Source organism: Scyliorhinus canicula, chromosome 15, assembly GCF_902713615.1.
Source record: "Scyliorhinus canicula chromosome 15, sScyCan1.1, whole genome shotgun sequence".
NCBI classification, from domain to species: domain Eukaryota; kingdom Metazoa; phylum Chordata; class Chondrichthyes; order Carcharhiniformes; family Scyliorhinidae; genus Scyliorhinus; species Scyliorhinus canicula.
In genome coordinates, this window is record NC_052160.1 from 105,427,094 (window position 1) to 105,499,182 (window position 72,089).

The 72,089-nt window shown below is 44.6% G+C and overlaps 1 protein-coding gene across 1 annotated transcript; it reads left to right on the top strand.

Moving 5' to 3' along the window:
* The first annotated feature begins 9,333 nt into the window (after positions 1–9,333).
* Positions 9,334–55,514, top strand: LOC119978256 (cysteine and glycine-rich protein 1-like). The gene is made up of 6 exons (XM_038819736.1): positions 9,334–9,475; positions 27,122–27,234; positions 41,948–42,116; positions 46,094–46,223; positions 47,244–47,337; positions 53,015–55,514. The coding sequence occupies exons 2-6, from the start codon at positions 27,123–27,125 to the stop codon at positions 53,089–53,091; spliced, it is 582 nt and encodes a 193-aa protein (XP_038675664.1). The 5' UTR covers positions 9,334–9,475; position 27,122; the 3' UTR covers positions 53,092–55,514.
* Positions 55,515–72,089: the final 16,575 nt, after the last annotated feature.

Consider the following 72,089-nt stretch of genomic DNA (forward strand, 5'->3'; position numbering starts at 1 on the left):
CATACAAGCAACCCTTTCAGTCAAGTGGCATCATAGATGAAAAGTTATAAAAATTATCGTCTCTCTTTCTCTTTTAGCTGATGTGGAGAATTTCCAACGTTTCCTGTTGGTTTTATTATTTTGACAGTTCTGATAAAAGGTTAAAGAAAAACTAATCAAGAAGTTATATAGGTCTAGACTTTGTTGCCAACATATCGGCGAGTTTATTTGCAGTTACTGTTAATGTATAAATCATTCAGCAACTAATGTTGAGGAAGAGATCACCTATGAATTGTTAAACCCCACAAGCTGCTGGACGATTTGTGGAATGCCGCAGTTAACCTTTCAAAAACATCTGCAGCCTCCCATGAGTTTCATTAAATTACTGCATTTGTGCATTAGAGATGATGTCTGCCACTGAATTTTAGGGTTGCCATCACAAGATACAGATGAATAAAGAAAACTATTTGGTTGATTTTTATTCAAAAGTTCTTACAGTCCTCCCATTACGATGTCTAATTATTTCTTAAATGATGTGAGTCTTTTCACCTCATTACTGCATCTGGAAGTTGGCTCCAAGGGCAGGATTTTCTTCTTTGAGTCATGCACATTTGCACAGAATTTCTATCTTCCAGAGTCAGGTGGGTTATAATCGGGGCACAACCTACCCATGCAGGCCTGAGGTGGGTTGATGCCAAGACCGGCAAGTTAGAAGGCCTGACTCCATTCACTGGAACATTAGCCCAGTTTTCCACATGGTTGTGAGGACCCCCAGCCCTCAGTCTACCCACCCCATTTCCCTGCCATGCATCCTCCATATTTTCATCCATCCTCCATGTGACTCATGCTTCCTCGACACCCACTCACCAAGTATCAACTATGTTTGGACTCATAAGCTATATTACAACACAGAGACGTCTTTGAAATGCCCATGTAATAATTTTAAATCATCAACCATTCAAACTCCAGTTGAAAACAAAAATACCCTTCTTGGAAGCTGTCAATCAACCACATCGCCATTGAAAATCCCCTTGAACAATACTCCACTCTGTGTTCTCATTAATCTGTCATAATAAACAGTCATTCAAACCCCTCTTATAAACATTCATCATGTGATCTCTTTATAAAACTGTCAATCATATAAATAACACAATCTCCTCCATAGCTGTGTCAACAAGCCCTGTTGAGCTAAATCCGTTACTGAGGTTTGGGTCTTAACCATGCATTCATAATGTTATTACATTGCATGACAGAATAATCAATCCCCATGGAGTGCAATATATTGGAGTCTTTGGAGTTGCCTGACTAGATGCCAGCCATCTGTTCTTTGTGTTTGAAAGGTTCAATGGAGCTTCAAGAAAAAGTCTGTTCACTTACTTTCAAAGTCTGAAAAGATCTCTGTATTTTAAATCATTGTAAAACTTAAACCAGAGTTTCCGGATTACTCATTCAAATCAGATTCCCAATACTGTTGACTTCACATGAGGACTTTATCCATTAGATGATAGGCTTGAATACAAGTGAACACTTACACAGTGCTGGTCAATTTAATAGTTACCTAGCTTTTTAGATCTGAGCCCATGATCAATTATTGCATTAAAACAATCTTAACTTATCATACACCATTACAGTATGACATTTAAAGTTGGAAAGTTTAAAATTACCTATCAAATGTTTCCTGACTCCACGTTAGGCTTTCCCCAAGGTTCAGGAATTGACATAACTGACATGGTTCTGACAACCTTCATATGCCTGAACCAAAATATAAATCTCAGGGAAGCTTGGATTTGAGCGTGGGGTCATGACACATCACCGTTCCTACTTTGGGGAAAATGGCATCCTTTGGAAATTGACAAGTAAGTTTAAAATTGTGTCTCCTCTGACCACCTCCACCAATTTGACACCTCTTTATAAATTTGTGAACTGCATTTTTCTTAGTGTACCATCACATACACACTTTGTTTCCCTTTGGAAAATAGCGGGGAAGTGGTGGAAGGGTTCCTGAGACAATGAATAACACGTTGAACTGTGTCATGAAACGCTGCTTCCTTGGCCAACTAGTCCGGGCATTGGCCTTTAACCCGGAATTTGAGGTAGGGACACTACCACTGAGCCACAAGACCTCAACAAACTTGATGAAGTTGTATTGACAACCTGAATCCATATCATTGATATAAATTGGAAAAGATTGGGATCCAGCCCTCAAACATACATTGTTTGACCCCCACCTCAGCACAACATGTTTCTTCCAACCAATAATCATTGTTTGCTCTTCTGTTACATTTCACAACTTTTATCCTGCACTCTCACAGCTTTCAATAAACTAGCAGCCATTTGTGTTGAAGAACACATTATCAAGGAGTTTGCCAAGACCTACTTGTTATCACCATTTTTAGGATAAATTATTCTCTTTCAGAATTACTTTTATGCTTTCTCCAGCAATGCATTAAACCTGCCTACCTGTAGCAATGGAGCTGAAATAATACTGGTAGCTGGAATCAAAGACAACAGTGTTCCTCTAAAATATGTTAGCATCATAAACTGTGATGGTAGCACTACAAAACAGTTATACTGATGTCAAAAAATTACCTACAGTTAAATGGCATTCAGCTGTAGAAAGTGTTAAATTGGCAATCTGATGTACAACAACAGTCACCAGAGAAATCAATGGCAAACATGAATAGAAAAATGAGTGTTGAATGCTTAGCAGAAAGGAGGGGGAGAAATACTTTGAGAATTGTGAAATAAATCAAAAATTACATGCGTATGCCATTGAAGAGTGAAACTGTGAAGGAGCTTGCAATATATTCTCATTGACAATATAAACCTGCCTTTATCATTTGTTTGAGCGAAACATAAAGGTCAAGTCTACCAACTTATCACATTGATGGAAGACTCATGGGCCAAAGTATGTAGTGTTGACCTTTTTAAAATGAACTTGTTAAATTTCACATTCAAAATAAGATAAGCAACCCATAGATTGAAATTAATTGACTTTAATCTGTGAAAGTGAAGTAATTTGCATTATCCACTACCAATGAAAGCTTTTGTTTTTCATATTTCAAATTTGTCTCATGACATTCTGGAACTTTGATATATTAAAATATTGGACTGAGTTCTCCTGTCGCCCAGCCACATGTTTCTCGGCAGCGCTCCATTCACAGGCGGCCGGACTCACTACTTCTGCTGCTTGTCAATTGGATTTTCCCATTGAAGCCAGCCCACGTCGCCATGAAAACCGGGAGAGGGGATGTGCTGCTGGTGGGAACAGTGAATCGCAATGCCCAGAGGATTCCAGCCATTGTTTTGAGAACAAGCACATTGTTGGCGATCCTGATGGATGAACATTTAAATGGAATTCCTCTGTTATTTTAATGGAAAGTTTTACTTCAAATGGTTTCATGTTCTGGCGAAAAACAAGGGTAAATTATTCACGAAGATCAGAGCATATTTCCACACTCTGCTTTTTGTCTTACATTTTTTCCAAGGAAGGGTAAATTACATATGTTTGCATCACGTAGGTATGGGATATTGAGGTCACATGGACAAAGGTACTGTCTATTACACATTTTTATTTTCCAATCACATGTACAAGTTGTTGCACCTGGATTATTAATTATTTTCATATGGCTAGTGGCTAATATATTGGACAACATTGCATGAACATTTTTGGTTACTAAACGTAATGGAATTGACAAAATTAGGAAATACTGTAACTCTGGCACAGTGGTTAGCACTGCTGCCTCACAGCACTAAGGACCCAGGTTCTATTCCAACCTTGGGTGACTGTGTGGAGTTTGCACATTCTCCTCATGTCTGCATGGGTTTCCACCAAGTGCTCCGGTTTCCTCCCACAGTCCAAAAATGTGCAGGTTAGGTGGATTATCCATGCTAAATTGCCCCTCAGTAGTCAACGTTTGGGTTAGGTTATGGGGATGGGACCAGGCGTGGGCCGAGGTGGGGTGTTCTTTCAGAGGGTCAGTGTAGACTTGATGGGCCAAATGTCCACCTCCTGCACTGTTGAGATTCAATGATATTAAAGCTACATCCAGATATTAAAACTTTTGATTTGATAAGTACCAGTGGTCTTATAATATAAACATCAGCAACTTGTATTTAGTAGCACCTTCAATGTAGAAATATGCCAACAAACACTTCACAGAGACATAGGATGGAAACTTACCAGAATTTGGAAAAGTGTCAGGCTCAGACAGAAACCTGGCATGTAACTCTTCAGTTGAACAGACCAGTTTTCTCTCCAAATTGTGAGCATCTTTGCCATAACAAAGTGAGTGGGCCTGGTTTACACCACCATTCTGGAGGGGCAGGGACTCATAAAGCCAGGAACTGGTTCCAAACAGATTGGGGTGCTATCTTTATAGAGCTCTTCAACCCGTGCTGCAGTCTAATGGCACCTAGCCCACATCACGGAGGTTTTGAGTGCTCCCACACCTCCTGACATTCAACGGCGGCAAAACAGCCCCCCCCCACATTCATCAGTGACATCACCCATCCACCCCACTTTGTGTCTGCTCTCCCCCACACTCACCATAAGACCATAAGACATATGAGCAGAATTAGGTCACTCGATCCATCAGGTCTGCTCCGCCATTCAATCATGGCTGACATTTTTCTCATCCCCATTCTCCTGCCTTCTTCCCATAACCCCTGATCCCCTTATTAATCAAGAATCTATCTATCTCTGTCATAAAAACACTCAGTGATTCGGTCTCTGCAGCCTTCTGCAGCAAAGAGGTCCACAGATTCAGCCACCCTCTGGTGAAGAAATTCCTCCTCATCTCTGTTAAAGGATCATCCCTTTAGTCTGAGATTATGCCCTCTGGTTCTAGTTTTTCCTACTAGTGGAGACATCCTCTCTATATCCACTGTATCCAGGCCTCGCAGTATCCTATAAGTTTCAATAAGGTCCCCCCTCATCTTTCTAAACTCTAACGAGTACAGACCCAAAGTCCTCAACTGTTCCTCATACACAAGCTCTTCATACCAGGGATCATTCTTGTGAACCTCCTCTGGATCCTTTCCAAGGCCAGCACATCCTTCCTTAGAAGGTCTGACCAGAGCCTTTTGCAGACTCGGAAGTACATCCCTGCTTTTGTATTCTAGCCCTCTCGACATTGCATTTGCCTTCCTAACTGCAGACAGAACCTGCACGCTATACACAGATCCCCCCTCCCCCATGGGCTCCCACTATGGTCCACCCTTGGCACTGGCCTGGCACAGGTTGGCATTAAAAAGTTTGCACCACCATGCCAACCTGTGTTGGGGCATTACCAACCGGTGCCAGCTAGGGGCAATCCCAGGCATGGCCCTCTTCCCCACCCCCTGGGGGCGATACTTACCTATGTGACCCCGAAGGGATCTCCTCGACTGTTTCATACCTGACCCAACCTCGCCAATGTGCATAAATATTTAGTGAGGGGGGAATCATTTGGTGGTGGAGTTGGGGGGCGGAGAGGTGGTGGGTGGGGGCTAGGTACACGGAAATCTATTGAAATTTATTAAAATTAGGTTCATACACTGATGGTGAATCTCATGACGTCACCGTCAAGGGGCGGGAATATTCGGGAAACATGGGGCTGGATTCTCCGATCGCCAAAATCACATTTGGCAATCGGCCGGAGAATCCCCACTTACGCCGGAATCAGGGAAGCGCCGTTTTTGCGATGCTCTGCCCCTCAAAAACGGCGACTCGAGGAATATGCCGCACGCCGTATGGACTGCCTCAGGATGTCACCTGAGCCCCTCTGCCGTTGCTGCACCCCCGATAGGCCGAGTCCCTGGTGGCGTAGCTCGCGAGTGCTCACGCAGTTTGGGGACATTACGTAGTGGCTGCGGACTGAGTCCATGCACCGCCACAGTCCTGGGGAAGCCATTCTGCTGACAGGGGGGGCTTTGGCGGGGGCTGGGGGGGGGGGGGGTGGTCCAGGGGTGACGAGGCTTGTTATAGGGGGTCAGTTTTCGGCAGGCTGGGTCCGCGCATGGCTGGCGCCATGTTGCATGGCACGGCCGCCGCAGGCCATCGCCCTGCGCATGTGCAGCCATGGACCTGGCCATTCTGCGGCCGAATCCGCAGGTAAAGCCAGGGGCTTTATGCTGCGCGGCTGCTAGCCCCCCACCGCATGGAGGGACAGTGTAGGAATGGCGCCGACTTTCTGGTTGTAGGACCAGACGGATCCTGCGGACATAGCTGCAGACCACTCCCACCTGGCTTTTTCACTCTTCTAACTTCTTCCATCGGGCAGTAGATACAAAAGTCTAAAATTCAAAAACAGCTTCTCTCCCGCTGTTATCAGACTACAAAACCATCCTCTTATGGTCTGATCTGATCACTTCACACATCTTCTCTACTGAGTAGTACTACGGTCCTGTATGCTTCACCCGATGCCTGTGTCTATGTATTTTCTTTTAATGTACGGAATGATCTATCTGAACTGTACACAGAACAATACTTTTCACTGTACCTCAGTACATATGACAAAAAAACAAATCCAATCATAACATGGGTAGATAAGGTGTCAAGTGTCGGTACGGAGTTCTCCTTGGAGTGTGGGCAGACACACAGAATATAAGAATTGCTCAGAGTATTCAATAAACTGTTATTGTTCAAAATCCTTGGTTGCCGATCATTGAACCATATGAGCATTAGACGCAGGAGCAGAAGTTGGCCATTCGGCCCATCAAGGCTGCTCCGCCATTCGATGAGATCCTGACTGATTTAATGTGATAATCCTCAGGTCCACTTTCCCACCTTATCCCCATAGCCCTTTATTCTCTGACTGATTAAAAATCTGCCTTTCTCAGCCTTGAACATCCTTAATGGCCCAGCCTCCACAGCTCTCTGTGGTGTAGAATTCCACAGATTCACTGCCTTCGAAGAGAAGAAATTTCTCCTCATCCCTGTCTTATAAGGGTGAACCCTTACTTTGAGATTATGCCCTCTGGTCCTAGACTTTCCTACAGGAGGAAACAATGGCCAAAATTCTCCGATTCAATTTTCCCGCCAGCAGTGTACCTCTGCCAACGGGTTTCATGGCAGCAAGAGAAATGGGAAATTCCACTGGCGAGGAGTGAGAAGATAGAATCCCACCACCACCGAAGGCAGCAGGGTGGGGAAACAATGCCGCTGGTGGACTGGAGAATCACATCCAACCTCTCAGCACCTACCCTGACATCTACCCTGCACTTCTACATGGGTAGCTGGTCAGAAGTGGAATGGAATAGTCCAATTTGATAGTTCCATAATGATAAGGGTTTAGCAGCAGATAGGAAGGAGGAAAGTAATGTCATGCAATGGAGGAAGGTTTTTCACGTCGTTGAGAAGCTCAGTTCAGAATCAAACAGGACACCAAGGTTTCAAATAGTCTGGCTCTTTCACAAAGAGTGAATGAAAACAATCAGTAACATGGGTACTGAGTTTTTGGCAATGACAAAATACACAGTTTAGTTCTTCCAAATGGTGGAAATTGAAGCTCATCCATGACTGGGTGTCAGCGAAGGAGTCTGCAGTAAAAAGGTCATCAAGGAAGTTGGAGAAGTAAAGTTGGGTGCCATTGACACACATGCCCATGGGTAATGTCAGCTGCCCACAAAATGCAGGTGAAAAAATCCTCATTCAAAGGAATTGGAGGAATGGATTCAGATTTGGAAAGTAACAATGGGCGTGATTCTCCGCACCCGGGAAAAATCGTGAGGCTGGCATCAAAAACGGGCGGGTTTGACGCCAGCCTCCGCCCCCCGACCGGGAACCGATTCTGGTCCCCGGTCGGGGCTAGCATCCCGCGGCCATGAACTCCGGCATCGCGGGCTTAACGAATTTCGTTAAGCCCGCTAGCCATAGTTTGCGATGGCTGATGTGTCACATGACATCAGCCGTGCATGCGCGAATTGGACGACTCCAACCCGCGTGTGCGCGGATGACGTCATCACGCATTTGCATGAAACCCGCGCATGCGCGGGCCGGTATGCCCGTCAGCCGCCCCACGAATGGATACAGCGGGGCGGCGGAAGGATAAAGAGTGCGCGGAGTAAGTACCCGCTGCCTGCGATCGGTGCCCACCAATCGCGGGCCCATGGCACCCTTGGCACGGCCGTGGTACTGCCGTGCCAATCGGTGCCATGGTTCCCCAGATCGGGACTTTACGGCCGTTTTTACGAACGGTCAGACCAGGTGTGTTTGACGTTCATAAAAACGGTCGTAAAGGCCTTGGAATTCGGCCCATCGGCCAGCTGAGAATCGCTGCTCGCCGTAAAAAAACGGCGGGCAGCGATTCGTGTCGGGAGGCGGGCGTGGGGGGGGGGGGAGAATAGCGGGAGGGCGTCAGACCAGCGTGGCCATAAAAATTTACGACGCCCGCTATTCTCCGCACCGTCGTGAGTGCGGAGAATTGCACCCAATGTGTTCAATGATTTGGACATGAATGTTGGACAATGCATGTGATGGATATCGATTTTTTTTCATGTGATGGGACGGTGGGGAGAGTTTTGAAAGGGAGGGGGCAGGGCAGTACATGAGGAGAGGAAGCATCATAACTCATTGGGGGGGGGGGGGTAAAAGAAGATTTGAATGACGGAAGTTTATTCGGCAAAAAAGGTGAACGGTGCAGGAATTGGGTCTCTTGGGTGAGATGAGCTTACAGAATATTAGAATAAAGAACCTAGATAGAGATATGGGGTCAGGACGAGACCAAGAGGGTGAAAGCGAACTTGATGGCAGAAGTAGCTATTATGTGACACAGTCTTGGTGAGACAGAAGTCCATGCATCTCCTACATTAGTTTTTTTTGGAAGTGAGAGTGAAGAGACAGGGGGAGAAGGGATAAAGAGAAAGGACGGTGAATTCCGCGCAGGGGAAGCGAGAATGAAATCACCCAGTATGGGGAATTGCTGAGAGCAGTTGGGGGCGAAGGAGGAACAGTGGGTATGGCTGGTGGTGGTGGGGAGTGGGCGGCATGGGGGCTCCTTCAGGGTTTTCTGTAACAACGCGGAAGGGCTGGAACAGGGGTGGGGTACACAGAAGGAGGAGAGAGTGCCGGAGAGCGGCATAAAATCCCCTCGGTCGGGGGGGAAGCTTGATGTGAGACAACCGATGAGCAGATTATACAAAAAGAAAAAATACTTTGTGTGGTCAAAGTGTCTTATCCCCTTTGATCGTGAGAACCTGATCATGAAGCAAAGTTGGAGGGGAGGAGGCTCGGCAAGTGTTTTTTTGTCGAGGCTCCACTTTTTTTTAAACACGAAAGTTACCACGTCTAAAATGAACGATCTCGTAAGCGTTCAAATGAAAGCTTTAAAAGCCGAGAAAGGAAAGTTTTGGCATCAAAGCTTGAGACAGTGATAACGTCATCTTTCGTGCGGAGTGCAAAGGGACGAGGCGTTGTCTTTGGCCACGGTTCCGCCTTAAATTGAGCGCCGAGGGCACCGCGGCATTCCTGACAGAGCGAGGGGTGATCCGGGGCGCTGCAGTCAAGCACCAGCAGGTAACTTCCAAAGGCGCGCCGCGAGTGCTTCAGCAGCAGAGGTAGTGGCGCGGCTCAGCCCCCCTGAGCAGGCGGCAGGTGCCTGGGGGGCAGAGTTTCTGTCTGCAAGCCACAGGCAAAAGTTTTGAGATGACAGTTTAAAGTGTTTTCCCCCCTCTCTCTCCCTCCCTGGCCGTTTTGGTGACTGGTTGTGCTTTGAGTTGCGCACCCAGGCACTGGGCTGCTGCGTGAGGGAGTTGTCAAGTTTTGTAGTCCGCGTTTCCATATAAGGCAAAAGTCCAGAAACGGAGGTCGAGGCAGGGGAGGGGGACAGAACACACTTACTGACAGGAACGTTAACAGGAAACTTCATACAACGGCACGCTGTGCATCGGCCGCCCCAAGCCATGTGAGGTGTTAGCGAAGGAAGTGTTAAAGTCGCGCGAGCGTAACTTTTGCTCCGGGGGTGGGAGGGTTTGCAGGGTATTACTTGGTGTGACGAGAGAAAAACAAGATAAACGGAATCTCTTTTTGGCACTACCTTAATTTTTCATCAGCCCCCCTCCCTCCCAACCTTACAGGATTTAAACGCACCTCTGCTCAAAGCCCTTCTCTTATCGAACTTTCTAAAACGATAAGGGCTTTTAGTGCGTTCAGACTCATCTTTTTCAATTGAAAGAATATAAAGGGCGTCTCAAAGTAGAGGAGATCGGGAAGAGGGAGGTGACTGGGACAGAGAGATCGTATGGGATAAGGTTAGTTCGGAATATAAACGGAGGGAGGGGGAGGAATGTGCAAAAAATGTTAAAGGATTGTCACAGAAAAGATGAGGCTAATGATGTGGAGACAGGGCACGAGGTGCTAAATGAATACTTCCCACCTGTCCTTGTAGGGAAGAGATGCTTCCAGTGTCACAGTGAAAAATAATGGAATTGCTAATTTGGATTAGGGTAAAGAGGGACGTACTTCAGGAGCTGATGTCACTCAAAAGTTCAAGCCTTACCCAGCCCAGGTGGAATGCATCCCAAGTTGCTGAAGGAAGTAAGGGTGGAGACTTTGGCCACAATCTTTCAATCCTCCTTGGCAGCATTCTGTATCCTGTGAACTGGAGTATTATCCAGAACTAAATTCAGTTGGAAGTACAAGGGTGAACCAGTGACTTCCCACTGAATTTGTTAAAGGAAAATTGTGTCAGTGAAATAATGGAGAGGGTAGATGAAGGTAGGGTAATGGTGTCTATGTAGACTTTCAGGAGTTATTTCATGAAATGCCACGTTAGCAAATTTGGAAGCAATTAATGCGGCAGTGTGGAAATGGAGTTGGCAAAGAGACTGGAAGCAGAGTCATGGCAAACGGTTGTTTAAATTTAGAGGGAAATATGCAGCAGTGTCCCATTGAGGGTATTTTTAAATCAATGCACTTTTTTGTTATCTATTAATGGCCAGGACTTGAGTTTCAATGTTTGTAAATGAGACAAAGCCTGAAAACACAATAAACCGTGAGGAGGACAGTAGCAGATTTCATGCTGGCGTAGACAGATTGGTGAAGGGGATAGCAATGTGGCTGAGGAAGGGACAGAGGCACCTGGGGGTTCACATACATAAATCTTTTGACAGTGACAGAACAAGTGAGAATGTTGTTAGAAGGTATATGGGATCACTGGCTTTATAATTAGAAGCATTGTATACATTTTGGTGAACATTTTATAAATGACTGATTAGATCATAGCAAGAGCATTGTGTCCAATTCTGGGAAGTATGCTTTATAAAGCATGTCAGGACCTTGGAATGGGTGCAGTAGGGATTTACCAGACAAGCATGATCTCACTATGTGATGACACTAGTGGAGCTTAAGATTGTTTTTCCTTGGAAGTGGCGTTTTACTGGGGGTGTTTTGATAAACATAGAAAATAGGAGTAGAAGTAAGCCATTCGGCCCTTCAAGCTTCCTCCACCATTCATTATAATCGTGACTGATCATCCAACTTAGTAACCTGTTCCCACTTTCCCACTATATGCTTTGATCCCGTTAGCCCAAGATCTATGTCTAACTCCTACTTAAAAACATATGGGGCGCAATCGAATGGTCTCGTCACACGCAACTCGGTGACGCAACAAGGCCGTTAAATCATGTGAGATGTGCAATGCCTCACAAGCCCTAACAAAATGTTGTGAGAGGTTGTGACCTGGATCTAGCCCTCGCTGAACCAAAAGCGGACCAGGCATAGCGGCACATGCGTGCGTCTCCTAGATCATCTGAGGCACCTGGGTGGTCAGGCTCTAGGCAGGGTAGTACCCTGGCACTCCTGCTGGCACCTGAACATCTTAGCACTGCCACCCTTGAACCTTGGAATTGCCACCTGGGCATCCTGGCAATGCCAGGTTTGTAAGGGCACCACCAAAGTGCCAGGCTGGCAGTGCCAAGGTGTCCAGGTGGCAGATTTCCAGTGCCAGAGACCAGGCCTCACGGTGTCTTTCCCTTAAGAGGTGAGATGAGGAGGGGCTCTAAGACCCTCTAAGTTGGGGCGGGGGGGGGGGGGGGGGAACGGAGGCCGCGGTGGGGTGTCCAGTGGGAGGGTGTGGCCTTGACGAGGTGTTCCTTGCTCACGCCATATAAAGCAATGTTCTGCTTGATAACGGGGTCATTCTCGGTGCTGCAATATGTGCCCAAAATAGGACTACGTTTTCTGCACGTTAAATCACTCCCACAATGTTTTGGCCTCAGCTGCTTTCTGTGGTAGAGAATTCCACAGGCTCACCACTCTCGGGGTGAAGGAATTTCTCCTCATCTCAGTCCTAAATGGTTCATTTCATATTATTAGACAGTGAGAAATTGATCTGGACTCCCCCACCTTCCAGAACATCCTTCCTCCACCTACCCTGTCTAGTCCTGTTAGAACTTTATTGGGTTCCCTCCCCTCATTCTTCTAAACTCACACAAATGCAATCCTAATCGACTCAATTTCTCCTCATACATCAGTCCCGCCATCTGAGGAATCAGTCTGGTAAACCTTCGCTGCACTCCCTCCACAGCAAGAACATCCTTCCTCAGATAAGGAGACCAAAATTGCACATAATATTCCAGGCATGGTCTGATCAAGGCCCTGTATAATGCAACAAGAAAATCCTGCTCCTGTACTCAAATCCTCTCACCATGAAGGCCAGCATACCAGTTGCCTTCTTCATTGCCTGCTGCACCTGCATACTTGCTTTCAGTGACTGGTGGACAAGGGCACCCAGGTCTCGGTGCACATTCTGCTCCCTCAATCTGTAGCCATTTGGATAATAATCTGCTTGCCTGTTTTGCTACCTCACATTTATCCACACTATATTGCATCTGTCATGCATTTACTCACTCATTCAACTTGCCCAAATGACACTGAAGCATCTCTGCATCCTCCTCCCTGCTCACCCTCCCACCCAACCTTGTGTCATCTGCAAATGAGGAGATATTACATTTAGCTTCCTCATCAAAATCATGAATATGCATTGTGAATAGTGGGGGTCCTAGCACTGATCACTGTGGTACCCTACTAATCACTGCCTGCCACTTGGAAAAAGACCAGCTTGTTCCTACTCTTTGTTTCCTGACTGCCAACCATTTTTCTATCCATCTCAAACACTGCCACCAATCCCATGTGCTTTAATTTTACATGCTAATCTCTTACGTGGGACCTTGTTGAAAGCCTTCAAAAAGTCCAAATAAGCCATGTGGCTCCCTCTTATCAACTCTGCTGGTTACATTCTTCAAGGATTGCCATATATTTGTCAAGCATATTTTCCTTCTGTAAATCGATGCTGCCTCCGTCCGATCCTGTCACTGTTTTCCAAGTGCTCTGCTATTAAATCTTTTATCGTTGACCCTAGCTTCTCCCCACTGGTGAGGTACTGTTGACTGGGCTAGAAGGAATGCCCTCACCTAGTGTTAACTGTTTCAACATAGAATCAGCATCCTTACCATCTCTAAGGGAGGTGCAGCCCATTCCATTTTAAAAGGAGCCTAAAAAGTGTTCAGAGTGCTCACCTGTTTCAGGCAACAGCCTCCTTTGATTTAAATATGGAAAATAAGGGGCGGGATTCTCCCCTAAACGGCGGGGCAGGGGGGTCCTGGCGGGATGGAGTGGCGTGAATCACTCTGGCATCTGGCCGCCCCAAAGGTGCGGAAGTCTCCGCACCTTTAGGGGCCAAGCCCTAACCTTGAGGGGCTAGGCCCACGCTGGAGTGATTGGCACACCGCCGGCCGGCGGGAACGGCCTTTGGCGCCACGCCAGCCGGGGCCAAAGGGACTTCGCCGTCCGGCGGATGTCCACGCATGCGCCGGAGCGTCAGCGACTGCTGACATCAACCCCGCGCATGCGCAGGGGAGGGGGTCACTTCCGCGTCCGCCATCGTGAAGACTGTGGTGAACGCGGAACAAAAAGAGTGCCCCCATGGTACAGGCCTGCCCGCCGATCGGTGGGCCCTGATTGCAGGCCAGGCCAACGTGGGGGCACCCCCCGGGGCCAGATCGCCTCGCGCCCCCCCCCCCCCCCCCCCCGGACCCCGGGGCCCGCCCGCGCTGCCTGGTCCCGCCGGTAAGGTAGATGGTTTGATTCACGCTGGCGGGATCGGCATGACAGCTGCAGGACTTCGGCCCATTGCGGGCCGGAAAATCAGCGGGAGCCCGCCGACAGGTGAGGCTGGGTCGGAGAATCGCCGGGGGCCGGCGTGAATCCCGCCCCCGCCGTCTCCCGAAGTCTCCGGCACCAGAGATTCGGTGGGGGCGGGATTCACGGCGGCCCCCGGCGATTCTCCGACCCGGCAGGGGGGTCGGAGAATCCCGCCCAAGGCCTTATGTCATAAATTGAACTTCATTTACCTTTTAAGGTAAGAACTGTGCACTGTACATTCCGATCAGTTCTATGGGCAATAGAAAAAATATGCCTTTTAAAGGCAAGTTTTAAATTATTTTTGCTGCTGCTACTTGGGGTGGGAGTGAAGATTGTGGGCTACAAAAATGATCTGTGCAATGCCACCCCAAGAATTATCATTCTTTGATCACTTCCTCCCAAATTGTTTTACTATCTGTGGCTCAAGCCTGACTTCCAATATTCAAACTGTACTGTCAAGTCGCCTTTTTGATGTCTGCCACTCGTCCGGTGAATGGGTGACCAACCCAGCGCAATTTTGTCAGTTTCGGCACCTCACTGGTTGATGGGCCCATTGATTTTAGATGGATTAAAATCTACCCCACAATTCCCCATTTGTGAAAATGCCTTCCCAATGTAGCTTTAAACTCCTGGTCAGTCAGTTTTGCTTCAAATGTGAGCCACGGGATTATTTCTCATCTACCTCTGCAATCTCCACCAGCTCTATGTACAGTGCTCGCAATCAGTCCTTCTGACTATCGTTTATTTTGTGTCCGTCTGTTACAATGTTGGCTTGGAACAGTAACCATACTAAAGATAATCCCATATTTTTATATTTCTGATGCCAATTCACCTGTTGTCTATTCTCTGATTTTATTTTTGTCGTAGTTATGAGCAAGGGATATCCCCTGCCCTACCTTCCACTTCCCCAATGTCTATGGAGTTCAAGATCTCTGCTAGATTTGATAAGAAAAGGGGACAACTGTGTTCATAAAGGGAGAAAGGAAATTATGTGCCATGTTCTGATGGATTGATTGTATTTGCATCTTATTTTAGTCATTGGACTCACAGCAATAATCTTGAGCGTCTGGAAATGGGTTATTTTCCTGCCTTTGGTATAAAATATGAGGGAAGAAACAGTGGGACATTCAGCTCCACCCGACTATTACAATGAATAGGGACAACATTTTGGGTTGCTAAGCACAGAAGTGGGAAGTCCCACTCATCATGGTTAGAAAGTGAGGGCAGCACCGTGGCACAGTGGTTAGCACGGTTGCCTCACAGCGCCGAGGTCCCAATTTCAATCCCGGCCCTGGGTCACTGTCCATGTGCAGTTTGCACACTCTCCCTGTGTTTGCGTGGTTTCACCCCCACAACCCAAAGATGTGCAAATAGGTGGATTGGCCACGCTATATTGCCCTTTAATTGGAAAAAATGAATTGTGTACTCTAAATTTATTTTAAAAAAGAAAGTGACCCAGACAGCAAATGGAAGTATGTTCTGTTACTTCCAATATTGGTTTCACTGTGTGTTCTGTTGGCTAAGTCAGTTACAACAATCCTACATCAGGAATGTTCCACATCCGAAGTTTCAGGAGGATGTTTATAACAGAATGCCTACAATGGTTTAATTTTATGTTGACCTTTTTAAAGGGGCATTGCCCTGCCCCTTTTTATTTTTGGTGCCGAGGAATGTGCAGAGAATGAATTGATGATTTATGTGTGTGTTTATTTTCTGTTTATTTTTGATAGAGATCTTTTGTGTTACTAATACTTCAGAATTGACAGTGTCTCCTTGGACTTGTGCACAAAGACAATTGGAATATTGTTGTGTCCGACATAGTATAAAGTTCTGTTGTGACCACATTTGCAATCCTTTAGGTTTGGTCATTTGGACTTTGGAGACATTTGAAAAAGAAAATATGCTGCCAGTTTCAGATAATTACATAAATCTCCTCTTGGGGGTAGAAAGAAAAGCTCCTATAGGCCTTGTAAATGTGTTGAGTGCACATTTTGAGAGGTTTTTTTTATGGAATGAAGTTACAGAACTTTCAAATAGCAAGCTCTAAGTCAAATATCATGCAGACTAAATTAAGATAGATGAGTTAATTTCAAGTGAAATATGTATGGTGAGGTGATCAGTATGGGTCTGATACTTGGAAGGTGGGATAACTGATGAGCAGGCCATATATATTGACTAACTCCTCTTTGCTTTACACCTTTTTTTTATATTGCTGGTGATGTAGTTGCAACATAGGGCCTGAATGGCCAATTTTTCAGGCTGACCTGTCTGATTTTTCGTAAGTACATTGACCAGGGCTGCAAGAAGTGTTTTTTTAATTGTTTTGTAACTAAATATATCCTCCTTGTAGGAATATCGACAATGTGCTGGATAAGGTAGTTGTTATTTTTTCTCCACCCATGCACCTTCCTTACTGAAGGCATTAATATATGTTGAGGTTGTTCATCCTCTGACAACTCATGCAACTAGCCATTGTTAACCATTGTCATCAGAGTTTGGAGATATTATTAGCTGTCCTGTCCTTAACTTGCATCCATTGATGTTGGGGTCATTGGCCAGTGATCAGGACTGGGAACTTGGTCATCATTTTCTTTCTTTCCTGCCTCCATCTAATTCCCTAAATCCAGGGAATGTCCTGCTTTGTCCTGCTACAACAGAGTTAACGTTATCAGTCTGGATAACTCTTTGTCCGAGCTGTTCTGATGAAGATTCGTGCAGATTTGAATCGTTAACTCTGTTCTCTCTCCCCAGATGCTGTCAGACCTGCTGAGATTTTTCAGCTTTTCTGCTTTTGTGTCAGATTCCAGTATCTGCAGTCATTTGCTTTTAGCTAAATGATTATTTTGGGTTAGAATCTTAATTGTGGTATGGATTATGACCGGTAGCTTTCATCATTATGTGATTTAACATGGTCATACTTCTTTCTGGTCCCAGCCATCCTTTAAGAGCCTTTTCAGATAGAATAAAGTAATTTTGGCTGGTGAATTTCCCCCATTGTTGAAATTCTGCGAGCAGCTCAGCTGTCCAATTTCTTAACCAAGGATTGATGTCGAGAAGATGCAATGGGGGAGGGGGATAAGGGGGCTATAAGGCACTGGGAAGGACTAGCGAGAAGATACCACCGTGTGGACTTGTCATGCTGCAAACCTGTATAAGTGCAACAGAGCAGTTAAGTATTCCAGTGGTACATTTAAATCGCATCTCTGGCATTTTTTGAAAATTGGTCACTCAGCAGGGTTACTGACACTGTCCTAATTGTACAAGTCAATTATTGAAAGAGTACTGTCATCTTGAAATTAGGTTTTGTTTTGAATAGAGAGGAAGAATTTCTTTTTTACAAATCACATGTTCAAATTAAGGCCGCCTTCTACGTTTTCTTTAAGATCATGCCTCTTATACTAAAGAACATTCCAACTCATGTTATCACCGCACTCTAAGTGGATTGAGAGTAGGTGGGGCTGTTGATAAATTCCACAGTCTCTAGTGTTGAGTGGTAACCTTCACGTCGTTCTAATTATCTTGCCTGACTGACTCTGCATTGTGGTTAACTCACAGCTAAATTGTAGAAAATTGTCAGTTAACTATGCTCGCAATTATGTAGATTAAGGGGAAAATGCTGCCCTCTTGGACTAGCAGCTTGCTGCCACCATTTGATTGGAGCCTGCCACAGAAATCTCTGGGTATTTTGCTGAGGATGAGGAATGTACAAAGTACTTTAAATGCCAGCAAATGAAGCTGCTTGTTTTGAGTGGACAGGTTTTTTTTTTTCCCTCTGACTTGGCATAAATTCAAACAGTTGCGTTGCTTTATTATTTTAAATTGACTGAACATTAGGACAAACTTGATATTTTATTGGCATGATTTTAAAAGCTAATTTCTAGGGTGTTTTATTGCGGGTGTACTTGCACTGACTAGTTTTACAATGATACCATTTTACACATGGCAGACACTTATTGCCTGCCTGTCGACTCTCCAAGGGAAACTGAGTCCTGTTGCCACCACGTTGGTGAAACTTTTGGGTAAAGATTAACTAACCTATTGATTCTTCACTCGATGTTAAAATTCAAAGGTATGTACCCTGTTAATCTAAAATGTAAAGGTGACCCCCGTATTTGCCTGAAGATTTCAGATTTTGGGCTGCATTTTATATGCCACAGCCAAGCATGTTTTCAGCGGGGGGTGGGGAGGGGGGGCACATAGAATTTGGTGGTTGGCCACCTTCCTGCCCACCTGTGAACTCACCCCTCAAAAACAAGTGTGGGCATCAAAATCCTGTTTGCCATATTTAAATAAAAAATTGAGGCTCAATGTGCCTGTTAACAGAAGAAAACATTGGTGTGGGCAGTCCGTCAGGACTGGACAGCCCAATTTTTATAAACTTTCAAAGGGTGGGTAGGAAGAGAAGGGTTCTATCTGCCCTTTGCGGATCGGATGGCAGTCACTCCTAAACTAGAAACCACAATCCTCATCCCCTACCCCCACCCCTTGCTACCCACCTGCTGCATTAATCTCGCCACCTGCCCTCCCTAACCTCCCCAGCGCTCCCTGCCCAAGACCCCAGACGTGCCTGTCTCCGGGATCCATGGGCCCTCTTCTTCCTGGTTGCAGAGCTTAGTAATGTACACTTGGCGCTGCCAGTACTAATTGGCTGGTAGCTCCCAAGTATAGGACTTCTTTCCCCAGTGAGGGGTGGAAGTCCCTCACTGGCTCTATTCAGACCATCTGCAGTGCGTAGTTGCTGCTGGTCGTCGGGCTTTTGCAGCATGGGTCGGCTCCAGGCCGACTTTGCTTTGGAGCCATCCCCCACCCTGTCTTTGGTTTCTGGTGAAAGAGTCCAGCTGGAATTGCAGTTTGGATTCAGTGCCTTGAGTTACGGCAGTGTTTTAGCTTGGACACCCAGTCCAGATTTATGACCATTGACACATACTAAAAACATGGATGTGGAGGCACTTCAGGCAAGAGCAAATGGAATTCCATCATACAAGAGGTTGCTGGTATTTGTGTACATGAAGGGTTGCTGACATCCACAGAACTGTAAGAAAACCACCGAGGAGGCAGCAGGCTAGAAAATGTGCCGTACATTTTCGAGGTGTCAATAGATCCCTGGATGCGTTTTTAAAATTAAATTTTTACTCTTATAAGGTAGAATTGCATTATTTGTACTAGAGCCAGAGGCATGTGAGACTCTCCCCGCCACCCCCTCCCGCCACCCCCTCCCCCCCACACTTAAAATTTTTCATTATTATATAACGGTTTCAGTTTTGCAGTTATGCAACATGTTGTAGCTCAAATGTACATTCAGCAATTGGGTCAAAATGTGCCAGTAAGGGGTAAAGAAGTATAAGGAATAGCTGCAGAGATTATATCCCAAAATCAGCAGGCACAGCTTTTTTAAACACTTGACAGTTGCAGTTAATGAAATGTAAATGCGCGTTTCAAATCCATTTTCTTTAATAAAAATTGTACCAACTGTGAGATATTTTAGGATAGAGAACCTTGACTTTTAAAAAATTTATTCTACAGTAAATTCTTTTCACCCAGACTAACGGTTAGTTAATCTCTTTTTCTGCAATCTTGTTTAGCTACAGATTGTTTTGTATTAAAAATGTTAAATTCCAAAAACCCAATTGAAATGTTGGAACTAAATTGTGGTAGATCCCAAAGTTGCTGTGCGGAACTTTCCATCTGTGGTTTTTCGCCACGGCAGAGGCAGCCTGCCATTGTCCAGTGGCGGGAACCTCTGGATCTGCCACTGTCAGCGGGGGTTTCCCATTGTTCGCAACTTCCGCCACTGGGAATCCACAGCAGGGGGTTGGAGGCCATAGCTAGGAGTCCAGTAAGTGGATGCAAGTCCATTTATCCCATCTAGTTTATTCTCCACAGATCGCCGAGAATCTTTGTCATGGACTCCATGGGCGGGATTCTCCGCAGCCCCGCGCCAAAATCATGTTTTGCGTGGGGGCGGAGAATTGATGTTCACGTGGGAATCGTGCCCGGCACCGCTCCCGCGATAGAATTGTTTACGCATGGATTACGTGACGCGGCTGGGGAGCCATTAACAGAGCCCCCCCCCCTTGATTCTCTGAGCAAAACTGACCGAGTTCCTGACGGCAGAGTTCAAATTTCGTCTGGCCAGTCGGAAATCTCGGGGGGCGGCTGCGGACTCAGTCTGCAGCGGCCCTGGTAGGGGGCGGGTGGATTAAGTACCAGGGGAAGCCTTATGGGCGGCCAGGGCGGCGATCCGACGTGTTATATGTAGCGGCGCGGGACCGATCGTTGGGATCTTCTTTCCTCGTCCAGGTCAGCCGGCTGAGTCCACCATCGCATTCGGCATGGCTGCTTGAGGCCACTGACGTGCGCATGCGTGGACTTGGAACCGGAAGCGCGGGGGCCCTGCCAGCCCCCTGCAGGAAGGTGAATAGTTGCTAATATTTTTAAGGAATCTCCAGAGTAAAACTCCAGCGTTTCTACATAGCCCCCATTTTTGGAAAATCCAGCCCCATATCTGCAAAGTAAACCCAGCGAAACTATTCAATACACTGTACCGTATTCCTGTGGGTAGGTGCATGATCTGATGTACTTCTACCCAACAAAGTCTGATTACTATATTCACTGAAACAAGGTTTTAAAAAAGAGATATATAAGGTCATGGCAACAGAGTTACTTGACTAAAGAAAACCTATTTTTGTTATTTTTAATAAATATCTTTTTGAGAATGGTTGGCCGGAATTCCCCGGGTTGTTGGGATTCACTTTTCCCACCGGCAGCACACTCCAGCAATGGGTTTCCCAGCAACGTAGGGTGGCATCAATGGGAAATGCCATTGACAAACGGCGGGAGTAGAGAATCCTGCCGCTAGTGAGCGGTGCACCACCGAGAGATAAACGTTTGGGAGATTGGAGAATCCATCATCTTTGTCCATTTGAATGTTGATCTGATCTATTTGACTCTGATTTATTCAGTTGACCTAATGGCCTCTGCCTAATTTTAAGCATTTTGCTGCTGATAGAGGAACTGTATTAATACAACGGCTGTAATTCATTGCATGAAATTTTCATCATTTGAGGTGCATTTTTATTGAGAACTCAACATATTTTCACTTTCTGCTGCATACAAGGATTGTTACAGCAATCTCTGTAGAGACTGACAAATTTTAAAAGACGATTCAATCTGTCAACTATTAACTGAAAGAATAACGCGGCAGGATTTCACATTTTAAAACTTTTATTGTAACAAATGACGAAAATTACTAATGACGAAACACTGTCTTTTATAGGAAACTTATACTTTAAAATACAGAGAGTGATAATTCCCTTTTGCACTCAATGGAATTACAGTTCTTATTGCAAATGGTACACATTTGCTCCCAGCTTCTAACGGGTTATCATATTTCCACTCTGCCTCATAGTAACTTTGAATGACCTGCTCTAGGTGCTTGATAAGTTTTTGGAGAGTTGCTTAAATCCACTACAATCAGCAAAGCCTATTCTAGTGATGCTTCTTCTCTCTTGCTATGCCAGAACAAATCTTCTAGAATCCTTATATGACTGCAGGATGCATTCCTTCAATTAGGAAACAAATACCTCTCATCTGCTGTCGTAGCCCACAATGTCAACCAGGCTTTTCTCTCTGCCAGCCCACAGAACCCCTGTTGTTTGCCTGTAACATTCATTGATTAGTAGGGAAGCCTGCAACCTGATCTCAAAAATGGCTTCCTCTGCTATTTTTCCTCATGACAATATGAAAAAAGTGTTAACCTTATATCCAGTTAGAAATTCTAATTATCTGTCTTTATTTATTCCGAACTTCCTTTCATCCAGATGTAAATGAGCGTTTGTCGAAAGTTTGTCGAGCCCGTTATCAGTTTGGAGGTTAAATCACGAGTGATGCGAGTAATCTTACAATGAGATGCATTGAAAGAGATTGACAACGACAAAAGATGAGCCACCACCAATGTAAATGAGGATACAAACTGAGGAGGGTGTAATCCTGGCCCACTTTTAAAAATAAATCCAGAAGTAAATGATCGGTTTACAGCACACTGTTTAAAACTCTATCTGTACCACCTTTATCCAACTTTAGGAGAATCAAGATGGAAATCTCTGGTCCTACCGGCTGTAGGACCAGATATTCCCACCCAAAGTCAATGGACATTTGGCTGGTCCATCAAAGTTTCATCACACCCACGACGATTCCTGCCACGGGTGCGACTGGCAAACCCCAGCCTCAAAGACAACTCACTGTAGTCTCCAATACCGTTGCCATTGTCTCCAAACATAAATACCTCACACCTTCCTCTCAGTAAAACAATTTAAACTTTCCTTTGATCTCTAACATTCAAACCACCCAGACGTACTGTCAGTCAGACAACTGACTGCAGAACAAATCACATGACCCACTTCATTAATGCTAAATTTAAAGTTACAGAAAGATAATAATCTATTCGAACTCAATTATGATAAGATACTTGTACATAAAAATATATGCATGAATAACTGTAATGTTCAAGTTAAATTACTCGTCAAAGTGATTCCGACCAAATTACAGTGGTTGATAGTTGTCCATGGTCTAGGGTATCGACTTTGCTCCCTGAACATAACCTGGTAAGTTAATGTTCTTTGTCAGAGTTCCAGCAATTGGCCAAAAACGTAGGGATTTGTTTTTTTAAAAAAATATTTTTATTCTCCTCTTTTTTCACATTTTCTCCCTAATTTACACCCACCAACAACAAACAATAATCAGCAACAAATATGTCAAACCCCATAACAATAACAACGATCCCATCCTCCCACCAACCCCCAAACATCAGCCCGCATGTTTACATAAACAAATGACAAAAAGGAATCCGGGATTACCCCTAGTCATCCTTAATATACACAGCCCCCTTCCACCCCCCCCACCCCCAACTAATGTTCGATGTTATCCAGTTCTAGAAAGTGCATAATAAATAGTGCCCATGACTTGTAGAACCCCTCCGAGCTTCCCCTCAGTTCGAACTTAATCTTCTCAGGGGTCAAGTATTCCAACAGGTCCCCCCGCCACGCCAGGGCACTGGATGGAGAGGCTGCTCTCCATCCCAGCAGGATCCGCCTTCGGGCGATCAACGAGGCCAACCCTGGCTGGGCCCCCGAATATGGCCTCCCGGGGACCCAGGTCCAGTTTCACACGCACCACCTTGGACATTACCCTAAAATCGTCCTTCCAGGACTAGCTTTGGACAGGACCAAAACATATGAACGTGATTAGCACCCCCCCCCCCCACCCCGCCCCGCAACGTTCACACACATCTTCTACTCCTTCAAAAAATCGGCTCATCCTCACCCTCGTGAGGTGCACTCTATATACCACCTTCAGCTGTATCAGCCCCAATCTCACACATGAGGTGGAGGCATTCACTCTCCGGAGCACCTCACACCAGAACCCCTCCTCTATAACCTCTCCCACCTCTTCCTCCCTCTTTGCTTTGATCCCTTCCAGTGGTGCCTTATCCTCTTCCAAAATAGCTCCGTACACCGCTGACACTACCCCCTTCTCCAGCCCCCTTGTCGTCAGCACCTCCTCCAGCAATGTGGAAGCCCGTTCCTCCTGGAAGCTCAGTATCTCCTTCCTGGCAAAATCCCGAACTTGCATAGATCTAAACACTTCTCCCTGCTCCAGCCCATACTTCGCTTCCAGCTCCCTCAATCCTGCAAACTGACTCCGAAGAAACAAATCTTTTTAGCGTCTTAATCCCCTTCTCTTCCCATTTCCGAAAACTTCCATCCCACCTCCCTGGCTGACCAAAAACATAGGGATGATAGGTGTTCCAAGCCACTGCATAACATCAAAGCTGCGATTTTAATCTAACTTGCTTGACGGGAACGAGATGTGTTCAGGTCACAGCCCTCTTCTTGCACTCAAACTGAATTTACCCTTTACTGAAGTCAATGATGCAAAATCAGGCAGCGTCCAAGACAAATATCTGATCAAATCTGCCCCATTTATGTTAAAGCTGCAGCAAAATTAGAAGCTTTTTCTTTACAACATGAAATTTGATCTCTCTTGCATTCCTTCACGCCATCTGTTTTAATTGACAATAGGCTCCAATTTTCACGACTTTGGAACCTGATTCTGAAAATGCTGAATAACATGGTAGTTGTTTGTGTGTCCCGTGGTTTTTTTGTCTAATTGGAAAATTAGTTTCAATTGAAAATGGTGTATCCATTTTTTGTTCTGCTTGTCCATCCCTATTCAACAGAAGGTGAACCAGAATGTTCTTGAGGCAAAACCATCAGCGCACATTCTCATTTTAAGGTTTCAAGGATTGAAACTGTAATTAGGTAATTTGTGTTTTCAGCATTTTCAGAGAGCCATAAATTGCACTGACTGTCTCGCCTTCGAAAATTGCATCAAAGGCATGTGAATCACATACTGTTCATGAAGTTGACTTCTCTTTTACGACTTGGATCAAAGTATTTGTAGAAATAGCATAAAAATGCTTGCCTGAAGCAAGTTCTGTTTAAACTTGATTTCAAGACAGGCATTGCATGTCGATGACTCATTGTTTAATCTGTTTTATAGAATCTTTCAACATTTATGAAGTGGAATAGATAATTTTTCCAAGGCCCCTGCCCCGCCCCCCAACGCATTTGCACATCACAAACTTGCAGTTACCCAGAGTTGCGGGGTCTATTGTCTGCAAAGGCAACTGGTTCATTTTAATATGGTTTTATTCTCCTTTATGTAATTTAAAATTAAAACTAAATATGATAGCAGTGCTATTTTGCAAAGTTAAAGCCACTATTGCCCGTTACTAACAGCTTGACTCCATCCCCTACTGAGATGTAAGAACGCTATTTGATAAATGTGCAATTTTAATTCTAATAAAATGAAACTTCACTTAAACTGGTCCCAGAACTCACGTTCTCTGTTGGTGAGACTATTTCATTAATTTCTAAAGTGGTTTTTCATTTTAAACTTCAAATCTCCCATCTACACTGATTCCATTGTGCATATCCTGGGAAATGCTGAAAGTTCTTTCATACCCTGAACATCTATGAGCTTGGATAATCTGTCAGAATTTGTAGGCAAATTTAATGTATCTGCCATTATTAATATGTACATAATCCAGCAACTTGTGATGAGGAAGAGGTGGCCCGTGAATTGCAAATTGCCATAAAATTGCCTTTAATCTTTGCATTTCAAGAAATCGTTGTCTCTGCACATTAATTACCAATTAAACCTGCTCCAGAAACTTAGGACTGCTACATAACAGCATAAGAAACCCTTATAATGATGAGTTTTAATTTATGAGATTCTCCAGTGCAGCTCAAACTCTCCAGCCCAGAAAGAGAACACTTACGAATTCTCATTCCTGCAGATAGTAAATTGCGCATAGATTATTTTTAATATATTTTTTCTTCATACTTTCCTTTCTGTTTCTTTTACTCTCTCATAATCAATCTTTCAGTGTGTGACTTGATATTAATTCATACAATTTCCTTCTAAGTCCTTACCTTTATTTATTTTCTCTATCCTTAAATTTAATTGGTTAATGAGATATGCTGTTGGCCCCTTTATTCACTAAGGTCCTAGATATCCGTTTCTCTTACTGGGTCATGATGAGTTTGGGCTTCCAGAAATTTGCAGCAGAAATTGGTCGAGCCGGAAGTTGAAGGGGGAAAGCCTAACAAGTGGGACATGCAACAAGACTTTCTCTATTGATGATTTTGATGTTTGAACTGACCAAAACGTATCCAGCTTCTCCGATACAAAGTTAGGTAGTAAAGCAGTGATGAGGCGGGTCCATAGGGGGTTGCAGAGGGATATGGGCAGGTTGAGTGGATGGACAATGTCTTGCCAGCTGGGATACAACAATTGACAACTTGTGAAGTTCTGTACTTTGTTTAGAAAAAAGATTGACTTCTTCGAATGTTGAGATATTGAAAAGCTTTTACATTCAGAGAGACCGAGAAAGCCTTCTGTAGGAAAGACCAGAGGTTTATGCGTAGGTATATCAAGCACTTTGGAAGAAAAATGGTATGTCTGCTTTTGTTACAAAGTTGTTGGGGTAAAAGATTAAAATGAAGTCTTAATGTGAATATGCAGGGCATTGTTAAAGCCACACCTGGACCACACTGAGTACTGTGTGCAGGTTTGGTCTCATTACCTAAGGATATACTTGACACTAGAAGGAGCACAATAATGGTTCACTGCACTGATTCCTGTGCTATAAGGTGTTTGCACTTTGAGGAGGGATTGAGTGGGTTAATCCCATAATCCTTGGAGTTTATAAGAATGTGAGGTGATCTAATGGAAGCACATAAAACTTTTAAGACGATTGACAGAATAGATGCTGGGAATATGTTTCCCACAGAACTCTTCAGAATAAGGGGTTGGCCATTTAGAATTTATAAGAGAAGAAATTTCTTCCCTCAAATCTTTGGAATTTTCTACCTCAAAAGTTGTGAATACTCGGTTATTGGTGTATTCAAGATAGAAAAAATTAAGGGGTGTGGAGATGTGAGTGAAGGAAGAAGATTTTTCTGGTTGGCAGAGCGGGTTTGAAAGACCAACTGGCCTAACCCAACGCCTATTTCTTATGTAATTTTACACTCCCATCAAATTTTGCGCTGATCTGCCGACCAGCTGTTGCGATTGTGAAGAGGTATTGTATCCAAATCTGATGCCATTCAGACCCAAGGCCAACATATTTAGACTTTGCAATAAGAATTCTTCTCCGCCTCAAGTATTGTAGTTAGTTGCACTATGCAGTTGGCTGAGATCAGCTAACTATATGACAATCAGTTTGTTTTTTTTAACGACTTTTCTGACCTGTACAATGCTGTATACATTACGCGGTACATTTTACTCACTTGAATTATTGAGGAGGCAATAAATTAATCTTTTATTTTCTTGAAAAAATAATAGTTCAATAGTTGATCTTTTTCTTTTAACTGCAGCTTATTGAGCTTCAAACATTGCACATAAAAAAATGACAATATTAAGATATTCAGGAAGAGACTGTGTTCTTTTTTGTAGAATGCCAAACTTTGGTGGTGGAAATAAATGTGGCGTCTGCCAGAAGACTGTGTACTTTGCTGAGGAGGTGCAGTGTGATGGGAAATACTTTCACAAGTCCTGTTTCCGGTGCAGTGAGTATTTTATGGAATATGAACTATTTATTCTATCTTGAGACCCAGTTTTTAAATAGTAGGTTCTTGCAAGGCTGACTATTTCAGAAGGAGTTCCATTCTTTTTTTGGTCTAACATTAAGGTCTTGAAGAACAATAATTATGACCACAAATATTTACCCTTTACTTTCTTCTATTGAAGTCCAAACAGTGAATTTACATTGAAAATCCTGTTTCCATAGAATTCCTAGGGATGGGCCATTCGGCTCATTGAGTCTGCACCGACGCTCTGCAGGAGCTCCCTACCTAGGCCTACTCCCCTTTCACCCTAACCTGCACATCTTTATTCTATAATATTTCATTATTTGCAGCATATTTTTAACTATTCCAGTATTTTTCCACAGCAAACTTCAATAGCCAAATCTTGCTCGCATTATAGAGTAGTTCGCATTATCACTGATATATTTCGCTGAAGAATTTTGCAATCATATTGTGGATTGATGCTACGCTTGGCCACCAGGAGCAGTTCTGGCATTCTTTGATTGTTCTCTTTTCTCTTTCTTACTCTCCCTCTCACACATATTCCCCTACCCGCCCTACCTGTTGTTGATGACCAGCTAGTACCTTTTAAAATAAGCAGGCCAAGAGGAATGGGAGTGATCCCCATTCTAGAGCCTCAAAAATACATCCTTGACCCTACTGGGATGCAGGGATAGCTTGTACCACAGTCAAATGTACAGAAAACACTAAAATAGATGGGAAAGCAAGTTGCAATGAGGAAATAAGAAATGGATATGGATAGGTTAGGTGAGTGGGTCACAATTTGGCAGACAGAATTTAATATAGATATATGAATCCTTGAATTTACAGTGCAGAGGAGGTAATTCGGCCCATCGAGTCTGCACCGGCTCTTGGAAAGAGCACCCACTTAAGCCCACACCTCCACGCCATCCCAGTAACCCCACATAACCTAAGGGCAATTTAGTATGCACAGTCCTCCTGACCTGCACATCTTTGGACTGTGGGAGGAAACTGGAGCACCTGGAGGAAACCCACGGAGACACTGGGAGAACGTGCAGACTCTGCACAGACAGTGACCCAAGCCGGGAATCGAACCTGGGACTGGAGCACTGTGCTACCGTGCAGCCCAGTGTAAGGTTATCTATTTTGGTCAGAGAAATTTAAAAAACAACTTATTATCCAAATGGTGAGAAACTTCAAAATGCTTTCGTGCAGCAGGTAATAAGGAAGGCTAATGGAATTTTGGCATTTATTGTTAATGGGATAGAGTCTTCTTTTTCTTCTTCTTGGGCAATCACAAGGATGATTTGCTTCTACTCCGGGGAGGTGGGTTCTGCAGTGGCTAAATAGTACCTCCTGGATCCGCAGATTCTGCCACATGTTTGGCAGGTTGTGCTTGATGAGGTGGGTGGGTGGGATGCTCTGGTTTCTATGCTCTTCTTCTGCTGTTTCCGCTTAGTCTCCGCGTGCTCCGCCCTATGTCACTCAAGGTGATAGGCGCCTTCGCGGATGCTTTTTCTTCAGTTTGTGTGTTCTAAGACAAGCGATTCAAACATGTTGATGGGGATGGTGCATTTATTTAGGCAGGCTTTCAGAGTATCCGCTGCCCTCCTAATGATTGTTTGCCATTGCGGAGCTCGGAGCAGGGCACTTGTTTTGGGAACCTCATGTCGCAAAGCCTATCCTGTCAGTGGATTTGCAGGATTCTGCGGAGACAACGTTGGTGATATCTCTCCAAGGATTTGAGGTGTTTGCTGCATATTGTCCATGTTGCTGATGCATACAGGTGGGCGGGGACCACGGCTTTTCTGTAGACCATGAGCTTGGTGCTGGATTTGAGGTCTTGGTTTTCAAATACATTGGGCGAGATTCTCCGCAAATGCGGAGAATCGTAAAGGCTGCCGTGGGACAGGCCGTGACCCACGGCAGCCTTCACGGCCACTTCCGGGGCCGATTCTCCCCCCCGGGCGGGGCTAGGAGCGCAGCCCCGTGCGTCACGGCGGCACGGCCTTGACAACGGTCGTCAAGGCCGCACGTCAAGCATCACGCCGGCTGACGCGGCCGATGACGTCAGCCGCGCATGCGCTGGTTGGACAACACCAACCCGCGCATGCACAGTTGCCGTCTTTTCCCTCAGCCGCCCCGCAAGACGTGGCGGCTTGATCTTGCGGGGTGGCGGAGGGAAAACAGTCCGTCCATTACGGATGCACGGCCCGCGATCGGTGCCCACCGATCAAGGGCCTATGCCCCCCTTGGCACGGCCGTGGTACTGCCGTGCCAATCGGGCCCCCAGATACCCCAAACGGGTATCCGGCACACGTTTCACTACGGCAGCGAGCAGGTGTGTTTGCTGCCGTGTTGAAACGGGCGTGAAGGCCCGGGGGCTCGGCCCATCGGCCTCGGAGAATCGCTGCTCGCCGTAAAAAACGGCGAGCAGCGATTCGTGGCATGCGTGGTGGTGGGGTGGTGGGGGGGGGGGGGGGGAGGAGAATAGCGGGAGGGCGTGAAAAATGTCGGGAGGCCCTCCCGCTATTCTCCCACCCGGCGTGGGGGGCGAAGAATCGCGCCCTCTGTTCTTCAGGCACCCGAAGATTGCACTGGCACATGAGATCGCTGTTGGATTTCGATCCAAATTATCCAAGGGCTCGCCGTGGGTCTTGATGGTGGGGGCGGAGGGATCCAGCACCGGGGGGGAGGGGGGGTGGCTTACGGTCAGCCGGGACAGCAATCAGACCAGTCGGATGGATCGGGGCACGGCCGATCGGATGGGCCTTGTTTCGTGGTCTTAGTCCGCGGTCCGAGTCTGCTTGGCGCGGCCGCTGGAGGCCACCTCCGTCCGCATGCGTGGACTCGGAACCGGAAGTGCGGGAGCCGTATCTGCAGCCAAAGCTGCATGAATTACTCCGGGTCCCTGCCAACCCCTTCAAGGTAAGTGAATAGCTCTTTATTTTTTGCAGGAAATTGGGGAGTGAAACACTAGCATTTTTACACTGGCGTGGGGCCATAGCCCCATTTTTGGAGAATCCAGCCCACTGTCTTTTTAAGTTCAAACTTTCGTATTGGTACTTCTTCCTTCGAATCTTGAGATGGTTTTCTCTGTCAAAATTGTCTACTTTCTCTGCAGACTCAGCATTATTTCAGGTTCACAGCAAAAATGTGCCAGGCATTCACTGTTTTCAGAACAACAGAGCAGGTTTTTCACTTCCAAGGTCTAAACACTTCTGTGAAATTCTCCCAGAAAGCCTCACGCAGGAGCCAGTCATTGGCCATTGTCAGGCAGAACACTGTCCATGGCCAATCCACTGGTTGTCAGTTATCCAATCGAACCAAGTGCTTCCAAAGCTGGTTGCGAAGTTCCAGTCAGTGCCAGGGAGTCTGGTTTCTCCTCTCCAAAATACAGAATGTGGGAATACAGTGACATGGCAAGCAGGCTGTTTCAACTTTGAATTTTCTGCTTAAAGGAACATTCTGATTATGGTCCTCATAAATGGGAATAAAGGAAATAACCAGGAATGACTCTTAAAATTGATGGTAACAAAGGAAACACCTGATGTTGTTGATCTATGGGCAATGCCAATATTATTAAAGCCAGTGGCATCTTTTGGCTTGTTGAACACAAAACCCACTATCAATTCCTTCCATCTTTCTTGATCATCTACTTCCCTCCCTCCCACATAATAATAATCTTTATTAGTGTCACAAGTGGCTGACATTAACACTGCAATGAAGTTACTTTGAAAAGTCCCAATGTGCCACACTCCGGCGCCTGTTCGGGTACACTAAGGGAGAATTCAGAATGTCCAATTCACCTAACAAGCACGTCGTTCAGGACGAGTGGGAGGAAACTGGACACGGGGATAATGTGCAGACTCCGCACAGACAGTGACTCAAGCTGGGAATTGAACCTGGGACCCTAGTGCTGTGAAGCAACAGTGCTAACCACTGTGCTACAGTGTCACCCCCCACCCAACTCATAATTGACAGTGCTCTGTTTGCTTAATAGGAATTGTGTAAGCTGAAATGTTGCTGACCAAACATTTCTGGTTACTGATGTTATGAAGCACTGGTGTTTACGTTACAGCGCAGCACCTAAATGGCTGAATAGTAAGTGTTCATTTCCTGTGCTGAGTGCTTGGAAAGATCTGGTTCTCAGTATTCCTAATCTATGAGCTACAAAATAAAAAGCCCCGATGAACAACTTTCATCCTCTTAGCAGTTGGAGAGTTGTCGAGCTCTGTTCACTTGTGGTTTGATGCCACAGATTCTCAAACGCTCCTTTATTGCCTCCAAATGTCAGGAATCTCTTGGCTAATGTCTGTTCCTGGAATATTAGATTATTGCCAAGATTTAATTAGTCACATTTCAAAATCAAACTGGAAATGTTCACCATATTGCCTTTATCTAGACAAAGGATAGAAACTTGAATTTTCTTGGTTTGAATACACTCTGGTAAGCGACGGCATTTCTTGTGACAGCTCTTGGCTGATGCTGTAGCTCACATCAGCTAAGTAGCCTGCATAGGAGAAGATTAGAGGAAGGAGAAACAATGAACAGGAGATCTGAGGAAGTTAATTTATAAACAGCTTCAAAAGAAATTGGAGGGCAAGAGCAATAAAGGAAATTCCCAAGTGTATCTAACTGCCTGCTGGTGCACAACGTAAAAGGTCCACATCGAGATACAGATATGAAATGCTCATTTGAGACTAATGACTTACAACTTAACCTTTTAAAGACCAGCCATTAATATTAAACTTAATCAAAATTTTAAATGCTTGTATTTTTTTTAACTTCTGCATAGTCTCAGTTTTGTAAACTAACTGAAGTTTTATTGTATTTTGTGCATTATCCCATGTATTTGAAAAGCACATTAGCCCAGTGGTTAGCACTGTTGCTTCAGAGCACCAGGGACCTTGGTTCGATTCCCGGCTTGGGTCACTGTCTGTGCGGAGTTTACATGTTCTCCGCATGTATGTGTTTCCTCCCACAAGTCCCGAAAGACGTGCTTGTTAGGTGAATTGGACATTCTGAATTCTCCCGCAGTGTATCGAACAGGCGCTGGAGTATGGCGACTTGGGAATTTTCACAGTAACTCAATTGCAGTGCTTTTATCATAGAATTTACAGTGCAGAAGGCGGCCATTCGGCCCATCGCGTCTGCACCGGCTCTTGGAAAGAGCATCCTACCCAAGGTCAACACCTCCACCATATCCCCATAACCCAGTAACCCCACCCAACACTAAGGGCAATTTTGGACACTGAGGGCAATTTAGCATGGCCAATCCTACACATCTTTGGACTGTGGGAGGAAACCGGAGCACCCGGAGGAAACCCACACACACTCGGGGAGGATGTGCAGACTCCGCACAGACAGTGACCCAAGATGGAATCGAACTGGGACCCTGGAGCTGTGAAGCATTTGTGCTATCCACAATGCTACCGTGCTGCCCTCTACATTGATGACTATTTTGGTGCCACGTCATGCTCTCGCCCGGACCTGGAAAAATTTATCAACTTCGCTTCCAGTTTCCACCCCTCCATCACTTTCACCTGGACAATCTCAGACACTTTCCTTCCTTTCCTTGATCTTTCTGTCTCCATTTCCGGCAATAGACTATCCACTACAAGCCCACTGACTCCCACAGCTATCTGGATGACAGCTCTTCACACCCTACACCCTGTAAGGACTCCATCCCTTTCTCTCAACTCCTTCGCCTCTGTCGCACCACTTTCCAAAATGGTGCTTCAAAAATGTGTTCCTTCTTCCTCGACCATGATTTCCCACCTACAGTTGTGGACAGGGCCCCCCACGCGCCACTACCCTCACCCCCTCCACTCCCTCCCAGAACAAGGATAGAGTCCCCCTCGTTCTCACATTTCATCCCACCATCCTCCGTACGCAAAGCATAATCCTCCGCCATTTTCGCCAACTCCAGCGTGATGCCACCACCAAACACATCTTCCCTTCACTCCCTCTGTCAGCATTCCGCAGAGACCGTCCCCTCCATGACAATCTAGTCCACTCCTCCACCATGCCCAGCACCTCTCCCATCACACCTTCCCATGCAATCGCAGAAGGTTTAACTCCTGCCCCTTTACCTCTTCCATGCTTAACATTCCAGGCCCAAAACACTCATTCCAGGTTAAGCAGCGTTTCACTTGCACCTCTTTCAATCTGGTCTATTGCATTCGCTGCTCCCAATGTGGTCACGTCTAAATCGGAGAGGCCAAACGCAGACTGGGTGAATCGCTTTGTTGAGCATCTTCGGTCTGTGCGCATTCAGGATCCTGACCTTCCTGTTGCTTGCCAAAAGACCCTGCTCCCATGCCCACATGTCTGTTCTTGGCCTGTTGCAATGTTCCAGTGAAGCGCGACGCAAACTGGAGGAACAACATCTCATCTTCCGGTTAGGCACGCTATAGCCTTCTGGCCTGAACATCGACTTCAACAACTTCAGATGATCAGCCCCACCTCGACCCATTTGTTTTCATTTCATTTTAACCATTTCTTTCTTTCCTGCACCTTTCTCCTGTTAATAGAAGTTTACTTGTGACACTAATAAAGATTATTATTATGGTGCTGGTGTTATTTCAAATATATAAATTGGCATTTCTTGAATTTTTTGTTTGTGACTTGGCACAGCATATACTTTAGTTTCTAGAATTTATCTGCAATATTTAAATGTGAAGGATATTTTGGGACATTTTTTAACCAAGAGAGTATTGCACAGCATGCCGTTTTCCAATGTGACATATTAAACCCAGATCCTAACGGTCTTGGTTGGGCATTAATAGAACATAGAACAGTACAGCACAGAACAGGCCCTTCGGCCCTCGATGTTATGCCGAGCCATGATCACCCTACTCAAACCCACGTATCCACCCTATACCCGTAACCCAACAACCCCCTCCCCCCTCCCCCCCCTTAACCTTACCTTTTTAGGACACTACGGGCAATTTAGCATGGCCAATCCACCTAACCCGCACATCTTTGGACTGTGGGAGGAAACCGGAGCACCCGGAGGAAACCCACGCACACACGGGGAGGACGTGCAGACTCCGCACAGACAGTGACCCAGCCGGGAATCGAACCTGGGACCCTGGAGCTGTGAAGCATTTATGCTAACCACCATGCTACCGTGTTGCCCTAATAGACCTCATGGCACCATTTATAGGAGGAAATTCCGCAGTGGCCTTGCCCATAGTTATCCTTCAGTCAATATGGCTAGAGCAGCGATCCCAGCAGGACATGTGACCAGTATAAACTCTGTTCCATGAGGAATCAACCATTTCCTAGCCCTCAGATGGCACCGTATCACCAGAAGCTCTTTGCTTCCATTCCTAACAACAGATCTTCACAGCCGCTGAGGAAAATTGAAACTAGTGCAACTTCCTGTCTTCATTCCTAGGCTACATCGAGGGAATTCCCATCCTTGTTCGCAGTGGCTAACAGAGAGCCACATGTGAATGTGGTGACCAACTGGCAGGTTGTGGAATGGCTTCCAAATCACAACATCACGAGGGGAAGCTGTTTAAAGTTGCACGTGAGCTGCAAGTTGCTTTACCATGTGTTTCCCAGTGAAAATTGCCAATGCCATTCCAAGATAGCGGAAACCCTGGAAACACCAAGGGAATTCTGGCATTCTTTGTGATGTTCTAGTAATATAACTGAAATCTGTATTTTAGCAGTCACTCTGGGAGGGATTCTCTGGTCTTGCCTGTGGCGAGACCCCATTGCAAGCGGAAATGGAAAATTTGGCCCTCCAGCCAAAGCACCATTCACTTTCAGCGGCAAATGAGGATGGAAAATTTCAACCCCTCTCGACATTTAATGATTTTCATGGCCTTCCCAGTCCATGATTTTCCCCAAACCAAATGCATAATGATGCATTATTCTACCTATGTTTGCCACATATTCCCCAATCCCCTAACTTGGGTAAATTTGAACTGCAGAGTAGGATTTTAACGATGGCGAGTGCCGATTGCTCTCAATTCTGAGAGCCAGTGCCTAATGAACAACCTAATGTGTACTCTCGAACTCCCACTACCCATTTAACGCTCACTTGAGCTGGGATTGGGCAGGGCTTCTGTCCACCCTTGGAAGGAAGTTCCGCCCATGAGAGCTTTTGGCCAATCAGATTGGCCATCAGCTCTCCCATCAGACCAGAGTAGGTACTGCAGTACTTTGTCTGAAACCAAGTCCTGAGACTATTCAAAAAGTGGGTCGTGGGGCAGGAGAGTAGGAGACTCCCTTGGATGACCAGGAGAGTTTTGGGGGAGTGGGCAGGCCAGTGGGGTCTGGGAAAGAGTGGGGGAGGCAGGTGGTGCACCAAATATGAGGGGGCCTTCTCACAACTGATGATAGCACAGTGGTTTGCACTGTTGCTTCACAGCCCCAGTGTCTCAGGTTCGATTCCGGCTTGGGTCACTGTCTGTGTGGAGTCTGCATGTTCTCCCTGTGTCTGTGTGGGTTTCCTCCGGGTGCTCCGGTTTCCTCCCACAAGTCCTGAAAGACGTGCTGTTAGGTAATTTGGACATTCTGAATTCTCCCTTTGTGTACCCGAAGAGCCGCCGGAGTGTGGTAACTAGGGGCTTTTCACAGTAACTTTATTGCAATGTTAATGTAAGCCTACTTGAGACAATAAAGATTATTATTCTAATCTTTCTTTCATCAGTGATGGATTCTTTTAATAACCACATTTAATGGAGTTTGCACATTTTCCCCATATCTGCCCAGAGCCCAACCAACCACTAACTTGATAATTTTCCTCAATTGTACATTTGAGCTCCCACAAAATTTAAAACCTCTGAGGTTGTAATGAGGTTCAATTAATATTTGCAATTTTTGTTCCTCGAATATTTTACATCACTTTAAACTCAGACCTTTTAATGTCATGCTTGTCATTTTAATTAGCATGACATTAGTTTTGAGAGCAGCAAACCTATACAGTTGAATCAGTTTAACAAGCCCCTTTTCAACATATTTATTGAATTAAAATAGCGACAGTTGCCAGCTGTTGCAGATTGGTTCATGTGCCAAGTATGGTTAACTTTATTGCACCAAAGTACTCCATTTTTATCTGACTGTAATGGTATGTATTGTTGGAACATAAAGACTTGGGCAACTTTTCAGTGGTAAACGCTGCGAGTGTGGATTGGTGTAATGGAGATTCCTGTCCATAAACCAGTTCTCATCCAGCAGAACATTTATCTGCACTTGGTTAACACACACCTATCCAGCCCGTTATCTGTGTTGCGGTTTTGCAGAATGGAATGTGCCATAGGTGAAGTATGACACCCAGTCACTGTTGGACCCCAAATGAAAACCATGCCCTGAGTTTGTAAAGTCAAATGTTATAGAAACTAACCTAATGTGGAGACAAGAGCGTGACATTTTCTACTGTCTGCAGCACACTTGCTTTCCTGGATATCCAGCTGTTGGGAAATATTCCAACTGGTGTTTTCAGTTTTAAAACCTTTTATGTAGGATTTCCCAATTTAATGTGGAATATTAACCATAATTGGTTTTTTAAAAAAGTCTGTTGGACTGCCATGTATGGGTTGAAAGTTAAGCCAAGATACTGGAGTGTTTTAACAAGCAAAGACTGCCTGTGTTGAATCTAGATGTTTTACACACGCAGCTTATTTAAAAGGATGGGATTTGGAAGGCATGCTAGCTAAATTAATCTAGCCGCAAATTATAGTTCACCATATGCTTGAGAAATATTTCCCTCATTTTAAAATGTTAGGAGGATCATGGTATTTGAGAGTGATCACAGCCAAATTTAATTTTGCATGAAGGATCAGAAAAACATTCCAGCTGATGCTGTCAGCTCACTCCTTTATTATCAAGATTGAAGCTATTCCTGTTGAACCCTTTCTGGGGAAAATGAAAACTAATTGAAAGGAACTTCAGAAATCTGGAATTTTGTTTCAATATTTAGCGTTTGTGGCACGACTTTGGCATTTGAGGAATGCATGATGAAAATGGGACCAGACTCCCTGCATGTGTGTGTGAAGCTGAGTTTTAGGTAGAAAATAAAAAAACTTGTTTAAAAGTACAGAACTCCAAATGTGAAAATCTATAGAGAATTCTCACATAAATCTGCTAATGAGCTATAAAGCTTATCTTGCTTACTATTTGCTCTAAATATATATTAGATGTATCGTAGCACAGTGGTGTCTAATCTTTGAAAGCACAAGATCACTTTTAGAATCTAAATACAGCAAAAGATGTACTCTTAAAAATTTGACTTTACCAACACCCCAAAAAATGTATGATATGCATAACACTCCCCTATTCTTAGAGTGACGACCTGTACTTACACACTACCTGTGATTGCTGTGAAGTCTGGGTCGTAGTTTGAGACGGCCAGTCTCATATAATCCATCAGATGGGCATCTGTGAAATGAGTACGATATTTGGACTCGATGATTTTCATCTGGGAAAAAGCCATCTCACGGAGATCTGTGGAACCAAAGTAGGCCTTCACCTTTAGTACGCAGGATGTCTATAAGTCCCCCAAAATCTTTGTCCCTTGACCTAGCTTTCGGCTCTCTGCCATTTTGCTCAGTGATGATTTCCATGTCAAGTCCACTGGTTTGTTCAAAAACCTGCTGAAATTTTGCTGTTTGTTCTCCAATGCAACTTGAAAAGGATTTGAGATAAACTTAGTGATTTGTTCCATCTTGTCTAACTCTTGAAATCGTCTGTTGAATTCCTTTTCAAATTTGTTCACTGGTAGTCACCGAATTAGTTTGGTCGAAACCCTTTCTATTTGACCTGTTATTGGATTTTCTCCAGATTTGGGCAATGCTCAGTAATATTGTTCTTTAACTGAGAGGATCACAGGCCCAGTTTTAACTTGAACACAATCACTGTACTGATCATGTGTCCGTCCCTCCCCTGAAATTCGCGATTCAGCTCATTCATTTTGACACTTATGTCCGTAAGAAATACAAAGTTTCTTACATATTATCTGACAGCTCCCTATACACCAGGGGCGCGATTCTCTGACCCCCATGCCGGGTGGGAGAATCGCGGGAGTGCCGGGCGATTCACGCCACGCCGCCCTGGCACCCGCACGCGATTCTCCCACCCCCCCCCCCCAAAAACGGAGTGTCGTGTTTAGAATCGCCGCTCCGGTCGAGCGGCGATTCTCTGGCCCGGATGGGCCGAGCGGCCTGCCTAATACGACTGGTTCACGTCAGCGCCAATCACACCTGGTCACTGCCGGCGTGAACAGCGTGCAACCGCTGCGTGTGGGGCCTGTGGGGGGCGGAGGGAGGATCGAGCACCAGGGGGTGCCCACCGATCATCGGGCCGGCGTCTCTGAAAGACGCACTCTTTTCCCTCCGCTGCCCGCAAGATCAATCTTCCATGTCTTGCGGGGCAGTGGAGGCGAGGCCAGCAATCACGCATGCGCGGGTTGGCGCCGGCAAACCTGCGCATACGTGGGTGACATCATTTAGGCGCCACCGGCCGCGTCATTCAGGCGGCGCCGCTTTGACGTGGGCGTCAAGGCCCGGCGCACGAGATTGACGTGCCCCCGCTCCTAGCCCCCTGGGGGTGGGAGAATAGGGGGCGAGGAGCGACCTCTGATGCCGAAGTGAAACACTTCGGTTTTCACTCCGGCGGCGGCACTTTGTCTCCCTTTGGGAGAATCGCGCCTCAGATTTCTTGTGTTACGAAATCCTGGGCTACTGCACAGTCAATTCCAGCCCCACACGCCCCAGAGTCACAAGTGATTTCACCAATAATTCGAATAAGAATACCCAAAAGTTTTGGCCGTTGGCTGCCCAATAATTACAGTCAGCAGATTTGTAAATTTAAACACAATTACTGTTTATTTATAACTGGAACAAATATGAAATATACAGCAACCATACCTGCTTAATGTCAAACTAATACCTGACTCCCCTCTTAACTGCCCTCTATCCACACACACACACACACACAAGACAGACAAACACAGAGGGATGGAAAGGGGTAAAAATAATACAATTTAAGGTCAAAAGACAAGCACACTGGTTTCAGTTAATAGGTTCTTCAGCACACCTTCTTCATAGTATGAGCACAGTTTAAATTCTCTGGTCCACAGCTTGTAATGATCTTTCTTTGCAGCCCAGCAGTATATCTTACTCATTGCTTTTCTAGGAGAGGCCTTTGGCTTCACATCAGCCTGATCTTAGAGAGAGTTATCATATTCTGGATTCTACTTGCACAGCCACGTCTGCAGATGTGGTTCACATTGTGGCCTTTTGGTGAGACTTAACTGGATATTCCTGGAGTGAGTTGGTTAGAGTCCTCCATCCAGCCTGCAGAACCGAAAGTGAAATGGAAGCATAAGTCTTGTGACACTGATAAAGCAGAGCAGTGAGATCAGGTCCAATCACCACCTGTTACCGGTCAGAGCACCCAACCTTTTTGCTAATTCATTGGCCATGAGCCAAATCAATCAAATCGAGTTCTCACTGATATTCCCTGCTGCTGCAATCCTCTGTTTGAATTCAAAGGCACAGTCCAGTTACAAACTGCTTTCCGTTAAAGTCAGAGGTCCATTAATTGTCCATGGATCAAAAATGTAACAGCAAAAATCAAAGAAAGGGGAAATATGGAAATAAACAGGAACAAACAGGGAGGACCTTACACATACTTGATTTAGTAAAGTCGACAATTTCAGGGAATAGACCTAAAAGATCTCTGGAGGAATTTTCCTCGACTTGACCACTTTACATCTACATGAAGGATTAGTTCACCATAGATGGCATCAATCTAATTGAATAACGACTTGAGCAAGCGGTGCTGCCGAGCTCTTGCATGAATCAAGTTGACAATCTTGTAAACAACTGTCATTACATGAGAAAAGTCAATATAATCTTGATTGCTCATCTTTTTGGTGGATAACACATTGGTATTGACAAAGGAGGGAAATTCAGGATCATTTTTGCAATATGCATTGAAGACTTCATTGACACCCAGCATTGCCGATGCATCATCGGTTGTGATTGAAACCAATTTCTTGATTGGAATGGTTTTCTCTGTCACACTTCTTGAATTCATTGTAGACATCCTCGCCTCTTGTCGTTTCTTAGAGGGGCAAAAAGAAAGTCCTCCTTTGTTGTTAAGTCTTTGAATGTTGTTGTTCACATGGCATGGCTTTCTCAATCATGTCTACTGATTCATGCAAATTAAATGAGAAACATTCACAGCCTGATAAATCTTGGTGTATTTGCTGAGACGTCTTTCGACCACAATTCCACCCTTTTGGTTACTGTTAAAGCGCCAAGCGGCATGCTTTTGTTGGCTGTCGTAATTTCATCTTTGTTTTTCAAGTCTTTGAATCAAGTGCCAGCAGTCATTATCATAGCACCTTTGATAACTTTGCCATTGGAGGGGCGGCATGGTGGCGCAGTAGTTAGCACTGCTGCCTTCCGGCACGATGACCTGGGTTCAGTCCTGGCTCCGTGTCACTGTCTGTGTGGAGTTTGCACATTCTCTCTGTGTCTGCGTGAGTCTCACCCCCCACGGCCCAAAGATGTGCAAGGTAGGTGGATTGGCGACGCTAAATTACCCCTTAATTGGAATGTTTTTGAAACTTTGCCATCAGTGAATGGTTTCTTATGTTTCGCCAGCAGATGACAAATGCAAAAAAAGCCTCTTTGTTAGCCTTGCCTTTAGCTATAGGTTTTGAAAAGAGGGACTGCTGAGCTTTCAAAATTCCCTTTAGCTCCCAACTTTCTACGTCTGAATTGCACTGTTTGAAAGGATATGTTCTTTAAATTTTGCATGCATAGTCTTGTGATGCCATTCCAAATTACCTTGTTTACTCAAGCTACACTCGGTTCACAATTTTGCCTTTGACATTCAAAATAGAAATTTGTTTCCACATTCCTGGTGGAAAAGGTAAGTTTTTGCCATTTTAAAGGTCCCTGGCTCCACGTTCATCAATTTAGCTTCAACCAGCTTATTCCAAGCTTTGGTGCCTGTGAGAATCTCGTTGCCCGAGTCCCGGAGATTTGTCTGTGTGGAGTCTTCATGTTCTCCCTGTGCCTGCGTGGGTTTCCTTTCGGCGCTCCGGTTTCCTCCCACAAGTCCCAAAAGACGTCTGTTTCAGGTGAATTGGACATTCTGAATTCTCCCTCCGTTTACCAAACAGGCGCCGGAGTGTGGAGATTAGAGGATTTTCACAGTAACTTCATTGCAGTGTAATGTAAGCCTACTTGAGATGTTAATAAAGGTTATTACTTTGGTGTTGTTCAGCAGGTAATGAGCTAATTCACTTGTCATTATGAGAAATCCCGAGACTTGTGCAATTTGGCATGGTCCAGCAGGCAATTAGCTGATTCAATCATGATTATGAGAATCCAGAGTCTTATAATATGATGTCCTGATATTTATTTTTCTGAGCCTCAAAATCTAAGACAATAGGAATGTGCCGTGTGTGTGCAATTAAAAAGTGAAATGAGTGAAGTACTTTTTTCAAGGTAGGGAATGGTTGTCACTTCATTGATACAATAAAATGGTAAATTATTCAATCGGGAGCCTCTGCCATTTAGAAATGTGTGGCGGCATACCAGATCTTGCTGCTATGTGCACAAACCTGTTTTTGGATATCAGTGGTTAGGTATTTCACCTTGCTCGCTTCTATGCTACATTCTATTCACCAGGTGCTGAAAGACTCCCATCTATTAACAATCCTCTGGTTTGTTTTCAGTGGGCTGTAAGAAGAACCTTGACAGCACCACATTAGCTGTGCATGGAGACGAAATATATTGCAAAGCATGCTATGGAAGGAAGTATGGACCCAAAGGATATGGTTATGGCCAAGGTGCAGGTACTCTGAACATGGATACTGGAGCAAATCAGGGAATAAAACCTGTGCAGTAAGTGAAGTTCAATCTGCTGCCTTTATTGCAATGTTACAGTGAGATGAGCAAGATGCAGTCAAGCCTAGGCATGAACTTCACCATAGTTTTTGTCAAATGATCCCTTTTTCTCCTGCTAATTTTTTTTTAACACATATGGTTATTATTGCTTTATAGGAAGTATTACCTTTTTATCCATTTCTGTTTGTGCTATCTCTCAGCAGTCTCACCTGTTCCCAATTTCCACTTACGGTAAATGAGCTTTCAGGCTGATAATTTACATAATTAACTGCTGAGGTGATTATGATCTGAGTCTTCTAGTAACTTAATCAGTTGCGCATTATCATAGGTCTCAACTGGTCTTTCTGCTCTTTTTCAATTTAACTTGTTCTCTGTCATGTCACAACAGATCAAACCTCCAACAAAGCTGTCTAGATTACTGACCGTTTTATTTAACCTTGCCTAGATGATGCTTTAAACAATAACATTTTAATTTTATATGAAAATATCATGACAAGTTTAAAATTAAATAACTTTTTTCTCAATTCTGGGTTGCAAAAGATGGGCGCGCCATTCCCAAAAGGGAACAAAGTTACCTGGTGAGCATGTTTAGCCATGTATTTCCCGGCACTCACACTACCGAAACACGCATGGCTATTCAACGCTACCCACTTTGAATAAGGGGCCTAAATGGGGAATGTGTGGCTGAAGCTGCTCATAGCCCCATTTTTTATAACAGGGTGCTCCATTCGCCAGAACTCACCATTGTAGCGAGAGATCTCAGAGGCCCACAGAAAAAATCCCCTACCTCCCCCAACCCAAACGCAACATGGGAGAGTCCCCACACCACCCACGCTGGGCAACCCTGCCCCAATCACATGCACACAAAGAATGCTAGCTTGGTACCTGGGCAGTGACAACCTGGCAGTACCCCTGTCCAGTGGCAGTGCCACCTCAAAACCTTGGCAGTGTCAGGCTGGTACCCAGCCTTTGCATCTCAAAATTTGAATGTAGGATTGTACAAATAGGATTTGGATTTACATTCTGAGCAGCCTTGTGCCTGAGGGGAACAACTATGCTGGTGTTCCATTTGGAGACCAAGCTGAAAATGACATCTGACAGGACCCAACACCCCTGCACACACTAACTTCTAACTGTGAGTTGCCCATTTCTCAAGTGATAAATGAATGATTTGCAAATGAATGTTTTCCCTTGTTGGGGAATGAGTCCCCAACCATAGCTGGGATATTGGGCGTTTTATTACAGAATACCTACAGTGCAGAAGGAAGCCATTCAGCCCATCGAGTCTGCATCGAGCCCTGAAACAGCATTCCACCCAAGCCCACTACCCCGCCCTATCCCAATAACTCCTTAACCTAAACCCTGTACATTAAGTGGCAAATTAGCATTGTCATTTCACCTAACCTGCACATCATTGGACTGTGGGAGGAAACTCACGAGGACCTGGGGAGAATGTGCAAACTCCACTCTAGACAGTCACCCAGGGCCCGAATTTAACTTTGATCCCTCGCACTATGAGGCAGCAGTGCTAACCACTGTGCTGCTTGAAACCTACATCCCAAAAATGGACGGCTACCCCACAAGAGCCCACTGGAAAACAATAAAAATTGAAGTGACATTGATGTTAGTCTTTGAGTTACCCGCTTGCCTAAACCTGTTTCCATTTATCAGCACTGAAATATTTCCCAGTTATTGGCTATGACAATCACCTTGAGTGACATCATTTATGGAGAAATGGTGCATGAAATGTTCACAAACAGTACAAGACTTGCAGAGATTTTTTTAATGTGGCCACAATTGTCCTCAAGACTAAATGGGATTTAGGATTTAAACCAGAATTTTAAAATGAAGAACAATCTGGGGCAGCACAACTTAACCAAGTCCGTATTGTTTACATTTTGTTTAATATTTAATTTATGTTCTTAGTTGAGTAAGATACTACCATAGATTTACATGAGTTCATGAAAAGCTTGCCATGCTGTGAGTATATTACAGGACCATCATGCATGTGATTGTTTTGCTTATATAAAGCAGAATCATCTTGAAATGAAAAATTAAATGAAAATCGCTTATTGTCACAAGGCGGCTTCAAATGAAGTTGTAATGAACTCCAATTGGCTTTATTGGTTGGCCAATTGGAGTATGAGCTCCCTCAATGATAGCTCATTGAGGGGGCCCATATAATCACCTGTGTAGGCTTTGTGAGCAGTCTTAAGTTGACTGGACTGCTAGCAGCACTGTTTGTAGCTGCTCCTGTAATATCGTTATTGTAAATAAATATTGGTGTGGTGACGGAACTCCTGCCTCCCGTGGATTACTACAGAAGTTACTGTGAAAAGCCCCTAGTCACTACATTCCGGCGCCTGTTTGGGGAGGCTGGTACAGGAATTGAACTGTGCTGCTGGCCTGCCTTGGTCTGCTTTAAAAGCTAGCTCTTTAGCCCAGTGCTAAACCAGCCCCAACTAATCTTCTGTTTGGTTGAGTCACTTTAAAAAAGAAAGAAGTCCTTTTTATTGGAGTCGTCAACAAAACAAGAAAAGGATAGCCCCAGGTAATAATGTACACCAGGTACAGCGCACAACAATAGCCAATGCAAGAATGGGAACAAATAAGATCTGATGAATCAGGGACAAAATCTCCAAGATATTCCCTTTGTAAGACCCATCTACACCAGGATATAGGCAACAGCACAGGCCTACATCGTATCGATAGCTACAAGACAAAATGACAGAAAGAAGAAAACAATATCCTGAGGATCTCGGAGCTGAAGAGGAAATTGACTCTCACTCACAGCTCAAATTACAGTCTTCTCCAGTCCCGGGCCACAAGAGTTAGACGTGATCTAACTGCAGGATGACAAGGGGAGGATCAGGCATCACCAAGCCTCAAGTCTCAACCCAGGGTTACCCATTGGAAAAAAAAGGATACACCCTTCTGGGAAGTAGTAGGATGCTGATCACTGATCCCGGAGCAAAACCTGTCCTAACTTGGCACCATTGCCAAATAGAAAGTCAGGAGAACGAAGCCACAAAGATTACCATCACACTTAGCAACCAAGAACAGGAGAAATGACTGAACTGTCCCTCATGGGGAGCTACACAAGCCCCAGTCCTCAACAGGATAACACACTGTCTGCTTGGGCCCAGAAAGGGAAAGCTCCAAACAATATTAAGTCACTACCTCACACCCAGGGGAGGGGTGACCTTCCTCAAACATAGTGAGGACAGAACTAATCCTACCAACTCCACCCCTCTTCCCGCTCCAGCTCTGCTCAGCCTCCCGCCAAGCATACATTAGGATAAAGAGACTGAGTACAAATCCCAAACTCAACATTCAGCATTATATGATGTAAAGCTATCAAATCAGGATAACTAACTGTGCAGGACATCACACCCAAATAATTCACTTCCCTGCATGCAAATATATTGACAACATCAACAGACAATACAATTCTCAGGAGCAAAGTCTAGGATAACAACTGAGACCATCATCAGGATAAAGACTTCTCAACTATCACACAAAGAAAGTAGAATCAAGGATAAAGCAGGATCAAAAATGATGAGCAATCTTCAGGATCTTTCATGAATACCAACGATCAAAGCATGAAACCTCATTACCTCTAACATGCTGTCCCACTCAAAGATGGGTGGCCAATAATCCAGGCTCCGGAGGGGGGGGTGACCCAATGGTCTCAGCCATCCTTACCCCTTTCAACCGACATCAGGAATAGGACCAGGTGTCATGAGGCCAATCCCAGCCCCGGCCATGAAGACAGGATTAAATGTAAACCAAGAAAATACATTTTTAAAATGTGCACACATATTTAAAAAAATAGATTCAAAGATGAGCTTAGCCGGAGGTTGCGGAAATGGGAAAGTAGGATGAAGTTTTCTATGTCTCCATTTGTGATTCATGATGGTTAATTGGATGATTTTATAGCTTCCTATTTTCAGCGTAGAAATTTGCATTTACAGGGCTTCACCTCATTGCCCCACGACCAATGTCAATGAATCCAAGTTTGCTCAGAGGTTTGGCAGTTCGGAAAAGTGCCCCAGATGTGGACAGTCAGTTTATGCTGCTGAGAAAATTATTGGAGCTGGCAAGGTAATAGGATTCTCTAAAATAATAGAAATTGGTATGCACTCTTTTCTGTCCAGGCTTTTTGTTTGCACAGTTATGCTATTTGAGGATAGAAGATAAAAATATTATTTAAAAAGTCATACATTCCTTTTGTTGAAATGATTCAAATTATCCCACAATTCAAGTTTAAACAAAGTGACACAGGAAGTTGCATTTTGCACAAATTTAATTTGAATTCATAATTTGAAATAAATAACTTCAGATTGAGATTGAAAGGTGATTTTTCTCTGCAGAAACCAGAATGATGAAACCCTGTTGTCTTCTATTGTGCTTTTTCTCCACATGGCCCAAACGTTTTCTTTCCATCAGCCATATAATGGATAGAGTTTAAAGGAAGGCAAGCGATCAACGCCCTGCCAACTCTCGAATTTCCACTGACATTTATCTGCCAGGCGCAACACTGCAGTGACTGGAAGTGGTATTGAATGTCTACCTGAGACTAAGCCCCAGGAACGTTGCAAAGATGTGCCCTAGAGTCCCGGGTTGGGAGGGTAGGGGTTGCCCTGGAAGATTGGTAGGGGGATCCTGGAGCTCCAATGCATTGTGGGGGCAGGAGGTTGGGGGAGATGGGTGGGTCTAAGTCCAGAGCTCCAATGCCTTTTGGGGGGAGGTGCCAACTCTGAGGGGGCTTTGAAATGAGCCTACAAATTGAGGCTGGGCAAGATGTCCACTTAAGGACCTTAATAGGTGAAACCCTGCCTGCCCAAATGTGAAATTGCATCTGGGTTTGGGCGCACAGCTTTCCTGGAAGAATCCCATCCATTCAATTTCATGACCAGCCACCTGCTCCACTGCCTTGCCTCGGAACCTGCCCATTATACTTTTATGCCATGGATAGCACTTCAGTGGTGGCAATTAAATTTGGTTCATGGCAGTAATCATTGTGAATGGGATGAAAACTTTGGTGGACTTGCAGCTTGGAAAACTCTGGCAAAAGTTTTTATCGTCCTGATTGATTAATTGCTCTGTGTTTGCCTCTGTTAGGCCTGGCACAAGCTGTGCTTCCGCTGTGCTAAATGTGGTAAAGGCCTGGAGTCCACAACATTGGCTGACAAGGATGGCGAGATCTATTGCAAAGGTTTGATTCTGTTTTTGATTGTTAGCTGCAACTCCAAAATTCCAGTCTTTGGAAAAATCTGAAACAAGTAAAATAATTCAGGTTCCTAACATTATCAGTCCATTGCCAGGATTTGTTTTTTGAGAACAAAGAACTGTAAGATATAATTCTCACAATTTGAGTTTGCAACACTTTCAGCTGCTAAATAGCTGTGCGAGCTGCAGAAATATAGCTCAACAATGTTCTAACATAAGAACATAAGAACTAGGAGCAGGAGTAGGCCATCTGGCTCCTCGAGCCTGCTCCGCCATTCAATTAGATCATGGCTGATCTTTTGTGGACTCAGCTCCACTTTCCGGCCCGAACACCATAACCCTTAATCCCTTTATTCTTCAAAAAACTATCTATATTTACCTTAAAAACATGTAATGAAGGAGCCTCAACTGCTTCACTGGGCAAGGAATTCCATAGATTCACAACCCTTTGGGTGAAGAAGTTCCTCCTAAACTCAGTCCTAAATCTACTTCCCCTTATTTTGAAGCTATGCCCCCTAGTTCTGCTGTCACCCGCCAGTGGAAACAACCTGCCCGCATCTATCCTATCTATTCCCTTCATAATTTTAAATGTTTCTATAACATCCCCCGCTCCTCCTTCTAAATTCCAACGAGTACAGTCCCAGTCCACTCAACCTCATCTCATAATCCAACCCCTTCAGCTCTGGGATTAACCTAGTGAATCTCCTCTGCACACCCTCCAGCGCCAGTACGTCCTTTCTCAAGTAAGGAGACCAAAACTGAACACAATACTCCAGGTGTGGCCGCACTAACACCTTATACAATTGGAACATAACCTCCCTAGTCTTAAACTTCATCCCTCTAGCAATGAAGGACAAAATTCCATTTGCCTTCTTAATCACCTGTTGCACTTGTAAACCAACCTTCTGTGACTCATGCACTAGCACACCCAAGTCTCTCTGAACAGCGGCATGCTTTAATATTTTATCGTTTAAATAATAATCCCGTTTGCTGTTATTCCTACCAAAATGGATAACCTCACATTTGTCAACATTGTATTCCATCTGCCAGACCCGAGCCCATTCACTTAACCTATCCAAATCCCTCTGCAGACTTCCAGTATCCTCTGCACTTTTCGCTTTACCACTCATCTTAGTGTCATCTGCAAACTTGGACACATTGCCCTTGGTCCCCAACTCCAAATCATCAATGTAAATTGTGAACAATTGTGGGCCCAACACGGATCCCTGAGGGACACCACTAGCTACTGATTGCCAACCAGAGAAACACCCATTTATCCCAACTTTGCTTTCTATTAATTAACCAATCCTCTATCCATGCTACTACTTTACCCTTAATGCCATACATCTTTATCTTATGCAGCAACCTTTTGTGTGGCACCTTGTCAAAGGCTTTCTGGAAATCCAGATATACCACATCCATCGGCTCCCCGTTATCTACTGCACTGGTAATGTGCTCAAAAAATTCCACTAAATTAGTTAGGCATGACCTGCCTTTTACGAACCCATGCTGCGTCTGCCCAATGGGACAATTTCTATCCAGATACCTCGCAATTTCTTCCTTGATGATAGATTCCAGCATCTTCCCTATTACCGAAGTTAAACTCACTGGCCTATAATTTCCTGCTTTCTGCCTACCTCCTTTTTTAAACAGTGGCGTCACGTTTGCTAATTTCCAATCCACCGGGACCACCCCAGAGTCTAGTGAATTTCGGTAAATTATCACTAGTGCATCTGCAATTTCCCTTGCCATCTCTTTTAGCACTCTGGGATGCATTCCATCAGGGCCAGGAGACTTGTCTACCTTTAGCCCCATTAGCTTGCCCATCACGCCCTCCTTAGTGATAACAATCCTCTCAAGGTCCTCACCTGTCATAGCCTCATTTTTATCAGTCGCTGGCATGTTATTTGTGTCTTCCACTGTGAAGACCGACCCAAAAAACCTGTTCAGTTCCTCAGCCATTTCCTCATTTCCCATTATTAAAACTCCCTTCTCATCCTCTAAAGGACCAATATTTACCTTAGCCACTCTTTTTTGTCTATTTGTAAAAACTTTTACTGTCTGTTTTTATATTCTGAGCAAGTTTACTCTCATACTCTATCTTACTCTTCTTTATAGCTTTTTTAGTAGCTTTCTGTTGCCCCCTAAAGATTTCCCAGTCCTCTAATCTCCCAGCAATCTTTGCCACTTTATATGCTTTTTCCTTCAATTTGATACTCTCCCTTATTTCCTTAGATATCCACGGTCGATTTTCCCTCTTTCTTCCGTCCTTCCTTTTTGTTGGTATAAACCTTTGCTGAGCACTGTGAAAAATCGCTTGGAAGGTTCTCCACTGTTCCTCAACTGTTCCACCATAAAGTCTTAGCTCCCAGTCTACCTTAGCTAGTTCTTCTCTCATCCCCTTGTAATCTCCTTTGTTTAAACACAAAACACTAGTATTTGATTTTACTTTCTCACCCTCCATCTGTATTTTAAATTCCACCATATTGTGATCGCTCCTTCCGAGAGGATCCCTAACTATGAGATCATGAATCAATCCTGTCTCATTATACAGGACAAGATCTAGGACCGCTTGTTCCCTCGTAGGTTCCATTACATACTGTTCTAGGAAACTATCGCGGATACATTCTATAAACTCCTCCTCACGGTTGCCTTGACCGACCTGGTTAAACCAATCGACATGTAGATTAAAATCCCCCATGATAACTGCTGTACCATTTCTACATGCATCAGTTATCTCTTTGTTTATTGCCTGCCCCACCATCTCGTTACTATTTGGTGGCCGATAGACTACTCCTATCAGTGACTTTTTCGCCTTACTATTCCTGATTTCCACCCAAATGGATTCAACCTTATCCCCCATAGCACCGATGTCATCCCTTACTATTGCCCGGATGTCATCCTTAAATAACAGAGCAACACCACCTCCCTTACCATCCACTCTGTCCTTCCGAATAGTTTGATACCCTCGGATATTTAACTCCCAGTCGTGACCATCCTTTAACCATGTTTCAGTAATGGCTACTAAATCATAGTCATTTACGATGATTTGTGCCACCAACTCATTTACTTTATTTCGAATACTACAAGCATTCAGGTAAAGTACACTTATGTTGGTTTTTTTTTTTTGGTTTTTTTTTGTTCCTCCCCATCCAACGTTCCTCCCCACCCAATTTTCACATCTTTCCCCTGTTAATGAGCAGCAACAACTTCAAAAGGGAGTTGGTGGTCTTTCCCTGTTCAGACGGAGACAAAGATATTTTGAAATAAGGTTCCCACTTAGTACCCGAGTACTGTATCTCCTACGGTGGCAGGACCCTTTTTTAATATACAATCCACAATCTCCGGACATTCTGAATAGTTCTCGCAAAGTGTAAATTTTCAGCCATGTTGGTTTTTCAGCAAATATAATGACCTGAAGAAATAATGGGCCTCAAGTGCCCAGCATCAGTTTTCGGGGGTACCCAAAAGATGCACTAGGAAATCCCGCTCAGAAATTCCCAAGTAAACCTTTACATTGTTCTGTGAACCATTCATAAAAGCGATTTAAAGCATTGATTTTGGATGGTTCTACCAGGTTTACTCAAATTTACACAGTAAAAGTTAGAAGAATTAAAATCTCTTCTATCCATAGAATCCCTACAGTGAAGAAAGAGACCGTTCAGCCCATAGAGTCTGTGCTGACCCCTGAAAGAGCACCCTACCTAGGCCCACTACCCTGCCCTATCCTATGACCCCAATTATAGCATGGCCAATCCACCTAACCTGCACATATGTGGACTCTGGGAGGAAACCAGAGCACCTGGAGGAAACCCAGGTAAACATGGGCTGGAAAGTGCAACTTCCCCACAGTCACCCAAGGCTGGAATCGAACCCGGTCCCTGGCTCTGTGAGGCAGCAGCCCTAACCACTGTGCCACTATGCCTTCTGCATAACTATTTGAAAGACCCTGACCGATCCGTGCACAGGCCTCTTCCCCCTGCACCACCCCCCCAACCCCACCCAACAAAGCGGAGCGCCAACTAACTTCCCCGACCTGACCAGATGGACTCCTCACCTGACCTGACCTGCGACACCAACACCCCACCTCCAATCCTTCCCATACCCCAAATTCTATCCACTGACCTTAGGCACCTTCCTTCTTCCTAGACTGTCATTTTCACTTAGACCTTTCAACCTACCTGCTTTATGGCAGCTAGTGCAGCAAGAAAGGGGGCGGGGATTTCAGTACCCAGCCTGTGAGAATACTGTCCTGCCTAGATCTCGGGAAATGGTTATGGAGGGGCAATCCGACGCTGATTGCCACTCCAAGCATGTTGAGGTCTTAGGTATTGCATGATTGAAACTTGGTCATTTACGTTTCTAAATGTGTCCTCTCATCTAAGTTGAACAGTTTTTATGTGTATGTAATATATAGGCACACTGTTAATTTGGATGAACAGAGATGTTACTCTGAGCTAATATACAGTATGGGAAATTTGTCCCATTATATTATCCTAATGTTGGAATCTTTTAACAGAATACCTCTCAAGGTTTGAGAATGTATACCTTTCTGCACACTTGTCAAGTCAAGTATCTGAAATAGTAATAATCTACATCTCTTGGTATTTTGCGTTAGTCTAAATTTCCTTTTTATCCATCCTCCAAATTCAATGAGCATTACTTAAAGTTCCCCAATAATGAATGATCTTCTGTACCTCATCTCGTGGTTATTCCTCAATGATCTTCTGTACCTCATCTAGTGGTTATCCAGTGAGGTTGGACAATAATCAGGCTGTCACAAGGGCTTGGCTTTTTCATAGAATTTACAGTGCAGAAGGAGGCCATTCGGCCCATCAAGTCTGCCCGGCTCTTGGAAAGAGCACCCTACCCAAGGTTAGCACCTCCACCCTATCCCCATAACCCAGTAACCCCACCCAACACTAAAGGCAATTTTGGACACTAAGGGCAATTTATCATGGCCAATCCACCTAACCTGCACATCTTTGGACTGTGGGAGGAAACCGGAGCTCCCGGAGGAAACCCACGCACACACGGGGAGGATGTGCAGACTCCGCACAGACAGTGACCCAAGCCGGAATCGAACCTGGGACCCTGGAGCTGTGAAGCAATTGCGCTATCCACAATGCTACCGTGCTGTGGGACACAGCTAAATTAATTACAGCCTCCTGAGCCCATTTATACAATTTGCTTCAATGGTCCTACTATTCCACATGTCCAGTACCCTTTAGGTAAAGATATTCCACTTAACTTGCCTCTTGTGCCTGACATAACTTTTTAAAAATAAATTTAGAGGGCCCGACTCTTTTCTTTTTCCAATGAAGGAGCAATTTATCACGGCCAATCCACCTACCCTGCAGATCTTTGGATTGTGGGGGTGAGACCCCGCAGATACGGCGAGAATGTACAAACTCCACATGGACAGTGACCCGTGCCCGGGATCTAACCTGGGTCCTCGGCGGTGTGAGACAGCAGTGCTGACCACTGCACCACCATGACGCCCAGTGCCTAACATAACTTCAGCTTTTGGAATTAATCACTTGGGTTAAATAGTGGCGTGGATGTTGTTTTCATACAGTCATACATCTTTTAAATGAGTATTAAATAATTACAAAGTCTATTTTTATCAGTATGCCTAATTCAAATTTTCTATTCTTCCATAGCTTGTTATAGCAAAAACTTTGGACCTAAAGGATTTGGCTTTGGTCAAGGAGCTGGTGCACTCGCTAACACCCAGTGAAGCATAGCGAAAGACTGAAACTGAAGCAAGCTACACTCCAGTGTAGATCTTAGCTACAATGTATTTTCAGTGTTCCATTATTAATAGTAGTTCAGGTCACAACACTATATGCGTGTTATAAGCTGCAAATGTTTTCTAAAAATTCTGTATTGCTTTGCACAAGTTACTTCATATACTATCTTTAATGGCACAGTGGTTATCCAGATCCAGTAAAACTAGTGTTTTAAGGTTAATATGACAAAATGGAAATGAATATGGTGCCAGAATTTAATTTTAGTGCATTGAATTCATTGGTGATGATTGGCTACATGGTCATTTGGATTTGCAAGGTAGATCATGACGGTTATAATTCTTGCCCCTCCATACTTAGGTTTTGTTCTGCACTATTCTACCAAATGGAATGGGGGTGGAGTTTTCCTGGGCAAGAGGAAGACAGTTTTTAAGCGCATGGGAAGTTAAACTTAAATTGGTGTTGGGACCCAATCCAGGTTTCTGTTAGGTATAATGAGGAGCAACCCTTTGGATTTTTTGGCTGAGTTATTAACTTAACTAAAGAAACAAAATCTATTTAACCATCACTTCTGGATTTCTCGGCCAGAAGACCTGTTTCCCAATTTGTCAGCAATTCGCTGCTGATATTGGCATCCTCTTGTCCTCTCGTAACCTGGTCACCTTGTCCCCCTGGTCACCCTCAAGTGAGCAGTGAGAAGAGTATTTTCACTGAAATTGACAAGCTGGAAAGGCTTTGAGCAGTTACCCCGAGCATTCTCAGAGAATGCAACTACTGCTTGACAGGTGATTGACAGCTTGTCGGAAAGCATTTTACCTATCCTGCACCTTCAGCTACACTTCTCTGCTGCCAGCCTTTGCCACTGTATAAGAACAACTTATAGAGATGCACCTTGAACCTCTGAGGGGCAAGACAAAATGCAATACTGCCTTCTTAGCCAAATACCCCTCCACGTGGCAGAGGGTAAAGCTACTGAGATCCAGCTGGAGGGAGGGGAAACCCCCAACTGGAGGCCTGCAGGCAGATGATTTATTCTGCGTCTTCCATGAGTGCTTCCAGAGTTTGGGATGCTCACAACGGTCTCTGCCTACATCTGAAGTCTCATTGAACAAGACCTCCTTGCAAGCAGAGCAGGTGAATCTGCATTACTGGTGGCTGAGGCCACCTGTCACTAAGGATAGTGCCCTCCTCCTGAACCTCTGCTTCTTGGAAAGTTGTGTACTCTCTTCCTCTGTAAGGACAGAAAGCAGAAGTGTGTGATTGATTTCAATGACTTGTGTGGAGAAGAGAAAAAGACAGTAGCCAAAATCTCAGGTTGTTGCAATTCACTTTTCCCACCGGCGGTATCAGGTGACTACATTGGGAAATCCCATTGACAAGTGGCGGGAATATAGAATCCCACTGCCAGCCAACAGAGCATGCCGCGAAACATGTGAATGGTGGGCCAGAGAATCCCACCCAGTATTTATGGAGGGCAACTGTGAGGCATGGGTGTGAGAGGGCAAGAGCATTAGGATGAATGTTGGGAACTTAGATGGGACTGTGAGGCTCTTGGAGAGATGAATGAGTTGCGCTGCAAAGTGTATTGACCTGAGGAGTGTGTATGAGAACACAAACAAATGCAGAGAGTGGGGTTTGGCACGTATCAGCTACACACCCTTTTAAACACCCAGTCTTTTTGCTTATTACTGTTAAGTCTCTCCTCCAAATAATGTAAAATGTGACAATGGCTAAAGTAAGTTTACTTAGATTTAGTTACTGAAGAAAATTTTACCAACTGTTTTTTTATATAGTAATTTAATGGTTAAAGCTCATATTAACGCTTACTTATGACTAAGTTCACTGTGACAAGTTCTTTGCTTTCAGGAGAATCCTCTTAAATTTTAAAATTGAGATCCTGGAAGATATATTTGGTTAAATTCCTGTGTTCCTCATCCAGGGAGTTAAGTGTAAATTTAGCTCCAGATAAATTGGACCGTAGATTTCTTATTCACAGATTATAATAGTATATAAAACTTTACAAATAAAATCTCAGTTGTAGCTTGTAAGCAATGAATTTTTCTCAACATGCCCATATTTATTTATTTTTTCATGTACATGAAAGCAATAGCTTCTAAAACTCACAAAACTTATTAAAAGCCTGCTGGACTCCTCCCACAGCAGTCAATTGTTTTATTTTTATGCATCTTGGTGCATGTTTTTTTAAAAGCCAATTTGGTATAACCGAGAAAGGACCAGTATTTCAAAGTTTTTAATATTGAGCTAGAAACACATTGGGCTGGATTCTCCCGCCCTGTCCGCCGCAAGAACGCTGCGGGTGAGCCGCATACAATGGAGAAGGCCATTGATGTCGGGCAGGATTCTTCAGTCGCTGGGCGGACGAGGCGGAGAATCCCACCCATTGTTAGCATAAGAAGGAAGGAAGGACATTCCCTTCAGTGTTGAATCCTGCTTGCAGGAAGGAGCTGACTAAAACATGGCACTGCAGGAGGAGGGTGTTAGTTCACAAAATATCTTATATCTCTCGGGAGGGGGGGGGGGGGGGGGGAGGGTTGCAGGGGAGAAGCTTTCCAAATGCTATTAATAATAATACAGCTTTGAAAAAATACATAAGGATTTTTAGGTGACTTGCCTATTGCTCTTTGTAGTGTGGTAGTATTTTTTTCTCTATAAAATGAATACAATTTTAAACTCTTGAACTCGCTGACTCCAAACTCGAGCTGAATAAGCTCAGCAATAGAGTGCGTGCCTTGTGTGTTATCCAAGTTTCCAATCCTGGTGTGCCCCAATACATTCATGGAATTATGGGTTTAGGGTTCACCGCTTTTCCCAACCATGCCCACTTCACCCCTCTCTCTGCCCCAACCCCCGTCACACATTCTATAAAAAGGGGGCATTTGATTGCTGCTCAACCGTGTGGGATTATGCCTTGTTTCATCACTCTGTGCCAACTTGTAAGAATTCACGATTTTGTGAAGTAAGTGTTGCCTGCTTGTTGTACTCAAACCCCCAAGATCAGATATATACAGAACCCACTGAGGTAGCAATTCATTATGGGTGGTATCATATCTGGCCCCTGTACTAGTTATCCTTGCCTAATATTCATTCCATTGACTTCTGTGGAATTGGATAACAAATGGGGTATATAATGGGCTGGCGCCTAATGCCAATTTCCTGCTGCAGCCCATGAAGAGTCTCTACTCCATCATGCTTTTTTTGTTTGATGCATTTTAACAACCTTGGCACTCATGAAAACATCTAATTGCAATGTCTAATAATTTTTTTAATGTTACTTTTAGGCAGGAATTTTGCCTTCCTGCGATATGTACCATATATGTGCTTATGTAACAAATTAAAATAGACTTGCAGCCTGTGACAGCTACATCACATAATGTTCGTTTACTTTCATTGTGTGTCTCACTCTGCAGCAGATTTTAAGTAATAAAGAAATGAAATGGTACTTTGGTTTCCGTGCTCCAAAATACAAATATTCCTCTTGATTTAATCGCAATACTTTTATAATTGTCTGCACGTCCTCCCCGTGTGTGCGTGGGTTTCCTCCGGGTGCTCCGGTTTCCTCCCACAGTCCAAAGATGTGCGGGTTAGGTGGATTGGCCATGCTAAATTGCCTGTAGTGTCCTAAAATAAAAGTAAGGTTAAGGGGGAGTTGTTGGGTTACAGGTATAGGGTGGATACGTGAGTTTGAGTAGGGTGATCGTTGCTCGGCACAATATCGAGGGCCAAAGGGCCTGTTCTGTGCTGTACTGTTCTAAATTCTAAATAATTTTGCAAAATTAAGGGCAACTGGGCCAAGCTTCAGTAATTTGCGGACACTGTTACATACAACAACTAGAGGATTTTAAACCCAGTTTGTACACTTCTCTACCCTTACACACCAAGTTGCCTCAACCCAGCTCAGTCTAAATTTGAATAGTCAGAATCTTGAGGTTAAGAATAAATTTAAGGTCATGGCTCAGAATGGAGATTGGCCACGGATCACAAGAGCGCCTGACATTTAATTCCATTGACTTCAGTTGCTCTGCTGAACGAGCAGCTGATCTGAAACTGCTTGTTTTCTGTTGCCATTTGAGATTAATTTCTACCCCTCAATTATTTTAAACATACTTGCAACGCTAATTAACTTGACCCCATCATTAATAATGATACAATTCAGCAAAGATAGAACTGCTGTTCATAATACATACAATAGTAGTCACTATGTTCTTAAGTGAAGAAAAATTTGATAAAACTGAATATAAGCAAAGTTACATCCATGTTCTTTGTCCTTCATATTATAGCAGAAGTCTATTAATAGCATAATTGTCTAGTGCTGCGCAAGTGGAAAGTTCAGGTTGTTATCTTTCAAATAATCACAGATGAATAACTTGAGTATCCCGCTACTTCTGTTTCCTCCCTTCTCATCTCATATTCCTGATAGCCTACTTAACCCGGTTAGATTAGTAGAAACATATACATGAGTTATTAGAATTCCTATGCAGCAGTACAGTTCAAGTTCAACATTTCACCCTTTTGAGTCAGCATTTATAACACAGAAATAAGGTGACTTGCAAGCATATCACATCTATTTTGTAAAGTTAGAAATAACTAATTAAGACTGTACAAGAAGACTTAATTGAAGTAACATTTCAGAGTAATAAGTACCCAAAGCACATGCTAAATTTTCCCAATCTGACTTCCTGTGCAGCTCGCTGTTATGTTTCATAACAGGAAGTCAGTAACCAATAGTCTTCTGTTCAGATCCTTATCATCAGGAATTCCTGTTATTAACTAGAAACCAAATGCAGTAGCTTTGAAGGTGACTGTGGCCATGATATCTGCGATGCAATGTTTCAAAATGAACCATGCTTTAAAGATTCTGCTTATAGATGCCATTTATACCTATTTAAATGTTCAAAATTTCTTCCCGCTACATTTTATATACTTTTTTGGTTACAAACATAAATGTAATTATGATGCATAATGGAATGTCAAATATTTTCTAATCCAGGAATTCTTGTGTTCTGGCTGCATCGAGGAGAATTTTTTTTGAGTTGTTGTGCGTGTCTACTTTTACGACTTGCCAATTAGAGGAATGCTCCTGGTGGGGAATAGAAGATTTTCCCAGTTTGCAATATCAATATTAAACATTTTCACATAGGCTTTGACCATAGATTTACTGCAGCTTAAGCTTTCCTGGACCCTGTCACCTGCCATATAATTGCTGTAATATGCCTTTAGAATCCCTGCAGTGCAGAAGGAGGCCTTTTGGCCCACCAAGTGTGCACAGGCTCTTGGGAAAAGCACCCGACTTAAGCCCTATCCCAGTAACCCTAGCTAACCTGTTTGGACACTTAAGGGGCAATTCAGCATGGCCAATCCACCTAATCTACACATTTTTGGATTGTGGGAGGAAACTGGAGCACCCAGAGGAAACCCACGCGGACATGGGGAGAAAGTGCAAACACCACGCAGTCCTCTGAGGCCGGAATTGAACCGGGTCCCTGGAGCTGTGATGCAGCAGTGCTAACCACGGTACCACCGTTGCTATTCAGGAGTAGCAACATGTCACTTTAAGGGAAGTGGGTCATATGATCCATCCTCAGTTTCACTTTCGTCTGCAACAGAAAACCGACATCCTCAAGATTTCTGCCCATGTTCACATGTGCTTAGAATTAATAAATTAACCAATAACGTGTCTGCACAGTTCATTGTGAGTGATTGGTGTCTTTATATCACCATAACACACACAACATGGTGTGCAGTAGTGGTTCCGTCTAAAAGACATAATCGGACTATAGAATGTTGCGATTATAATGGGCAGAGATTTGAGAAAACGTATGTGAGTAGATACAACGGCACTCATCCCAGGTACTATAGGAGAAGGAAGTGCAAAGGGATATTGTCAAAGTGTCCACAAAATTCTCCAGTTTAAATTGGAAAGCAGCTGCCCTACTATTGGAATTCAAAATGTTTAAGCAGCATACAGAGCGATGGACCGGAATTTTCCCAAAATTTGGCTAAGTGGCACTTTCGACGTAAAAACCAGTGCAAATCCCGTCAGCCCCAGCGGCACAAAACGGCAGCAATTGTTAATTTCCCACATGAAAAATGCCAAACCTGCAGTGCAAACAGTCTGATACACCCCCCTCCCATCTCCCTCCCCCAGGGGTCATCTACGCACTTTAATCAAGGGGGCATTTAAACAACTCCAAAGAACTTGACCTCATTCAAGCCATGAGGGTAGCAGCAAAGAAACCTGCTTCCCGCTTCATGGAGGGGGCCATCATGCATATGCTGGATGCTGTGGAGGCGGGAAGGGCTAATATCTACCCTCAAGCTGGCCGGAAACTCTTCAACAAGGTGATGAACCCCTGCCCGTGAGAGAATGGCCACACTGGTGAGTGCCAGCACCCTCCACAAGAGATGAACAACCTACTCCGCTCTGCCAGTGCTTCCTCTATCTCTGTGTGCCACTCGACCTCCCACAAGCTTCCTCACACCACTTGAGACTCCTCACAATTCCTCTCTGCTCATATGCCTTACCCATACATGCCACGTATCATCACCATCTGACCTGATAGGCAGCCAGCTAACATCATCCCCATTTGTGTCCCTGCAGGATAGGTTTGCTTACAACTGCCATGAGCCAGTGAAGACGGGTGTTGTAATGAATGAACTGAGGATCCTGACTTAATTTGGTAAACCTGTAGCTTGCAGGGGAGAAGCAGGTGTGGGTATGTATGGAGAGCGAGGTGGACCTCAACAAGAAAAGTGAGGAGCCTTTGCACTTTCATCCAGCAGTCCAAACTCCCATGAGTTATGTGTGTCCCAGGCCTTTGCCCTGGCCACGTACTATTCCTGTGTCCTTTTCCTTGCAGGAAAATCACTCATGGAGCCTGGCCCATCAACCAACAAGGTCCAACTCTCAACCCTCAACATGACCTCTGAGAAGATGTTGAAGGAGGACACAAAAGATGCATCATGGCTATCACCCACACCCTCCACGAGTGCAGAGCTACACACGTCAGTGGGTGATCATAGTAGGCAGGCTTCTGGGTCACTATCTAGTGAGCACCTCACTGCTGCTGATGCACATCAGTCGGAGGCAGGAACATCCCGTGGATCAGACACTTGGGAGGTTTGCTGGATCCCAGGATTTAGCTGTGGCCCAGCCTGGTGTCCTGCGTCTGGAGATGTTTGTACCTCAGCTGCTAGTAAAGCAAAGGCAGAGGCGGGAATACCAGAAAGGGGCGTCAGCAAATCTCCTGTGACTGCAAGGCCGAATGGAGGAGTCCCAAAATTTTCTGTCTCAGGCGATTGTGTTGGTGATGCATGGAACCTTGCCTAAACTGCAGCAATGGCAGCCTCAGTGAAAAACCTGGAGCTTGAAGTCAGATCCATGGCAGGTGATGTCCCTGAGCACCATGGCTGAGGGCTTCAACTGCATGATGCAGACACTGTTCGGCATCCATGAGTGGCAGCAGCAGACTGTACTGAAGGACTCCACCAGACCTGTCAAGGCAGTGAAAATGCATCTTTAAGAGTCCAATGCATCACTCGATGATTGAGTGAGTTGCACTGTGTGCTTCATTGTATCTGGTCTCCGCTGCGGTCTGTGAACTCCGCACTGGCATCATCAACTACGATCAGAGGTCTTGTCCCCAAGGAGCCATCCCTGAAGCCTCGGGTATCCCTCAAAGAGTCCATGGATCTGGGACTGGCCAAGCAAGTAGCTATCATGCACACTTCCTGGAAAATGAGCACACATTCGTGACCACATCTGGTGGCCGCATACCAGCTGGACATTAAGGGAATGGAACCCCTTCTTGTTTATGAAGGGAACTCCTTGGTGCATGGGATGCGGAAAGCCACATTGTTTCGGTCTATCGCCCCCTGCACCGGTGGCAGACCCATGATCTCCCCAGACTCTGTTGACCTCTCGTCCTGTCTGGCCTGGTCCTGGTCAAAGTGAATGTATCCACCAAGCTTTGCATCCAGTGAATTTATGACCTCATGAATGCACTATTGGGCAGATGCCTGAAGGATTCCGCTGAGGTCCACTGGAAGGACCCTGTGGCGAAGATGGTCAGGGCTGCAGTGGTCTTGATAGCCACAGGGAGCGGGTGTCCTCTGGCATTACGTGGCACCACATCCGCTAGAATATGGCACACAGCTGGAGTTCCTATCGGCACATGGTATCTGAGAGCTCCATGAACAATATATGAGTCTGATATAACCTGGAGCATCTTCGGCGCCTTCATTCTCCCTACATCAGATCCCTGCCCCTGATCCTAGCCTGTGGCTCCCTGGTATTGATCTATAAGCCAATAAGACATAGGAGCAGAATTAGGACACTCGGCCCATCGAACCTGCTTGGCCATTCAAACATAGCTGATATTTTCCTCATCCCCATTCTTCTGCCTTCTCCCCATCACCCCAATCCCCTTATTAATCAAGAACCTATTTATCCCTGTCTTAAACACACTCAGTGATTTGGCCTCCACAACCTTCTACAGCAAAGAGATCCACAGATTCACCACCCTCTGGCTGAGGAAATTCCTCCTCATCTCTGTTTTAAAGGATTGTCCCTTCAGTCTGAGGTTGTGCCCTCTAGTTCTACTTTCTCTTATTGTTGGAAACATCCTCTCCACGTCCACTCTATCCAGGCCTCGTAGTATCCTGGAAGTTCAATAAGATTCCCCCCCCACCTCATACTTCTGAACTCCAACGAGAACAGACTCCATGTCCTCAACCACTCTTCATATGACAAGCTCTTCATTTCAGGCATCATTCTTGTGAACCTCCTTTGGAACTTTTCCCAAGGGCAGCACATCCCTCCTTAAATACGGAGCCCACAACTGCTCACAGTACTCTAAATGGGGTCTGACCGTAGCCTGATAGAGCTTCAGAAGTACATCCCTGCTCTTGTATTCCAGCGCTCTCGACATGAAATCTAACATTGCATTTGCCTTCCTAACTATCAACTGAACCTGCACGATAACCTTAAGAGAATAAAGAACAAAGAATAATATAGCACAGGAACAGGCCCTTCGGCCCTCCAATCTTGTACCGGTTATGATATCACCCTTTGCCAAAACCCTCATCACCTCCTAGTGCTGTATCCCTCTCTACCCGTCTGATCCATGTATTTGTCGAGATGTCTTTTGAACGCCGTTAATGTATCTGCTATAGAATCTTAAACAAGGACTCCTAAGTCCCTTTGTGCTTCTGATTTCTTAAGCATTTCCCCATTCAGAAAATAGCCTACGCCTCCTTTCTTCCTTCCAAAGTGCATAACTTCACACTTTTCCACATTGTATAAAGGCTGGTTTAGCTCAGTGGGCTGGACAGCTGATTTGTGATGGAGAACAAGGCCAACAGTGTTTGTTCAGTTCCCATACCAGCTGAGAATTCTGAATTCTCCCTCTGTGTACCCGAGCAGGAGCCGGAATGTGGTGACTGGGGGCTTTTCACAGTAACCTCATTACAGTGTTAATGTAAGCCTTCTTGTGACAATAAAGATTATTTATTTATATATTCCATCTGCCACTTCTTTGCCCACTCTCCTAGCCTATTCAAGTCCTTCTGCAGCCCCCCTTGCTTCCTCAATACTACCTTTCCCTCTACATATCTTTGTGTCATCTGCAAACTTAGCACCAGTGCCCTTAGTTCCTTCTTTCAGATCTTTAATGTATACTGTGAAAAGTTGTGGTCCCAGCACCGACCCCTGAGGCACACCACTAGTCACTGGCTGTCATCCTGTAAAAGACCCTATTATCCCCACTCTCTGCCTTCGACCAGTCAACAAATCCTTTATCCATACCAGTATCCTACCCTTAACACCATGGGCTCTTAACTTATTTCACAGTCTCCTATGCTGCACCCTGTCAAAGAGTTTCTGGAAATCTAAATATATCACATCCACTTGTTCTCCTTTGTTTAACTTCCTTGTTACCTCCTCAAAGAACTCTAACAGATTTGTCAGACCTGACCTCCCCTTGACAAAGCTGTGCTCACTGAGTCCTGTTTAATCATGCACTTCCAGGTACTCTGCAATCTCATCTTTAATAATGGATTCTAAAATTTTACCAATGACCGAAGTCAGGCTACTGGCCTATAATTTCCCGTCTTCTGCCTCCTTCCCTTCTTAAACAGGGGTGTTACATTAGCAATTTTATGTCCTCTGGGACCCTCCCTGCCTCCAGAGATTTCTGAAAGATCATCACCAATGCCTCCACAACCTCCTCAGCTACCACCTTTAGAACCCTGGGGCATATTCCATCCGGTCTGAATAATTTATCTTCAGACCTTTCAGTTTTCCCAGAACCTTTTCCTTAGTGATGGCCACTGCACTCACCTCTGGCCCTGGTTCTCCTGGAGCTCTGGCATCCCACTCGTGTCTTCCACTGTGAATACTGATGCAAAGTAACTATTCAGTTTCTCTGCCATTTCTTTGTTTCCTATTATTACTTCTCCAGCCTCATTTTCCAGTGGTCTAATGTCTATTTTTGCCTCTCTTTTACTTTTTATATATTGAAAATCTCTTCCTATCTTCTTTTATATTACTAACTAGCTTAAACTCATGATTAATCTTCTCCCCTCTTATCGCTTTTTTAGTTATCCTCTGCTTGCTTTTAAAGGCTTCCCAATCCTCTGGCATCCCACTAATCCTCGTCACTTTGTATGCTTTTTATTTTGCTTTTATGCTGTCCTTGACTTCGCTCATCAGCCGTGGATGCCTCTTCCTCCTCTTAGCATTTCCTCCTCCTTGGGATGAATTACCTCCTGAATATCCTCCCAAAACTCCTGCCATTGCTGTTTTACTGTCTTCCCTGCTAGGCTCCCTTTCCAATCATCTCTGGTCAGCTCCTCCTTCGTGTCTTTGTAGTTACCTTTAGTTAATTGTAATGCCGTTACATCTGATTCCAGCTTCTTCATCCCAAACTGCAGGGTAAAATTCTATCATATTGCGGTCACTGCCCCCTCAGGGTTCCTTCACCTTAAGGAACCACAGGGCAGTACAGTAGCACAACAGGATAGCACTGTGGCTTCACAGCACCAGGGTCCCAGGTTTGATTCCCCGCTGGGTCACTGCCTGTGCGGAGTCTGCACGGTCTCCCCGTGTCCGCGTGGGTTTCCTCCGGGTGCTCCGGTTTCCTCCCACAGTCCAAAGACGTGCAGGTTAGGTGGATTGGCCATGATAAATTGCCCTTAGTGACCAAAAAGGTTAGGAGGGGTTATTGGGTTACGGGGATAGGGTGGAATTGAGGGCTTGTGGGTCAGTGCAGACTTGATGGGCTCCTTCTGCACTGTATGTTCTATGTTCTATGTTAAGTTCCCTAAGCAAGTCTGTCTCATTACACATCACCAAACCCAGAATTGCTTGTACCCTAGTAGGCTCTGTCACAAGCTGCTTCAAAAAAACATCACTAAGACGTTCCACAATGTGGCCGCTGCATGTTGCTGCTGGAGTCTGTCCTCCTCCAACACTGTAATCAGAAAGGTTTCACAGCTCCACTGGCTCCAAGTCAAATGTGATCGTATTCTGTGAGGGATGAGACAGCAAGAGAGAGACAATGTTGCAGCTACTAATCATTAACACTCCCTGACCCATTGGCCATCTTGACCTGGGAATAGCCAGCACAACTGCATTTCTGGTAGCTCGGGTCCCCTCCCATCTCCAAATCAGGGTTGCCCTTTTCATATGCCCTCACCCACTTAGACTCACATCTAACCTTCAGGCTGGGTGTCCCCTCCCTTAAACTTGTGACCTTCAGTCTGGGTGTCCCCTCCCTTAAACTTGTGACCATTGGGGATTCTTTCAGGAAGATGTGTTCCGTCATTATGACTGGTCATGGACAACTGGACGATGAGGTGCGCCTTTGAGTGGAGGGGTGGGAGGTGGGGGGTGTCCTGAGAGCGCCAGACTTGCAGGCATTGGGAATCTGGGAGAGATGTGAACCCATTGCAACTTTTTCCCACCCCGCTGACAGTTCTGACACCTGAAGCTGAATTCCAGCCTTGTCTTTGAACTACTTTGGTCTTTGAAACCGTCAGGATTTGATGGCGTTAATGGTGCTGATGGTGCTCCTGATGACCAATTAGTGTCACGAGCATGAAGCTCAGGGATCTGACAAGGCACAATTGATTTTCCATCAGGGAGAGGTGTGGTGATATGCATCACTGTAAATACACAAGGGGTTAATGTAAATACACGTAGACTAGATAGACACTAGAGGGAGCACCAGAGACATGACACAGACATTCAACCAATAGGCCAATAAGATAGGACACAACCAACGGGCATTTACGACACACACAGAGGTGATACTACCACAGGGGGGGGCATTACACCACCCCATATAAAAGGACACAGCACACATGATCTTCCTCTTTTCAGTGGAGTCACTCAGTGAGTACACAGGGTTGATTTGAAACACATCACACCCACCACCTGGATTGTAGCAGACTGGTTCGTCAGTCTGAGTAGTTATAGCAGGATTAGCAAGAGAGCTCAATCCAATTAGGAGAATCGTTAACAGTTTAATAAATGTGTTAAAGCTATCTCCAAGTCTGAACCTTCCTTTGTCAGAGTGTACATCAAGGAAGCAGTTATGCTAAGTCAAGAGCATAACATGACAAGAGGCAGAGCTAATAGGCACCCTACTTAGTCTGGCTGGAGAATTTCAGAGAGAGAGTTTACTGGTGTCATCTCTCTATACTTAGGACTGCTGGATTGCTAATCCTCAGGGTGACCGTGCCCCATGCTACCAGCTCCCCCCACCCAAGGTGGGCTTTGTCCTACGGGGTTTCACCCACCCTGTCTTTAATAATGACACAGGTAAGTCACACCGAGTAAAATAAAGACCTTTGATTTATTTACAATAGCGCTATATATACTTTCCTGGAAACCCCTACCAGGTCTCTTTCTGATTGGTGCCTTATTGGCCGATTTTTTATACAATGTTTGTGAATGGAGTTCTCCTGACCCTCAGCGGGCTGCTCATATGCCACGAGAAGCTTGGGGAGGATAATGAATTCCATCCCGCAAGTGCCAAGCGGGATATTAAATTCCTCCTTCCAAAGTCTTAAGACCCCCTCGATAATCAAGGAGTAGGAAAAAAAGGAGCTGATGGAGGCTGCCGGACTCTCTTCAGTTCTGGTAAGTTGTCATGTAGCTGATGCGTCGGATCAGTCGGCATTTACCTCACATCTGTGGAAAGAACGTCGTGGTGGACCATCGGCACGAGGCAGCTGAACTGTCAAATTGACATCCTAGACCTTAAATGTCTGCATCTCCATTTCCGAATCTGAAGACATAACATCAGGCATGTCAGCGTCAACATAGACTGGACGCATCACAGGAGGTGGGTTCGGTAATGGAGTCGGAGGACCCAGGACAGATTTCTTCTGAGGACCCTTAGGAGGGACCAACCTGCGTGAGCGAATATGATCCAAATGCCGTCGAATCAGTTGCCCCCGGACCAGAACTTGGTAAGAGACTGGTCCGATTTCATAAGCGACCCCAGAGAGCCAGGGAGCACCATTGCTGAAGTTACGAACGACGAATACCACGTCGTCAGGTGCAAAGTGTCGAAGAAGCCGAAGTCGAACTGGGCAACGCCCTCTTTAAATCCTGGTTACGGTGCACCTTAGCGCTGATAGTCAAGAGTATCAAACTATGTTGGGTAAGAAGCCTACGGCCCATTAGCAGCTCAATGGGGACTACCCAAGTTACTGCATGCGACTGTACGAGAATAAAAAACATTCAAGTCTGGTGTCCATGGAGCCTGAAGTCTGCTCCTTTAGCCCCTGTATAACTGTCTGCACGGCCCTCTCTACTGAATCATTTGATGCTGGATGGTATGGGGCAGTGCGGACATGCCGAATTCTGGTGCTTTTCACAAAAGTGGGTAGATTCTGGTGCTCTTGGCAGATGGAGTATTATTGAGATAATGTCTCGATATCCACGGCGATGCATCACATGTGATGAATAATGGATTTGAAGGATTGAAAAGCATCAGAATCTAAGGTTTCTTTGTACACTGATTCAGGTTTATCTCTGATGGCCTACATCTGTTGTACATAGATACATATACTTCAAAAATATTTATATACATGTACTTCAGATTCTGTCCATATGTTGCGCTATTCTGTATTTGGTATAGAACCACTTGGAAGCTTTCCAGGAGCATTGGCATATGCATGCACAAACGTGTGAAGCTGAAGATTATTAAAAAAGAAATGCCCAGAGGGTGTAAAAAAGATTGTAAATGCCCAAGCAATTTGTCAGCATTTGGAACTACTATTCAATTTTGAAATTATTGGTGCTTTCCCTGGCTGGGTTATGATTTGTCCAATGGTGGCATCATATGCTTCTCTGAAAAACTCCATTGTATTCCAGGCAAAACGTGAACACACAAGGGACGAGGTCACGGTTAATGGACAGGAAGCAGAGATTAAGGATAAATTGGGGGTTTTCAAGTTGACAAACGCTAATCAGGAGAGTCCCACAAGGATATTTGCAGGGATGGGGCCTCAGCAATTTTATAATCTATTAATGACAAAGAGAAAGAGTAATGTATCTAAGTTTGATACAAAACTCGTTGGGAGTGCAAGCTATGAAGAAAACACTGCCTGCAAAGAGATGCAGATGGATTAAGTGAGTAGGTTGGCAGATGGTGTGGAATGTCGGAAAGTTTGATAATCACTTTGGATGTAAGAATTTGAAAAGAGGAAACATTTTGAAAAACTTAAACATTTTAAATGTTGATATTTAGAGAGATTTGTGTATATTGCCAAAAAGAACACAAAACGTGTGCATTCAGGTACAGAAAGCAAATGTTGGTCTTCATTGCAAGTGGATTGGAGTGCAAGAATAAAGAGGCTTTGCTGCAATTGTACATGGGGACACCATTGTACATTGGTAAACCCCATGCCCTGCTCTACTGCCCCTTGGGCTTAAGGATTTTCCTCCTAAGTGTGGGCACTCTTTGGTCCACGGAGGCAGGCCACATACCCTGCCCCATCTTCACCAACCAACCTTCCATACTGACTGGCCCCAATAACCCTAAACCCCACTCATCTGGTTGTGTGGGTGGCATCCATTACTGTGTCATCTTGAACAGTGTTCATCAGTACTGGTAGTGCTGTTGAGACCAGAAAGCTGCTGGCCCTCCAGGTGGCAGCTCTAGGGGTCAATCTCCCGTCTTTTAAAGGAACAGCAGTCCTGACGACAACTGATCAGCTTCAAGTGAAGCTGGGGTATTTCAAATGACTGAGGTGAGATTGCCTCAGTTTGCTGGCCAGTTGTCTGGGTACACCCCCTCCGCCACCCCCACCCCCACCCCCACCCCCAACCTAAATTTAGTCCAATATATGGATTTAAACTGAAATTGCAGTAAAATTGATGAGTGTGCAAATATTGATATTGGCAAAGCCAGGAAAGTGGGTTTGATAAGGTGACATGCATGTGTTGATACACATGTCAATCAATGGCACGTTGATATACAAATATATGACACGGTGGCGCAATAGTTAGCACTGCTGTCTCATGGTGCCGAAGTCCAAGTTCAATCCCGGCTCTGGGTTACTGTCCGTGTGGGGTTTACACATTCTCCCCGTGTTTGCGTGGCTTTTGCACCCATAACCCAAAGATGTGCTGGGTCGGTGGATTGACCATGCTAAATTGCCCCTTAATTGGAAGAAATGAATTGGGCACTCTAAGTTTAAAAAAAAAATGATGGCTCATACGGTGGGGGGGGGGGGGGGGGGGTGCAGGGGAAGCAGTACAGAGGATTATTCATGCAGTAGACAGATGACAGATGGGGCAGTGAGAGGAATGTCTCCCGTATCAGATTATCACGCATGACTCGGCCTCCAAATATTCTTCATGCTCCTGTTGCTCCTCCTGAAGTGCAATCCAATATCCTACACATGGCTCACTTCTGTGCAAGTAGAAATTGTGACATATGTTTCTGAACCACGTTTTCACTCCCGCTCACTCAGCCAGTCTTGTACAACCTCCCACATGGATCCTCCCACAGATAGCCACTTAACTATGCTTTTGCTATGGCAAATGCAGGATCCAACAAGAATATCCCACATGGAAACGGGCCATGTGACTTATTCAGTCCACATCCACCTTTCTCATCCACCCTCCCCTCCCCCCCCGGAACTCCTTCATCATCTGTCTCTTTCAGCATGACCCTCTCCTCCTCTCTTTCATATTCTTAGCCCCCTTACCCTTAAATGAATCCATACTACTCTCTTCAACCTACGAGTTTCACTTTCTACCCATTCTCTGAGAGAAAAATACTATTTCTCTCTGAATTTCCAAATTAATGTCTTTATGATTATCTAATATCGGCTTCTAGGTTAGTTCTTCTGCACAAGTGGAAATGCAGGGCAAGATTTCACTGGCCCCCGGGTGATCGGTATTATTGCAGTTCTCATACTATCCTTGTAAATCTTTTTCCCCCCTTTCTAGTGCCTCAATCTCCTTTATAGAAGATGGCAGTATTCCAGGTACGGTCGAACTAAATTGAGCATAACTTCTCTACTTTTCAGATGTATCCTTCCGGAAATAAACTGAGCGTTTGATTTGCTTTTGTTGCAGCCATATTGACCTGTCACTAATTTTAGTGATTTGTGCATTTGTACTGCCATGATCTCTTTACTCCACCACGCTACTAAAATTTTGGTGTTTCAAAACAACGTGGGATCTCCTTAATTTGCTTACCAAATTGGGATACCTCACACTTATCTGTGTTGAAACTCACTTCCCAATAATACGCCCATTCTTCTAGTTTATTCACATCTCCCCAGAAATTATCACTGTTCTCTTCGGTGCTGACTATTTCATCCAATTTGGTGTCCTCTGCAAATTTAGAAATTGATTTTGAAACCAATATGATTTTAATAACTTTCCAATCCTATTTTCGGCAAAATTTAACTTTTATCTGTGCTCCCAATAAACAATAATAATTGCTATTCCTTTCTTTCTTATGCAAGACTGGGTTTCAGATGTCCCCACATCCCCAGTTGTTCTCTCTCTCTATATTGTGGTGGTTACTGAGGAACAGGTTACTGATGGCTGATGACCAGAAGTGGACTGGTTGCAGGTGATGGATGGTTGATCAACTGTGCTAAACCTGGATGATGATGGTGGATGGGTGCCTTCTTGTGGTGAGTTGTTGATGGTCAGTTTCTGGTAACTAGGCTCAGGTGGTGGTTGGAGGAAGGATGGTCGGGTGTCCAGTTGATTGAGGGAAGTTAAATGCAATTTCATGTTTCTTATGGCAAGGAACAATGTTGTCTGGATTTATGTAGTTGGCTACAATTCATTCCATGCCTTTGTTTAATTCAGCTAATCCTATGATGTGTGTTGGATTTTAATGAACAACAGTGCTTTTATCTTGCCAAACTGGAATGCTGTTTTCTGGCTTGCTGACACATGGTTGTTGGTAGCTTGCTGTCAATAATAACCGGGTAGTTCCTGGCCAGTGGATTACTGGATTGGCTAATTTTCTTGTTCTATATAGCATAGGTAGTGAACTGAGTGTAGAGGGGAACATATTTTGTTCACAACTGAAGCAGACTGGGTGGAAAAGTCTTTTGAAAGCACTGAAGCAGTTCCCTGTTCTCTCCTCCACATCTGGAATTTTCGATTGCGAATGATAGCGATTTACAATACACCCACCCATACATGGGCAAGCAAGTTGCAAGACTTTGCAAATAACAGAAATATTTTCCACGATTCATGCAATTGCAACACTGGTTGGCAGGATTGCTGATTTGTCCCTGAGCTCCTGTGTTGCTATGGCGGTGAAGCAAGGCAAAGATATTTACATTTTTAAGGGCCTATACAATCAATTGAGGAGCAAATTGAGTGACTGTGCTACAGCATTTTGTTTTTAAGTGAAAAACATTAGTTGCTTCCTGTCCTGAAGTTGCCTACACTGTGGCAGGAAAGGGAATTTTATTACAGTCATTCTCTATCACGTCATATTAACACTGTTGCTTCACAGCACCAGGATCCAAGGTTAGATCCCCGACTTGGGTCACTGTCTGTGCGGAGTTGGCATGTTCTCCCCGTGTCTGCGTGGCTTTCCCCCAGGTGCTCCAGTTTCCCCCCACAAGTCCCGAAAGATGTGCTTGCTATGTGTATTGGGCATTCTGAATTCTCCCTCTGTGTATCCGAACAGGCGCCGGAATGTGGCAACTAGGGGCTTTTCAAAGTAACTTCATTGCAGTTTTAATGTAAGCCTACTTGTGACAATAGAGATTATTAAAGATTAGTAAATTATTTTTTAAAAATTTAAATTATCGGGTCCCAGGCAGGGTTCTATAGAATGCCGAGAGCCACCTAGAAAGTGGAAGGCCCTCGAACATTGGAATATTCACTGGGAGCATGGGCTTAGCATTGGAAAAGATGTTATACCGAGTATAACCAAGATGTGCCAGATTCATTCATAAGGAACTTAAGTGGAATAATTTGATGTTTATTGTTGGTTTGTTTTGCCATCAGCAGTAAAGGAACCAACACCTAATAAAGTTACTCACGAAAGTTCAGCAAGCTCTGGAGATTCAATTTCCATATTCTGACATTAGTTTCAGTTAGGTGCAATCTATTTGAAATGTGTGGCATCCAGAGCGAGTACACTGAGCCACCAATCAGTTTGGAGGTTTCTCACAGACAGCAAACCCAGAAGTGAAAAGCATTAATTATCATTCACTTTTTTATTTTATCATTTTCTGTCAAATAAAAATTGGGACATCCACTTGAGATTAGGGTGGAAACTGAAATTTCTGAAAGAAAATTTATAACAAGTGCAATTTAAATATTTAAAACATCAAGGACTTTCAGCAGGCGGGAATGGCGGAGAGGATAGAGAATCGAGTAGGCATCCCAAAACAGTGATTAAACAATAATATTTCCCTGTTCCAAGTCCCCCCCTCACTCATGAAGGAATGGTATCTCCACCAT

Excerpts from the sequence above, each read along its gene's own strand:
- LOC119978256 (XM_038819736.1), top strand. The coding sequence starts at position 27,123 with ATGCCAAACTTTGGTGGTGGAAATAAATGTGGCGTCTGCCAGAAGACT. Across the intron at positions 27,235-41,947 it reads CAAGTCCTGTTTCCGGTGCA|TGGGCTGTAAGAAGAACCTT; the intron begins GTGAGTATTTTA and ends GTTTGTTTTCAG. Across the intron at positions 47,338-53,014 it reads TGGCGAGATCTATTGCAAAG|CTTGTTATAGCAAAAACTTT; the intron begins GTTTGATTCTGT and ends ATTCTTCCATAG.